Source organism: Rhinoderma darwinii, chromosome 5 (genome assembly GCF_050947455.1).
Source record: "Rhinoderma darwinii isolate aRhiDar2 chromosome 5, aRhiDar2.hap1, whole genome shotgun sequence".
Taxonomy (NCBI): Eukaryota; Metazoa; Chordata; class Amphibia; order Anura; family Rhinodermatidae; genus Rhinoderma; species Rhinoderma darwinii.
In genome coordinates this window covers 157,273,175-157,345,263 of record NC_134691.1, presented here as the reverse complement: position 1 = coordinate 157,345,263, position 72,089 = coordinate 157,273,175, and positions in this window count along the sequence as shown.

The window sequence follows — 72,089 nt, the reverse complement described above, 5'->3', positions numbered from 1 at the left end:
GTCTTTAATAATAGACTGAATCTTTTGATGATTAGTCAGGCCTTTTCCTAAGCATCAAAGTTACAGTTATCATCTTGTACTCTCCATATAGACATAAATCCATATAGACAACAGAAAACAGAGTATACCTGTTAATAACCAGAAGGTCATATTGTCGACCCACGACGGGTCCGGTGCACAACAGAGACAAACGGAAACCATGGGCACCGGATCCATCAACATTGAAATCAATGGTGATGGAATTGGAAACCTCTGGTTTTCGTTTGTGTCAGTTTCTGTCTTTTCAGGATCCAGTTCTGACGGAAAGCTCAGACGGATCGTCAGAACGGAAACCCAACGCAGATGTGAACAAAACCTAAGGGTGCATTTGCATATGTCAGTTGTATCAGCATCAGTTTTTTTGTCTTTCAAGTGATTACAACTGATACAAAAACTGATGCAAAAATGTATCGGTTGCCATCAGGCTTTTTCACGATTTTTACTACAAAACCATCAGTTGTCGTTAGTTGTCATCATTTTTTGCCATCCGTTTTTAACATAAGTTTTTATCACAATGGTCCACCAAAAAGGCAGTCTAGGGTCTGAAAATTTGCCAATTTTATCAGAGTGGTGCAAAGTTTTTGACACATGATAGATTAGATACTTGTTGTGTAGCATGTCAGGGCTCTCCTTCTCTGCTCCGGCCTTGGCGCTACACTGAAGTTTAACACACACCTTGTAATGTCACGTGTGTCATATTCAGTGCAGCGCCAAGGCCGGTGCCAAGACAGAGAGCCCAGAAGGCAGCTGCTGTCCATTGACCTCAGATCAGATCTTCGAAGTAGCCATGGGAGCCTGAAAAGATGCCAAACTCTAGCCATAACTTCTGGGAGTAGATAGGTTTTGGCACCTTCACAGCTACCCAATACCACCCTGCATCTCCTACCCACCCCACACCATGCAGGGATTCACACAACAGGGTTCGGCTGTCGGCTGTTAAAACAGCCATCTAGGTCCGTTTTTGATGGCCATTTTGCATCTGTTTTGTATCCGTTCCGTGTTTTCTGTTTTAAAAAAAAAACAAAAAACAGATGAATTTCATGTGTAGATAATGAAACACTGCACTCTGTAGATAATGCAGCAGTGCCCTCTGTATGTAGTGCCACACACCCCCTGTAAATAATACCGCAGCACCCTCTGTAGATAGTGCCACACAACCCCCTGTATATAGTACCACACATGACCCTCTAGATAATGCCACAGTACCCCCTGTATATAATGCCACAGTACCCCCTGTAGATGGCGCCACATGGCGCCCCCTGTAGATGGTACCACAAGGTGCCCCCTGTAGATGGCGCCACATGCACCCCCTGTAAATGGCACCACACGGCCCCCCCTGTAGGTGGCGCCACCCCCACTGTATATAGTGCTACCGCCTTCCCCTGTAGATACAACTGAAGCTACCCCCACTGAAGCTCCCTCTAGCAAAGGAATCCCCGGCCAGAGCATTGCCGACGCTGTGGCCGGGGATTCCCTCATGGAGGACCCCCTGACTCCACTGTCTATGTATGGACAGTGACGTCAGTGGCTACTCCTTGAGCGGAATCCCTGTTGTCGATTCTGGTAAGATAATTTTCCCATAAATATCTGAAGTAGACAGATTATTCAATTACTCTTACTCAGTATAACAAAAAACATTTTTTTTAACAAACCATGTTCACTAGAGCCAAATTTAAAAGGTGAAGATTTGACTGATTCCTTTATGAGTTTATCAGTTTATTGTCAACTGAGGGAATATCATAATTGTTAGTCACCTGTCGATCTTCTATTTTTAAAGTTGTAGATAACTCAGAAGAGTTAATTTGTAGACTTGGCACATTCTTTTGAGTTTGGTTGGGGGGGCGGGTTAACTTTACACAAACATTTTGTAAAGGATCTGCCAGACACAACTTCTGTGTCGACGCCCATAGGTAATCAGTCTGCACCTGCTTCTATGTCTGTGAGACTGACTCCATCTTCCACCACCCAGGATGGCAGGCTTAGGAGTGGGAGAGCCTATCACAGCCTGGCCAGATGGAGCTAGCTCCCGCCCTCTGTCTATTTATACCTGCCTTTCCTGTTCCTCCTTTGCTTGTGATTCTTTTCTGTTGGTTTCCTGGCCCTGCTGCAGCTTCTTGAACTACTGATCCTCTGCTTGTGATTGACCTTGGCTTTTCTGACCACTCTTCTGCTCTGTGTTTTTGTACCTCGCTCATCTCCTGGTTTGACTCGGCTCGTTCACCTCGCTTGTTGCTCACAGTGTTCCCGTGGGCAACTTCCCCATTTCCCTGTCTTCTTTGTACCCTTGTCTGTTTGTCTGTCGTGCACCTATTGAGTGTAGGGACCGTCGCCCAGTTGTACCCCGTCGCCTAGGGCGGGTTGTTGCAAGTAGGCAGGGACTGAGTGGCGGGTAGATTAGGGCTCACTTGTCTGTTTCCCTACCCCGACATTACACATTTGCTTATTACTTTTCGACGCTAAACATGTGTATTTGTGATCTATCTTTGATGATTCCTAGAAATGTCTTTTCATTTTTCAGCCTCAAATAATGACTTTTTATCTGATGCAATAGTGAGTGACAGAATTCAAAAGTTTACATTTTTTTTATCAAAATGTTTCTACATTAGACTTTGAATAAAAAATTGACAACAACTGCTTTGTATGTGCTTTCAAATATGGACATGGATGCAAAAGTACATTCATATCAGCCAATTTTTAATTCTTCAAGAATGTCATATGTTGGTATGCTGAAACCTGTAGTGCACCAGGTTAATTCCTTCAATCTGTCACCATCACTATCATGTAACCACTCATTTGACTCATTGTCAAAAGATCTTTTCAATGCTAAGCGTCTAAAAAGGGTTACAGGAAGCCAGAATCGAAACACTTGATTTTTCTGTTCATTAGATAAATCATATTTTCTGCAAAGCTCTAAGGCTTCGTTCACATCTGCGTCAGGGCTCCGCTCCGACGTTCTGTCAGGACTTTTCGTCTGAACGGAGCTCCCTGACTGACACAAACGGAATCCATAGGTTTCTGATTTCAATGGTAATGGATCCGGTGCCAATGGTTTCCATTTGTCTCCGTCATGCAAGGTTTCCGTCATTTTGACAGAACCAATAGCGTAGTGAACGAAGCCTTAACAATCTCTGAATTCCTACACACATGGATTTTTGCATCATATGTGGGAATGTCTTTGCTTAAATTGCAGAAATGCTTCTGTAATTTTAAATTTAGTGTATAGTAATTTTTTTGTGGTGGTTTTTGCCACAATCGCGGTAATTGCTGAAAGCACCTTATTTTTGTCAAAACCACAGCGTTTTTGCCACGATTACGATGATTCCGGCAAAAAACAGCACAAGAAACACAAAAAACAGCAAAAAACAGCACAAGAAACACTCATAAACATACCCCTAAGATGGCTTCTTTTATTTGCAACCTGTTCTTGAATTCATTTTATTCTGCTGTTTTTTCACATCATCAATAGTTCCTCTTACGTTTTGACCATTTCAGCCATCAGTAACTGCATCTACACAGATTGCACAATCTATCTTAGGAACAGTGCTGGCACTTTCATATAGGGATTTGTATGACATAAATGTATTCTCTTATTTTCCTTTGCATACAAATTACACCAAGTTTCTAGATCTGACTTATTACTAGGCACTAGAGATGAGCGAACTTAAAGACGTATTTATTTTTGGGTCTGATTCAATTGAATCAGCAGTCCGATTTGATTTCTTTTCGAATAAATTTGCCGCAAAGTGCCCTGATTGCCCTGAAAACATGTGTCTGACTCTCTGAGGTCTTCTAGGACTGTATTTAACCAGTAGCATTTCCTGGTTGTTGTTGTTTTTTTTTTATAGTGGATAACAGGGGCAGATTAAGGGTACCATGGGCCCTGGGCACTTTTTCAAGTCTGCCCCCCCCCCCGAACTCCGAAGACAGAACTTTGAAGACGCTGTACCGTATATATTTGCAGATTTCTGTTTAGGCGGACACAGATCTGGTACAGTTTTAAATTAGCAGAATGAGCCATACAGAAGAGAGAAAGCAGAATACTTTGAGACACTAAAGTGGTCAGGAGCTTTATAACTTTTTTATTTTTACGTCAATGGAATGGTGTGTGAAGGATTATTTTTTTGTGGGAGGCGTTGTAGTTTTTATTGGCACTATGTAAAGTACCATCTAATGGGTGATTTAGTAAAACTTAGATTCCTCCATGGTTTTTTTGGGGTTTAGTTTTTACTGTATATATTTACCTTCTCTTAAGGTAAAAGTAGATTTAACATATACTTTTACCTTAAGAGAAGGTAAATATATACAGACCCAGAATCAAGCTCAGTACAAATATACAGACCCAGAACCAAGCTTAGTACAAATATACAGACCCAGAACCAAGCTTAGTACAAATATACAGACCCAGAACCAAGCTCAGTACATATATACAGCACCAGAACAAAGCTCAGTACATATTTACAGCACTAGAACCAAGCTCAGAACATAAATACAACCCCAGAACCAAGCTCAGTACATAAATACAGCACCAGAACAAAGCTCAGTACATATATACATCCCCAGAACAAAGCTCATTACATATATACTGCACCAGAACCGAGCTCAGTACATATATACAGCACCAGAACAAAGCTCAGTACAGAAATACATCCCCAGAACCAAGCTCAGTATATATATATACAACGCCAGAACCAAGCTCAGTACATATATATAACTCCAGAACCAAGCTCAGTGTATATATATATATATATATATATATATATATATATATATATACAGCACCAGAACAAAGCTCAGTACATATATACAGCACCAGAACAAAAACAGTTCAGTACATAGATAATTTGCAAATTCAGTTTGACCCCTGCTGTATAAATTTGTACGACATAAAACGACAGCTCCCAGTATAGCCTGAACAATGGTTAGGATATGCTGGGAGTTGCTGTTTAACAAAAAATAATGCTACAATCTGTCATCTAGCTGCAGATCATACAGTGACTACAGTACTGATAAGTCATAGGGAGAATAAACATTTACATTGAGTGACTCACAGGTGATGTCTCAGATTCTTTTTCTCTTATATGATGACTTCTCTCGGGCACGGCCCATTTCTGCAGTTCACAGCTCAGATGTCTTCGGCTCCTCACTTTTCCAACATTTCCGCACCTGTAAACTAAGATAAAATTGTCATGATGCCACACTCTATGCCCCTAAATATAATAGTATCATACAATGAATATAATAGTACTATACACTGTACTCCTGAATATAATAGTATTATACACTGCGCCCCTGAATATAATAGTACTATACACTGCGCCCCTGAATATAATAGTACCATACACTGCGCCCCTGAATATAATAGTACCATACACTGCTGCTGTGTTGTATCTGGCTGGTTATGAAAATTGGGGGGGACCCCACATCGTTCTTACCAATTGTTTTATTTTTTTAAATGACGTGGGGTCCCCCCATTTTTCATAACCAGCCAGATACAATAAAGCAGCAGCAGCCTAGCATCACCAGGAGGGAAAGGTCCGCTGTTTCTGGCCTGTCCCAGCCCGATAATACCAGCCTGCGGTCGCCCCATTGCCCGGCCATCACTACAGATGGTAAGGTACTGGATCATACACGGCTCTTCCCAGCACCCCTGGTGGCAGTGGGTACCGGGGTAATAATGGGATAATGGGGGTTAGGGTTTGCCTCTGCATCGGCTAACACTAAGCCCCGCCTTAGTAATGGACGTTTTCAATCAGCCGGCGGCCATTACTAAGGCGGTAATAATAAAGTTGAAAAAAAAACAAAGGCATAGAAAAAATATTTTATCGAACTAAAAAAAAAACACACAACCCTCATTAACCATTTTATTGATAATAAAAAAAGCCGTCATCGAAGTAGTCCTCGAATCCGACATAGTCCAACGACCGAACCTGTAAAAAAAAAAAAACACAACAAAAACGATTAGTAACACATGTGGTAGGCTTAGATACAGAGCCCACATGTGATACAGTCTGTCAAGGTAGGCTTACATACAGGGCCCATCAGACAGGATCACACATGGGCCATGTATCTAAGCCTACCATGTGCTTATGTAAGATGCTTAGATACAGGGCCCCAGCAGACAGTAATCATATGCAGTATAAGATTACTGTCTGCAGGAGCCTTGTATCTAAGTCCACCATGTGGTAGGCTTATATACAGGGCCCATCAGACGGGATCACACATGGGCCATGTATCTAAGCCTACCATGTGATTGGCTTAGATACAGGGCCCAGCAGACAGCATAACACAATCTGTGATCCTGTCTCATGGGCCCTCTAAGCCTGCCACCTTGTAGGCTTAAAGGGGTTGTCCAGTCCCTAAACATTGATGGCCTATCCTCAGGATAGGCCATCAATAACTGATTGGTCAGGGTCCGTCTCCCGGGACCCCGCCAATCAGTTGTTTAGAAGGGGCCGCAGCGCTCGTACGACAGCTGCTTCCCCTTCATTTCCCTCACTTGGTCACACTGTGAATCGCTGACACGGATTCACAATGTGAGCAAGCTGATTGGCGGGGGGTCCTGGGAGTCAGACTCAAACCCTTCTTCAGCAGACAGGGATATTAATCTTACCCTCCTCTTCAGCCGCAGCGGATGTCATGATTCTATCCAGGATCAGGATGCTGTGCGCGGCGCATAGTGTTGTGACGTCATGCGCTGCGCACAGAGCTGTGACGTCAGGACCTCCGCTGCACTCCGGAAGCAGGAAGGTAAGTGCTGTAGTTACTATAGTAACAGGGGCCCGCGGCCCCAGTTACTATAGTAACTTTTTATTGATGTAGTGTAGCCCCTGGCTTCGGGGCCCATTTGCAATTGCGGCCGCTGCGACCCCTATAGCTACGCCACTGGTTGGGTGAGAGGTCCCGCTTCACTCCGATTCCCTGAATCGGCTGTAATTTTAACAGCCGGTATGGGAGAACCCGGGCGAACTGGGCCCTTTCAAGCCTCGGGCCCTGGGCACTTTCCCAAATTGCCCTTATTATAATCCACCCCTAGTGGATATGAGTCATCCACCTTTACCCCTCATAGTTACATAGTTACATAATTAGTACGGCTGAAAAAAGACACATGTCCATCAAGTTCAACCAAGGGACGGGAAAAGGGAAGGGAAAAAATCTCTACACATAGGAGCCAATACTTTTTTGTTCTAGGAAATTATCTAACCCTTTTTTAAAGCCATCCACTGTCCCTGCTGTGACCAGCTCCTGCGGTAGACTATTCCATAAATTCACAGTTCTCACAGTAAAGAAGGCTTGTCGACTGCAGGTTGAACCTTTTTTTCTCCAGACGGAGGGAGTGCCCCCTTGTTTTTTGAGGGGGTTTTACATGGAACAGGATTTTACCATATTTTTTGCATGTGCCATTAATATATTTATATAAATTAATCATGTCCCCCCCTTAGTCGTCTTTTTTCAAGGCTAAATAGGTTTAATTCTTTTAATCTTTCCTCATAACTTAGATTCTCCATGCCCCTTATTAGCTTCGTTCCTCTTCTTTGTATTTTTTCCAACTCCAGGGCATCCTTTCTATGAACTGGAGCCCAGAACTGAACTGCATATTCTAGATGAGGCCTCACTAATGCTTTTTAAAGAGGCAATATTACATCCCTGTCCCGCGAGTCCATGCCTCTTTTAATGCACGGCAATATCCTGCTGGCCTTTGAAGCAGCTGATTGACACTGCATGCTGTTATTTAATTTATGATTTACAAGTACACCCAGATCCTTCTCAACAAGTGACTCCCTAGTGTAGCTCCCCCTAGGACATATGATGCATGCAGGTTGTTGGTACCCAGATGCATAACTTTACATTTATCTACATTAAACTTAATTTCTCAAGTGGATGCCCAAACACTCAGTTTGTTTAAATCAGCTTGCAATTCACGAACATCTTCCATAGACTGAACTATATTACACAGCTTGGTGTCATCTGCAAAAATATAAATAGTGCTATTAATCCCATCCTCTATATCATTAATAAATAAGTTGAATAATAGTGGTCCCAGCACTGAACCCTGGGGTACACAACTTATAACCGGGGACCATTCAGAGTAGGAATCATTGACCACAACTCTCTGGATACGGTCCTTGAGCCAATTCTCAATCCAATTACAAACTATACTATCTAAATCTATAGTCCTTAATTTACCCATTGGACGTCTATGAGGGACAGTGTCAAATGCCTTTGCAAAGTCCAAAAACACTATATCCACAGCGGCCCCTCTGTCTAGGCTTCTGCTCACCTCTTCATAAAAACAAATCAGGTTAGTTTGACAACTTCTGTCCTTAGTAAAACCGTGCTGGCTGTCACTTATAATACTATTTTTTGTCACATAATCCTGTATATAGTCCCTCAATAGCCCCTCAAACATTTTCCCCACGATCGATGTTAATATTACTGGTCTATAATTACCCGGGGAAGACCTAGAGCCTTTTTTGAAAATAGGCACCACATTTGCCCTGCGCCAGTCCCTTGGCACTATACCAGTCACTAGAGAATCTCTGAATATTATGAAAAGAGGGACAGAAATAACTGAACTAAGCTCCTTAAGAACTCTAGGGTGTATCCCATCTGGTCCCGGGGCCTTGTGCACAGGGACTAGGTGTGAGATAATTGGCTATGCTAGAGGGAGGGACCTGGAAAGCTGCCTGCTACAGCGATTACCATCTGGGGAGACGATTCTCCCTCTTTAGCCCCGGAAGTCCCAGTTTCTGTCAGCCGACATTACAGGGATCTCCACAGCAACTACGATGCACCACCCAGTTCCAGCAATGACCTTGCGAGGATTAAAAACAGCCCGGAGCCAATTTGTATAAGGTGGGCAAGAAACCAATGTGGAGCAATGGTCCTGAGGGCCTCCTGGGTAGCTTCTGGGACAAGGAGAAGACGCCACCGTTTTCAGCCAACTTAGCAATGGCCCACTGGACTGCAGGTCTTCTGGCTGAGTAGTAGATCCTTCCCTTCACAGGGGACCTCATTTGGCTGATATCATTGCCCTCCTCATCACAAGAGACTGTAAAAACAGGCACTTGCATTCATTGAAGCCTACACCTCATTCACCTCACCACTGCCCCAGGGGGAACAGATTCTGCTCTAATAATCAGTCTCCTCTCCCTCTCTCTGAGGGTTAGTAGACACATTGGGTGTACCACACCACTGTACTGGACTATCCTTGCAACATTTACAGAATTGAGCTATAGTATGAGCAGGCTAAGTCAAAGGTGCCCTTTATACATATATTGACTCTATTCCATCACTGCAACCCCACACTTTCCCCATAACACCACTATCAGGGGCAATTCAGTAATTGGACTATTTTTCTTTGTGATGTAATAACCGTGCTTTAGAGGTCTGAGATAATCCACTTTGTATCCTCCAACATTGTGTTATCTTCCCGGGGATGAACAAATACCTCCAGGGGAGTTCCATGCACATGGCGGGACGTGATACCACTAGAAAAATCTGATCCTAAGCCTCCAACTCCTCACAACAGGCCTTTGAAAGAGCAAAAATAAAAAAAAATAAAAAAAACTACTTCAACAACAATGGCTTATCAAACGTCAAAATCTACTGACACAGGGGAAGCTACACCCTAAATTGTGAGCTTACTCACATTCTCGCTCCCTCCTAGCCTAGTAAAACCCTTTACGTCAGGACGTACTCAAACCTTGGAGAAGCAGAAACTCACATAAGTACTTGCGAGGATTCAGTTACATCCATACAATCAACCATTAACCAACAGGCCGATCAAGCTCACATAATCTCTAATTTGTAGGCTTTCTAGAAGACATCAAAGGTGATGATTTTAACATTTTTTTTTTAAGTAGATATGATGAAAGCTCTACATCCCCTATCCGACCCTGCTTCCCCTAATGAGATTAAAGAAGTTTTCCAGTCATAAGAAATTGATGGCCTATACTCAGGATAGGTCATCAATATATGATTGGTCTTAGTCCAACTCCTGGCACCCCCAGCTGTATTGATGGGGCCGCGGTGCTCATGTGACACTTGTAGTGGCTGTTCACAGTATTACAGCCTTCTCCTATTTTCTTGAATGAGATAAAGCTGTAATATTGTGAACCGGCGCTACAAGTGTGTCGGCGATTCACAGTATGAGCAGGTAAGGAATGAAGGGGAAGCAGCGCTCATACAAACCCTGTGGCCCCTTTAAAACAGCTAATTGGCAGGAGTGCCGGAAGTTGGACTCCCACCTATCAGATATTGATGACCTATCCTAAAGATAGGCCATCAATTTCTTATGACTGGAAAATCCCTTTAACACCCATCCGAGAGCCACCAAGTTTTTTTTTATTTCCTGACTAAAGAAAGCATCTTTTGAGCCTATAGGCGTGATAGCACTCTGGAGATGAAAGGTCACAAACTGCGGATTTTTCAAGACTTTTCCGCCATAGTCACACAGAAACAGAATCCTTCTCAACAATCTGCACATGTCTGATTAAAAAGGATATTCGATACAGTTACAGTATCGGGCCAAACTGAAAGAGTTTATGAACGGTCGCACACTGTTCTGCGATGATCCAGAAGAGCAACGACTTTGTCTCTTGGAAGATAATCACTGATGATAATAACTTGTACAGGCAACCGCCTATGAAAGCTATCTCTAGCATCTCCCCCTTCTATATTGCTCTTGATTTCCATTTCAAAATATATTGTATTTTCTGTTGCACCTGTATTTAAAAAATAACAATAAGGTTCATTGGTTAATAAATGAACTATTAAATTGTTAAAGATAACAGTGGAGTTTCGTCATTTTTTCACATGTAACATAGGACATTTAAACAATAGCATCTAGATACATATATCATGACAACAAGGCAAACGTCATCATGTGTGCAAGGAGAATAAAGGTAAACAGTCATGGAGCAAGATATAGAACCAATCAGCTCATAATGATTCAAGCATTGATTATCTCATCCCGCTAAACTAGATATTAGACAATCCACCTGTCTCAGATCTTATGAAATTTCACTTTTTTATTTCTATGCTTAAAGACCCATTTTTTTGAAGAGTATGATTAATCGAGTGTATCCAATCATTAAACTAAGGGGGAGAAAGAGCCATTCAAAACTTGTCTATTGTTTTTATAGCATTGTAGAGAGTCTCACAAAGGAAGGTATGGTCAGCAGGAGATGGAAATGACTCTGGGTCACAGAACAGGAGCCAAACCTTGGGATCGTCCAGTACTGTGACACCCATGAAATCATAAAGACATCTTTTTTATTTGCTCCCTGTAACCCCTAAGCACAGGACAGGACACAATGAATGGAAGAAGTTACTAGAAGTCTCTTGACATTTGGGGCATATGTCTGGAATATCTGATTTAAATTTAAAAAAGCCTACTGGATGTAATATAATATGCAAAAAACAGCTTTGAGACATCCTCTTACTATGTTTTAGAGATACCTGCTTTGGGGAAGCCAGGGCCCGGGACCACTCTGTCTCCGTGAGACTCTTCACATCCATCTACTAACAGAACTTGGTGGGTAGAGGGATTATTTTTTGATGGAAAAACAGTAAGTCGCTATAGAGGATAGCTATTGCCAACAGCCAGGGGCTGATACCGGATATTTATGAATAGGGAAGGTTTCCTCTGTAAGTAGGTCACTTAGGAAGTGAGTCTGGAGAGCATGCCTAATCTGAAGATAAGGTAAATAAAAGTCATCAATGAGAATACCTCCTACACAAACATCCCCCATGAAAAATAACCCACTTAGCTTTCCATTCAGAAGCACTTGTGAGCAACAGGATTTCAGGAAGAGCACGATTATGCCATAAGGGCATAAATGCATTGTATCCTGACGAGTACCAATGCGCTTTGACTACAGACCATATCAGTAAGGATTGTCTAAGAGTGTGATGATTTTTAATAGCACCACGGGCCCCATGCTACCCGCAGAATAGAAGTTGTGCGGGACAATTATATAATTCAGAGTAAGGATAGGTGAGCAACTCTAAATTCCTTCTTTTTTCCAGATGGAAACTCCATGGTAAATGGGATAACTAGGTAGCCCAGTAAAATAATTTGTAATCTGGTAATGCAACTTTACCGGACTCCCAGGTCCTATGTAAATTCTGTGTCACCAGGCACGGTCTGTTTATTAGTCCAGAAAAAGGACACAATGATCCCTTGTAGTTTTTGGAAGAAATGGATTTATATATAGTACATACAGTATGAGATTGTAATAACATCTTTACCAAGCTAACTGTAATTGTCAGGGATAATTGTAATTTGGATTGTTCCTGCGTCTTCTGACAGGTTATGGTAGTTAAGGGTAGAACATTTAAGGAATAGTAGGCCAGCACACTTCGAATAACCTACACACAGACATAAGAGATTTCAGTGGATACTTTAAGGGGTTTGACGTTGGAGGGGGCCAAATGGCTAGTGGCAGTAAAGTCAAGTGCAAGAACGTGTCATTTGACCCAGTTTATGCGGAGGTCAGGATATGACCCAAATTCTGTAATTGATTGAAGTACTGTTGACAAGGACACATCTGCTAAATATAGCAGAGTATTGTCAGCGTATAAACTAACAGATTCAGTTACTGAGCCTCTTGTCAGCAAGATCATATAACAAGGGACCTCTTCCTGGTACTCTGTTGTAGAAGGAAAATCCCAGATGGGAATCCATGACCGAGGCAATTAGATAATTTATTTATTTAAACTTAAGGGAAAACCTAATGTTTTGGGAACCGCCCATGGGTACTCCCATTTGACCAATTTGAAGTCCTTGGTCGCATCCAAGGACACCAAGATCATCAATTTATAGTTATCCTAGGACCTGTAAATTCAAAAAAAAAAGTCATCGCAGATTGCAGGCAGTGGATTTTCCAGGCATAAAGCTGTTTTGGTCAGAATTGATAATAGAAACGATCACAGATTTAACTCTGAGGGCCAGGACCTTGTCCAAAATTGTAACATCTACCTGTAGGAGTCAGAAGGGATGATAAGTATCAAAGCAAACTGGATCTATACCGGGTCTAGTAATAGCTACCACCCTGGCCATGGAGGACAGGAGATGGTCATAATCATAGGCCAACTGAAAACATGTCAGGAGGTGAGGGATTAAATCTGCCATACACATTTTATAGAACTCAGACTAAAGCCCATCAGTCTCCGGTAATTTTTGATTTTCCAAAAACGATAGGGCAATAATGACCTCCTCTTCTGTAATAGCTGCGCCCATGGACTCACGTTGTTCTTGCAAGAGGGAGGGGAGAGGGGGATTCTAGGTACAAATGTGTTCTTCCTTACTGTCTCTCTTATCTCCACATATCCTGAGATGTGTGGCACGAGATGACCAGCTTTGACAAACAAACATGATTTTGCGATACTCTGTCACGAGATGTCTATGCTATATGTGTCAATGTATAGCATCCAGTGGCTGTAATGTGAATTGCAGTCTATCAAGGGTTTTACTAGCATGAGAAATTGGAATCTTTCAGCAAATTCAAGTAAAAGGTAAGGGTGAACACATCTGTATATTAAAGCGTCTGTGAGGAAGACGTGTAGAGGGAAGTATAAAACTCACCCAAAATTTTGGCAGTATCTCTAGAGTCTTGAAGAGGGGTTCCCTGCTGGTTCAATATTTTGGTAACTACGGAAGGCACCGAGTCCACCTTGGACAAATGTGGCAGATGTGTGCCACAGCAATCACCATGTTCATAGTAGCCTTGCCTAAGAAAGAATTGATCATATTTAGTGTTATCAGAAGTTCAAAGGCGGCCTTCTGCTTTGATTGCCAATCTAGTTTCGACTCCAGGGATGGATACCAGATATAGGCTAATTCCACCTGCAGTGTGATATTTGAATGAGTTTTCATTAGACAGCAAGCCACATTGGAAGGGGGAAATCACGTAGACACCAACCTTGATCATAGGCGCACCACAGAGAAGTCCATGAATAATAACATAACGGTCAACTTTGTCAGTGACCACTTCTATGGGCTCAAACGCTGGCGTTAGAAGTAAAAGTAGAATAATGGAACCCTGCAATCCAAGGTCTATGCTGCCTTTTCAGCCTCACGCCTTCCATGAGTGATTGCGGAATACATATAATATAAAACATATGAGATCATAAATAGGAAAAAAAAGCAGAGATCTTTTAGCTTTGTCGGTAACAAAATGAAGATTGTTCCTAGCCTTTATTCCATGGAAATGAAAGAGACTGAACCAGGTATTATATCTGTGAAAATACACCTAGATTGGATACACAATACATGTAAAATGACATAAACACACAATTGTAACCAAGACACTCCCACCACCCCATCCGCTGCCCTGAACCTGCAGGGCATGTATCCCGAACTGAAAATCTAGAAGAAATGGGTAATTAGTCAACATCAGCGGTATGTCAACTCTTTCACCAATTCTATTTCTCCTAAAATTGTAGAATGAAACTAGGCCCAAAGGAACCTGTATGGCAACACAAATTAGACAACGAGGTGTATAATGCTAAAATGAGGTGTAAGTTACCCCATCAATTTCCACTAGGATAGAAAGAAATACAACAAATAAATATCATGCAGCATACAAATTATTATAAACAAGCAGTTGTATCAGATCGCGAACTACTCATCACAATTGTCTAGGTCTCGCCTTGTAGATAGGTCTGTCAGTCTCTGGCAAGGGAACAGGCGACCGGAGCCACACGAGAAACTAGCCAGTAGGAGACATCATCAGGAAATTCTAAGAACTTGGCCTGGCAGTTGTTCACAATATGGATTTTGGAAAGATATAGCATGGTATTCTTACAGCTCGCAGGCATTTCTTAACCTTAAGAAATCCAGGAATTCAAGGATAGCATCCCAATATAACAAGACCCTTTTGCTGGATGGTCTCTCCGGAAAATACTTTAATCTTTTAAAGGCAGACTGTCAGAATCACGATATGCTGCAATACATTAGTATTGCAGTATATCGTGCAAGCGATCCAACGATCGCTGATTCAAGCCCCCTAGGGGGACATGTAAAAAAAAAAACTTTGCCCATTTTCCCTCAAGCACAATGTAAAGAAAACAAAAAAATTAACATAACTGGTATCGACACGTCCGTAAAAGTCTGAACTATTACAATATATCACTATTTAGTCCGCACTTCATCTCCCACAAATAATTTAATAAAAAGTGATTAAAAAGTCTCATGTACCCCAAAATGATACCATACCAACTACAGCTCACTTGGCAAAAAAAGCCCTCATACCTCTATGTCAACGGAAAATAAAAAAGTTATGGCTCCTAGAAAATGGCGACAAAACTCAAATTTTATTTTTAATAATCAGTTTTTTCCTTGTAAAGCTAGTAAAACATAAAAAAACGATATAAATTTGGTATCGCTGTAATTTAATTGACCCGCAGAATAAAGTTAAGATGCCGGAGAAGTCATGTGAGCGGATGGGAGTAGGTCCGCTCTGCTCTAGCTCCATGCAGCTCGGGTTACGGCGTACAATGTGACTGCGGCCACGTTATAATGCCTGCCAGCACTATCGACCCTGATACCGCTAGACTCGGGTTTCTCCCGGTGCTGCCTCGCCGGTGCTGCTTCTACCTTTGCTTCTGCCCCCGCCTATGCCTAGACCTCTCCCTCTGCTCTCATCCTGCATTTGTCCCGGCTTTGTCCTGGTCCTTGTCTCACTCTGGAGATCTCAGTGTTTGAGCTGCTGGCTTCAATAGTCACTGTCCATTGAGTGCTGCTGCTTGATGCCCCTCAGATTGCCTTTGACCGTCTCTGGCTGACTATGATCACCCTTGGCCGCAGGGGGAGACTGGGTGGGATGAGGACTGCTGGTGCGACTATTGCTGCTGCTTTACTGCCATATTTTCAGTAGCTCCTTGTTACATAAGGAACTGAATTTGGATTCAGATCAAGAAACTCTGGACCCTGCTACATCAAGAAAAAAGAGTTGTCGGCTTCATTGCAGCTAAGTCTAAGTACAAATTTGGAAAATCTGCTCTTTATCTCCCATTATATTGTGGATCCGTTGGTGTCATTTGTATGGACTAATACGCATTACAAGTATCTATTAAAGGCTAAGTGGCTGCTTTGAGCTGGAGTTTTTGTTTTGTTTTTTACAAAAAAATAAGTGGTGTGGATATTAAAGAAAATCTATTGGGAGAGACTGTGAGATTGTGAGACTGTGAGATAAAGTGAACGTGGGAGAAGAAAATATGACACAGCAGACAGTGGCTAGAAAGGGTAAATCGCCCATGCTTACTCCAGTCACTACCCCAGCATTCACGCCTGTTATGGCTAGAAGAGCGGATAAGGTCAGAGAGGCGGCTATCGCAAAACTGGGTAAATTTGCACTTGTATCCCCAGCTGCAGTTCCTAAAAAAGGGGCTCTGAATGAGGCAGAGGGGAGAGCCCGTGATGGAGCCACGGGAGAAACAAGCAGTAGCAAAGAAGATATGGCTTGTGCAATGGTAGATGCGAGTGCCGATTTTGGAATCACAAAAGGAGCTAGTGTGGTATCTCTGGAAGTTACTGAGATTGGACCCCCTAGTTTGACGGATATCTTAACGGCTGTTAATCAATGTAATGCATCAATAAGTCTGGTGGTGGCACAGGTGGGCACACTGGGGGAAAGGTGAACTTTTTGAGGAACAGTATGTTTAAGTATAAAGAGCAGCTGGAAAATGTAGAAGTTAGAGGAAGTAATAAAGATATGAAGCTCAAAATTACGGATCTGGAGAATAGGTCTAGAAGAGCCAATCTGAGGTTTGTGGGTTTCCCAGAGGGAGCTGAAGGCTCTGATACTATCTCCTTTGTGAAAAAGTGGATTACAGAAAGAATGGGAGAAGAGGAGTTTTCTATTTTCAGCTTTATAGAGAAAGCACACAGAGTTCTATTGGGACGGATCATTCCAGGAAATAGACCGAGACAGATGTAATTAAAAATCGTGGCATCTAAAGATAGAGACCTTGTTATAAAATCGTTACGAAACGCTGCGAATATGGAATTGAAGGGCAGAAAATTATGGTCTTTCCGGACTATGCTGTGGAGACGCAAAAAGAATGTGCAAAATTTATTGGGATTAAGAAAGTGTTGTGGGAACATGGGGTTAAATACTCCATGATGTTTCCCGCTAAATTGAAAATAATATGGAAAGATTCATTTCTGGTTTTTTTCTGATCCAGATGAGGCTAAGGAATGGATGTCTGTGAATTTAAAATCAAATGGGCAAGGGGAGGCAGTTAGTTTATGAGGCAGGGTTATAATGGTTGGAGCGTAGTTTTAATTTTTTTTATAAAATAAATATATTTGAAAGTTAAAAAGCTGCATGGAGTTAGAGTTACATAGTGAAAATTTGTCTGTTTAGTGATACTTGGTATTGTACTAGATGGGCTATGTAGGGGTTTGAGTAAGAGTGGGCTGGGTGGGTTTTTTTTTTCTCCATTTGTTTCTCTTCCCACTCTTCAGCTTTTTCGTCTCCGCAAGAGGAAGTTTCTATGCTTAAATGGTGCAGGCAAATGGGATAAGAATTCTTTCCTGGAATATTAGAAGTATGGGTTCTAGATTAAAAAGGGTTGCTGTTTTTGATCTTATTAGGAATTTTCCCCCCTGCCATAGTTTCTGTTTTGGAGATCCATCTTGATAAGAACTCACTCCATATAATAGAAAAAAAATGGGCACAGAAATCTTTCCTCTCAGTGTTCTCTTCTCACTCAAGTGGTGTATCAATTCTGGTACATAAAGATATTGGAGTAGAGATTATCTCAGTTAAAAAAGACTCAGAGGGGAGATTTGTGTTTTTGCACTGCTCTTTGTATGACAAACCCTGGGTGTTGGTTAATACAGTGGCGTAACTACCACCGTAGCAGCCATAGCGGCTGCTACGGGGCCCGCGGCATGAGGGGGCCCGTGTCGCCCGCCGGCACGGGCCCCCACCATGGCCGCGGGCTCCGCTAGCAGCCGCTATGGCTGCTACAGCGCGACGCTACTGAACACTATGGCAGAGCAGGGAGGTATCTCCCCACTCTGCCATTAAACAAAAGACATCTATCCCCTATCCACAGGATAGGGGATACATGTGTGATCGCTGGCATTGATAGGGAGAACGGGGGACTGAAAGTCCCCTGAAGTTCTCCATCACAAACCTCGGACTTCCGGGGTCTGTGTCGGCAGCTTCGTAGAAATGAATGGAGCGCCGGTCGCGCTTGTGCGCATGCGTGACCAGCGCTCCTTTCATTTTTATTGAGCTGCGCAGTCGCCAGAAGTCAGAGGTCAGCCATGGAGAACTTCGGGGGACTTTCGGTCCCCCGTTCTCCCTATCGCTGCCAGCGATCACACATGTATCCCCTATCCTGTGGATAGGGGATACATGTCTTTTGTAGGACACACTGTAGGTCGGATTTTTGGGGGGAGTTGGGGCTGCATGGCATTACATACAGGGGGGCTGTATAGCGTTACCTACCGGGGGGGCTGTATGGCGTTATCTACAGGGGGGCTGTATGGCGTTATCTATAGAGGGGGCTGTATGGCGTTATCTACAGGGGGGGCTGTATGGCGTTATCTACAGGGGGGCTGTATTGCGTTATCTACAGGGGGGGCTGTAAAAAAGGCACTATCTACAAAGGGGGGTTGTGTGACACCCAGGGGAGGGGGGCCCCAGTCAAAAGTTTGCTATGGGGCCCAGTCTTTCCTAGTTACGCCCCTGGGTTAAGATTTATAATCCACCACCATTTACAATGGAAATTTTTATAAAAATCAATGAATTTATGATGGATAAGATGCACTGTGCACTATTGATAGTGGGAGATTTAAATGGGGTTATTGATGTATCCCTGGATAGAACTCATTTATTAAATAGACACAATAAACAGGATAGGAAGGTTCTGGGTAATGTATTAGAGGAATTTGGGTGGATTGATGCTTGGCGTAGCAGAAACCCGGTGAGTAAGGTATACTCTTTATAACACATTATCACAAATCGATATGGCTATATATAATAAAAAACACTTCAAGACATTGTTAGAGTTAAATATGTAGCACGTGGAATTTCAGACCACTCACCCTTAACAGTGGTATTAAGAAAAGGGGATAATTATGGGGCAGTAGATTTAGCGTAAATAATAATTGGTTTGTTATTGTGGACCATTGCAAAATTAAAAATGAACTTATTTGTTTTTTAGGGAAAATGAGGGTTCGGCATCTCCTGGGATGGTACGGGATACTGCAAAGGCAGTGATTCGATGGCTTATTTTAAAAGGGACCTATGAGATCAAGAGAGGATTAGTAAAGGTAGAAAAGGATGCTGCAGAGAGGGTAATAGTGGAAGAAAGAGCTTTTCTGCTGGATCTGAGGTAAACAAAGAAAGATGGCAAAAAGCCCAAACTTTGTATAAAGATATTTTGAATGCCAAGGCAAATATATATACATTACAACAAGGTCAAAAACATTTCTCGAAATCCGAAATACCAGGTAAGCTTCTGTCATCAATGGTCCAAGCCCAGCATAGTGTGGGGGTAATTGAAAGCTCCAAGGGGGGATTGGTTAAGGATCCAAAATGAATAGCTGAGGAATTTGCCCATTATCATGCTAACACTTACGAAACAAGGAAAGTCTGGGAGATGGGGGAGATAAGCAAGTTTCTGGAGACTATTCCATTGTCAAGACTTAAACAAGAACATATGGATATGTTGGAAGCCCCAATTACAGTGATGGAATTGGAGGTGGTTATCAGGAATGCTCCTGGAGGTAAGTGCCCTGGGTTGGACGGATTGGCCTTTGAGATTTATGCACAATATATTGAGGTATTGGGGTTAGACTTATGGATCTATGGAATATTTTTTTAGGGGAAGGGGAATTGTCTATCTCTATATGGTAGGCATTGATTACACTTATTTTAATATCGGGAAAAGACCCTATTAAAATGGCGTCTTATAGAACAATCTCTCTGATTAACACTGATGTCAAATTATTGGCTAAAATTTTGGCAAACAGGTTGGTGAAGGTTAGTTCTTATTTGATTCATAGGGACCAATGTGGCTTTATGCCAAACAAGTCTACGTCAGATAATATTAGGAGGTTGTGCGTGAATCCCCAGGTGGAGCCGTCCAACCCAGGGGAAAAAGTCGATTCTATCTCTTAATACCTGCAAGGCGTTTGATACTGTGGAGTGGAACTTTCTATGGGCAGTCCTTGGAAGGATGGGTTTTGGTCCTAGATTTATTTTGTGGATTAAACTTTTTTATGCGAACCCTGAAAGCTTGAGTGACAATCAATGGGGTAAACTCCAGAGCTTTTAAGATAGAACAGGGCACAAGGCAGGGCTGTCCCTTATCACCCTTGCTTTTTTCTTTGATTACGGAACCCCTGGCAGTAATTATACGTGAAGACAGGAGTATAGCTGGCTTTGAATATGGAGATATTATTGAAAAAATATCTCTTTATGCATACGATGTTCTGCTATATATGGGTTCTTCCCATTCTATAAACAGAGTTATTGAGATATTTGAATGGTACGGATCATTTTCAGGGTTAAAAAAATAACTGGGACAAATCAGTTTGTTTGTTGGTCGACAAAATTTATAATTTCTCTTTTGGGCAAGCGCCTGTTGTTGGAGATAACCAATATATAAAATATTTGGGGATTTATATCACAAAAAAATGTGCTGGATTTTATTAAATTAAATATTGAAACCCTTTTGGTTAAAATTAAGGGACAGATTTAGGTGCGGAAGAAAATGTCTTTCTCTATTCCTGGGAGAATTGCCCTGATTAAGATGATTCTTCTTCCCCAAATATTGTATCTTTTTGGAAACTCTCCTATAAATATTCCAGATAAGATTTTTTTACAAGTTTGAAGGAGTATTGAGATAGCTAGTATGGAGAGGAAAACAACCAAGAATGAAATTTGAATATTTGCAGTATCCTATCTCAAATGTGCCTGACTCTGGTAATAATGGATAAGTTATGGTGGGAAATTAAAATTAAATGGAATGCAAACGTAAGATATGGTCTAAGCCCAATATGGGAGAATATCTATTTTCCAGAACTTAATAAAATCTTGAATATCAAATATGGGGAAGAAGTATTTTGTTTATTGAGCAATTAGTAGAGAACGGGGTCCTGTTGACTTTTGATAAGAAATTTGGACTGGGAATAGGAGGTTGGTTCTATTTTAGGCAGTTGTATCAAGCCTTTTTGTCAGAAGATCGGGGAGTAATAAAGATTGTCGAGGTTCCGGATTTTATTAAATTAATGATGAAATTATTTTCCAATAAGGTGCTGTCATCCAAATTATATAAATCATATATGAGGCAGAGGCTGGTGAGGAATCCAGATAAATCCAGGAAGTACTGGGAAGAGATTCTAGGTACTAGGGACGGTAGAGTGTGGCCTCTGGTATTATGGGGTCTCAAAAAAGTGTCATCTCGTCCTGCTAACAGGATATCACAGTTTGTTATTGTGCACAATCTACATTTCTCCCCAGCTAAGATAGCTACATTCTATGGGCTTCAGGAAGCCAGGTGCCCTAAATATTATAGTTTAGAAGCTGATAATTTGCACCTACTCTGGTCGTGTCCAAAAATAAATACGTTTTGGGAAGAAATCTGTAATGATAGCTTTAGGATTTTTCAAGTAAGAATATCTCTAGACCCTTGGATTTGTCTATTGGGAGCTCTGGAGGTGAAAGAGGAGTTTACGGGGAGAACTATGGCAGTAGGAAAATTACTTTATTATGCCAGGAAGTGTATTCTATTGAATTGGAAGAGTAAAAACTCTCCATCGGTAGATAATTGGGTTAAATATCCCAATAGAAATATAATTCTGGAAAAAAATGATTTTAGAAAAAAGGGGAAAACTCCACTCTTTTCCCTAGGCTGGGCCCCTTGGAATCAGTGCCGGTTTGAGTCATTTGAAAGGGAAGCATTGGAAGCGATGTAGTGGAGGGGATGGAGAGAGTTGAATCGAGATTATGGGTGTTGAGTTTTTTTTTTGTTTTTTTTTTCAGGGGGGAGGGTATAAAATGTTTGTCATGATTGTTATGGTTTCTTTTTGAAACAACTGTACATTATTTATTCATATGGCTGTGCAAAGTTAAAATTATTTGGTGATGTACTCTATTTTCTATGTGAGATGTAGGGTATATGTACCCCGAAAGGTTGTAGTAATAAAGTGAAATAATTTAATATGGTTTATATGTTTCTATGGTCCTGGTATATAGCACTGTGCACAATTAATGTAATGTACTGGTTTGGGATAATGTTGCTAATATTCATTGTTGTATGCAGTGTATTTATGATATGTACAGTTGTTTCTTTTTTTTTTTTTTTTTTTAAATCATCTTAAAAATAATAGATGACTTGGGGAAAAAAAACATGCCATTTTTACCACACAGTGAATGCCATAAAAACAAAACAACCCAAAAGATTGAGGAATCGCTGTTTTTTTTTTTCTATTCCACCCAACACATTTTTTTTACCCAGTTTCCCACTACATTATATGGTACAATAAATGGTACTGTGAAAATATACAACTCGTCCCACAAAAAATAATCCCTCATACGGCAAGGTGGGGGAGGAATGTGGGGAGAAAAAAAGAAAAGTAAAAATCCGAAAAATGGATGCGGCGGGAAGGGGTTAAAGGCATTCCACTAAAGGGCCAAAACAAAAAAACAACTACAGCTCTCTATGACCTCAGTCAACACACATGTTATATGGGGCTACTAGCGTCATTTACTTGTCATGTTTTTGAGAAGAATGGGCATCCCACACCATGTAATGAAAAATATACAAATTTTATTATACCAAGAACAAAAATACACATATATAAATGATCATAAACAAATGATCATACAACAAGGATGAGTCACAGAGTTGTTGACCAGACCCAGAACAGCCAAACAAATTGCCATAGTTAGATAGAAATTAACATATATATATATAAGAAAATGTAGGGACAAATGTCCACTCTACTTAACAGGAAACAAATAGTGATAACCAATGTTTAAAAAAAGTATTAGTGATTATGTAGATTACCCTCTTAGTATGGAGCTGACATTATGTACAAATGTTTGCTTACCCTTGTATATACTTATGTTGGCTTACTGGTGCCCTCCATAATGTCAGCTCCATACTTGTAAGAGAGTAATCTATGTATCATTAGTACTTTTTTGACATTGGTTATCACTATTTGTTTCAACTCATCCTTGTTGCATGATCATTTGTTTATGATCATTTATGTATGTGTATTTTTAATCCTGGAATAATACAATTTGTACTTTTTCATTACATGGTGTGTGATGCCCATTCTGCTTCAATATAGGTTTCAATGGATTCCACTAAAGGGGCCCGCATGGCCATTGCAGCCATGGTACAAGCTAAACAAAAAACCTCTCCACTAACAATGCTTCCAAGCCTAGATGCTGAGAAAGCATATAACACAGTTTTTTTGGGCAAGTCCTTAAAACTACACTCCGATATAAGAACTTTGGTACTATTTTTTACTTATTTTTATAATATACTTTTATTTTGCATTTTCTAAAATTATTAAACATAGGCATGCTTACACATCAGCAACAACATCTTATAGGAGCACACAATTAGCATACCTTCCAATTCCCCCCACCTCAAACATCCCTAATGGTGATGAGGAGAGGAAAGAAATGACATATACAGTATACCTCCTTAATGCATTATCATGTACATGCACATCTCGGGAAGGGTCCCTGTCCCGCATTGTGACGTGCATGTATGTGATGTGATCGCACGGGCATTGAAGCTGTGCCCACGTGATCCCCGCAGGAGCCTGGCTGTGACTGAAGGATGGATACCTCCTGCTATGTAAGGAGATATGGCCTTGAAAATTATACATTTTATACATTTGTGGTGTACATTTCTCCTCTTGTAGCTACCAAAGGGTCCACAATATGTTCTGTGCAAGAGTGTGCACAAGAAGAGGCTGACTTATATCAAATTTTTTTGGCATGTATTTTGACTTTGGGTAGAACAATTTTCCAGAGATTACTTGACCACATCAGGACAAAATTACATCTAAATGGGCTATCTTTGGGCACTTCTCTGCATCTCCACAAAAGAACTAACTTAGAATACAAACTCCTGCATCATGTTTCTGTTGCTGCCCGTAAGTCTATTTTGCAGGACTGGAAATCGCCAATTCCCCCCTTCTTCTTGTAACAAAATGATTATACATATTTTGCATGGATTAGATAGAAGCAACCTTACAGAAGGATCAAAGAGTCAAAAATGTTCTATCTTGTAGGAAAATTTTAGTAAAAAATAATCTTCCACCTAGAATCCGTACCAAACTTCACACAACTTTCAATACACCACCTGGTACCTGGAAGGCCAATTACATCAGAATCCCCTCATAACTTTGTCTGATTGACTGACAATAATATACTGTAATAAATGTAGGTAAAGCAACTTATGCTTTGTGTAATGGGACAGGTGTTTACACATCTTTCTCTCCTTCTCCCCCTCACTTTTGGATATGGCTCAATAGGAAATACTGAATTTCTTTACTCAACTGAATATCTCCTGACTGGATGTAGAGATGTGTCCACCCTTACCTTTGCTTGAATCTGGTTAAGATCTTCAATTTCTCATTAAAAATAATTAAATACAATAATGACCGTGGCATCAAAGTTGTTGACAGAGGGAGGGGGCTCCCTCTGTACGACATTGGCCCCCTGCTAACGATTACAGGGTGCCGATGTTTGCTATAGCAACCAGGAAGCCTATGCAGTTAGGTCCAGAATTATTTGGACAGTGACACACTTCATGATTTGAGCTCTGCATGCCACCACATTGGATTTGAAATGAAACAACTGAGATGCAATTGAAGTGTAGACTTTCAGCTTTAATTCAAGGGGTTGAACAAAAATATCCTGTGAAACGTTTAGGAATTGCAACCATTTTTCTACACAGCCTCCTCATTTCAGGGGCTCAAAAGTAATTGGACAAATAAACATTACCATATATAAAATGCTTTTTTAAAAATACTTTGTAGAGAATCCTTTGCAGGCAATGACTGCCTGAAGTCTGGAACCCATGGACTTCACCAAACGCTGGGTTTCCTCCTTTCTGATGCTTTGCCAGGCCTTTACTGCAGCTGTCTTCAGTTGTTGCTTGTTCGTGGGTCTTTCTGCCTTAACTTTTGTCTTAAGAAAGTGAAATGCAGGCTCGATCGGGTTGATATCCGGAGATTGACTTGGACATTAAAAACTTCTTTGCCTTCAAAACTCCTGGGTTGCTTTCGCAGTATGTTTTAGGTCATTGTCCATCTGTACTGTGAAGAGACATCCAATCAACCTTGCTGCATTTGGTTGAATCTGAGCATAAAGTATACCCTTGAACACTTCAGAATTCATCCGGCTGCTTCTGTCTTCAGTTACATCATCAATAAACACTAGTGACCCAGTGCCTTTGGCAGCCATGCATGCCCATGCCATCGCACTGCCTCCACCATGTTTTACAGAGGATGTGGTGTGCTTTGCATCATGAGCCGTTCCAAGCCTTCTCCATACTTTCTTCCTCCCATCATTCTAGTGCAGGTTGATCTTAGTTTCATCTATCCAAGGAATGCTGTTCCAGAACTGGGCGGCTTCTTTACATGTTGTTTGGCAAAGTCTAATCTGGCCTTTCTATTTTTGAGGCTCTTTATGGTAGACTTAGATTCTGATACACCTACTTCCAGGGGAGTGTTCTTCACTTGGGTAGATGTTGTGGAGGGGTTTTTCTTCATCATGGAAAGGATTCTGTGATCATCCACCACTGTTGTCTTTTGTCGATGTCCAGGCTTTTTGAAGTTCACGAGATCATCAGTACGCTCTTTTTTTTTTTTTCAAGAATGTACCAAACTGTTGATTTGGTACATGATAACATTTGTGCTATCTCTCTAATGGATTTCTTCATTTTTTTCAGCCTAACGATGGTCTATTTCACTTGCATTGAGAGCTCCTTTGACCACATGTTGTGGGTTCACAGCAACAGCTTCCAAATGCAAGTGCGACCCCTGGAATCAACTCCAGACCTTTTACTTGCTTAATTGATGATGGATTAATGAGGGAATAGCCCATGCAGCCCATTAAATAGCTTTTGAGATAATTGTCCAATTACCTTTGGTCTCTTGAAAAAGAGGCAACTACATATTAAAGAGCGGTAATTCCTAAATCCTTCCTCAAATTAGGATGTGAATACCCTCAAATTAAAGCTGAAGTTTAAGCCCATATTGATTATATAACTGTATATACAATATATTTTAGTAAACAGCTAAAATGCCAAAACTTGTGTCACTGTCCAAATAATTCTGGACCTAACTGTATATAACCACCTGGTCTGCCATTTACAGAAGACTTATAGACTTTGTAAAACTGAAGTAGTGCAATTTATTATACCTGCATGAGTAGTGCAATGTATTATACCTGTGATCAAAAGCTCAGGCCTTCGAGTCCCCTAGTGGGACTAAAAAAAAGTTTTAAAGGGGTTTTCCAATTTCAGCAAATCAATGTTATTTTTTTTCCAATAAGTAAAAGTTATACAATTTTCCAATATATATTTTTATTAATTCCTCACTATTTTTAAGATCTCTGCTGTTGTCATGAAGTAGGAAAATTAACTGTTTACTTCCAGTGGATAACATTCTGTTCATGGTCAAGTGATGATAATACAGGTGCTGGGATGGTAAGAAGACACAGCTCTGATACACATACTGTAACGAGCTGTGCACCTGTTCATCCAATACATGACCATGGACCAAATTGTATCCACTGGAAGTAAACAATGAATGTTTCTACTAAATAAAACAGGTACAGATTTTGAAAACCGTGAGGAATTAATACAGGATGTCTATTGGAAAAGTGTATAATTTTACATTTTTTTTTTTTTACATATTTTATGTAGCCATCAGCCTATTCCAATTTATAGATTTGTATAAACTACACCCACATAAACTATAAACTGGAGATTCACTTTGTCTGCCAATTATTTCAGTTTTAAATAAATATTAATAGATTTGCTCTAAGTCTCCACTCAAGAGAGACCCTTCAGGTTTGAGAAAAGTCTAAAGGAATTTGTCATGTTTTAACATTAAGGGTATCCTTAGGAAAGCCATTAATGCGTTATCATTGGGGGTGCGCAAATAAAAAAATGAAATGTAGAAAATACACAAAAAATAAAAGAAAATCTGCCCTTAACCACATACTACGTACATGTACGTGGTAGCCGTTAAGGGAAAGTATGGAGCGGGCTTATGGGCTGATCTCGCTCCATACTCAGCGGGTGACGGCTGTGTTACACAGCCGACACCTCACTGCAACGGGCAGAATCAAAGATCACTTTGATTCCGTCCGTTTAACATCTTAAATGCCGTTGTAAAGGATCTGCCAGGCACAGCTTCGGGGTTAACTCCCATAATGAATCAGTCAGCACCTGAATCTACATCCCTGAGACTGACTCCAGCTTCCACCACTCAGGCTGGCAGGCTTAGGAGTGGGAGAGCCTATCGCAACCTGGCCAGACTCAGCTAGCTCCCGCCCTCGGTCTATTTAAGCCTGCCCTTCCTGTCCCTCGGTGCTTGTGATTCTTTTCGTGTGGTTTCCTGGCCCAGCTACAGCTCCTTCTATTTTGATCTTGCTCCATACAGACCCTGGCTTACTGACTACTCTTCTGCTCTTCGTTTGGTACCTCGCACTCTCCTGGCTTGACTCGGCTCGTTCACCACTCTGGTTGCTCACGGTGTTGCCGTGGGCAACTGCCCCTTTCCCTTGCTTGTATTCCCTTGTATGTTTGTCGTGTTTGTCGTGCACTTACTGAGCGCAGGGACCGCCGCCCAGTTGTACCCCGTCGCCTAGGGCGGGTCGTTGCAAGTAGGCAGGGACAGAGTGGCGGGTAGACTAGGGCTCACTTGTCCGTTTCCCTACCCCCCGTCATTACATAATCACAAGCCCATACCTAGTCTACCCTGGTCCCTGACAACACTATGGACCCCCGTGAGACCCTGGCTCAGCAAATGCAGGGTCTCTCCCTACAGGTCCAGGCCCTGGCTCAGAGGGTCAACCAGCCTGATGCTACCTTGGTAGTTCCCCTCACCTCACCTCTTGAACCCCACCTCAAGTTGCCCGACCGGTTCTCAGGGGACCGGAGGGCTTTTCTCTCCTTTCGGGAGAGTTGTAGGCTTTACTTTCGTTTAAAGCCTCATTCCTCAGGTTCTGAGAGCCAGCGGGTGGGTATAATTATGTCCAGGCTCCAGGAAGGGCCCCAAGAGTGGGCCTTCTCCTTGGCTCCTGACGCCCCTGAACTTTCCTCCGTTGATTGTTTCTTTTCTGCTCTCGGACTTATTTATGACGAGACTGACAGGACTGCCTTTGCCGAGAGTCAGCTGGTGACGTTACGTCAGGGTAAGAGACCTGTTGAGGAGTATTGTTCTGACTTTAGGAAGTGGTGCGTAGCTTCTCGGTGGAATGACCCTGCCTTAAGGTGCCAGTTTAGGTTGGGTCTGTCGAATGCCCTGAAAGACCTGCTAGTTAGCTATCCCTCTTCTGACTCCATAGACCAGGTTATGGCTTTAGCGGTACGACTTGACCGACGTCTCAGGGAACGACAACGTTTACGTTTATGTGTTTTCTCCTCCGACTCCCCCATGATGCCTCCCGAAGTTCCGTTGCTTCGTTCCTCCCCAAAAGACTCAGAGATACCTATGCAACTCGGGGCCTCCGTGTCCCCCCAACAACGTAGAGAATTCCGCAGGAAGAATGGTCTCTGCTTCTACTGTGGGGATGACAAGCATCAAGTGAACAACTGTCCTAAGCGTAAGAATGCAGCCAGAGAACTTCCGCACCTAAGTGATCATCGGGGAGGTCACTTGGGCGCATAGGTATTTCCCGTAAATAGGAAACGTACTAAGATCTTGCTTCCCTTTCAGGTCTCTTTTGGTGGTAGGTCTGCTACCGGCAGTGCCTTCGTGGATTCAGGGGTCTCTACTAATATCATGTCTGAGGAATTTGCTATGTCTCTAGCTATGCCTTTGATTGATTTGCCTAAACCTGTCCCGGTAGTGGGTATCGACTCCACTCCTCTTGCTAATGGTTATTTTACACAGCATACCCCTGTTTTTGAACTCCTTGTTGGCTCCATGCATTTGGAGCAGTGCTCTGTACTGTTGATGCAGGGATTATCGTACGATTTGGTTCTAGGCCTTCCCTGGTTGCAGTTGCATAATCCCACGTTTGACTGGAATACTTGGGAGCTAACCAAATGGGGTAATGAATGTTTTACGTCATGTTTTTCTGTTAATTCTATTTCTCCCCCTGAGGAGGCGAACACGCTACCTGAGTTTGTTCAGGACTTCGCTGATGTTTTCTCTAAGGAGGCCTCCGAAGTGTTACCTCCACATAGAGAATACGATTGCGCTATCGAATTGGTACCAGGAGCTAAGCTTCCTAAGGGTAGGATATTTAATCTTTCTTGTCCCGAACGTGAAGCCATGAGAGAGTATATCCAGGAATGCCTGGCCAAGGGTTACATTCGTCCCTCTACTTCTCTGGTAGGTGCTGGCTTCTTCTTCGTAGGGAAGAAGGATGGTGGTCTTAGGCCATGCATTGACTACCGTAGCCTGAATAAGGTCACGGTAAGGAACCAGTATCCCCTTCCTTTGATTCCTGATCTCTTCAATCAGGTTCAGGGGGCCCAATGGTTCTCTAAGTTGGATCTACGGGGGGCGTATAACCTTATCCGCATCAAAGAGGGGGATGAGTGGAAGACTGCGTTTAACACGCCCGAAGGCCATTTCGAACACCTCGTCATGCCCTTTGGGTTGTGTAATGCCCCTGCGGTCTTCCAGAATTTCATAAATGAGATTTTGAGAAATTACCTGGGGATATTTCTTGTAGTGTACCTTGATGACATACTGGTGTTTTCCAAGGACTGGTCCTCCCACATTGAGCATGTCAGGAAGGTGCTCCAGGTCCTTCGGGAAAACAAACTGTTTGCCAAAACCGAAAAATGTGTGTTTGGGGTACAGGAAATACCATTTTTGGGTCAAATCCTCACTCCTCATGAATTCCGCATGGATCCCGCCAAGGTTCAGGCTGTGGCGGAATGGGTCCAACCTGCCTCCCTGAAGGCGTTACAGTGTTTTTTGGGGTTCGCTAATTATTACAGGAGATTTATTGCTAACTTCTCGGTCATCGCTAAGCCTCTTACGGACCTCACTCGCAAAGGAGCTGATCTCCTCCACTGGCCTCCTGAGGCTGTCCAGGCTTTTGAGGTCCTTAAGAAGTGCTTTATCTCGGCCCCGGTGCTGGTTCAGCCCAACCAAATGGAGCCATTTATCGTGGAAGTTGACGCATCTGAGGTGGGAGTGGGGGCTGTCTTGTCCCAGGGTACCAGGTCCCTCACCCATCTCCGCCCCTGTGCCTACTTCTCCAGGAAGTTTTCGCCAACTGAGAGTAACTATGATATTGGCAACCGCGAACTCTTAGCCATTAAATGGGCATTTGAAGAGTGGCGCCACTTCCTGGAGGGGGCTAGGCACCAGGTAACGGTCCTTACCGACCACAAGAATCTGGTTTTCCTAGAATCTGCCCGGAGGCTAAACCCGAGACAAGCTCGATGGGCGTTATTTTTTACCAGATTCAATTTTTTGGTTACCTATAGGGCTGGGTCTAAAAATATTAAGGCTGATGCACTGTCGCGTAGCTTCATGGCCAGCCCTCCTTCGGAGGAAGATCCTGCTTGTATTTTGCCTCCAGGTATAATCATTTCCTCGATCGATTCTGATTTAGTCTCTGAAATTGCTGCTGATCAAGGTTCAGCTCCCGGGAACCTTCCTGAGAACAAGCTGTTTGTTCCCCTGCAATTCCGGCTAAGGGTACTTAGGGAAAATCATGACTCCGCACTATCTGGTCATCCAGGCATCCTGGGTACCAAACACCTCATTACTAGAAACTATTGGTGGCCTGGGTTGCCTAAAGACGTTAAGGCCTACGTTGCCGCTTGTGAGGTTTGTGCTAGGTCCAAGACTCCCAGGTCCCGACCAGCGGGCTTACTGCGTTCGTTGCCCATTCCCCAGAGACCTTGGACACATATCTCAATGGATTTTATCACCGATTTGCCTCCATCCCAAGGCAAGTCGGTGGTGTGGGTGGTAGTAGACCGCTTCAGTAAGATGTGCCACTTTGTGCCCTCAAGAAACTACCCAACGCCAAGACGTTGGCTACCTTGTTTGTCAAACACATCCTGCGTCTCCATGGGGTCCCTGTCAATATTGTTTCGGACAGAGGGGTACAATTTGTTTCATTGTTTTGGAGAGCCTTCTGTATGAAGTTGGAGATTGATCTGTCCTTCTCCTCTGCCTTCCATACTGAAACCAATGGCCAAACTGAGAGGACTAATCAATCTCTAGAACAATATTTAAGGTGTTTTGTCTCTGACTGTCAATATGATTGGGTCTCATTCATTCCCCTCGCCGAATTTTCCCTTAATAACCGGGTCAGTAACTCGTCAGGGGACTCCCCCTTTTTCTGTAATTTTGGGTTTAATCCACGGTTCTCCTCCGTTTCACCTGGTAGTTCCAACAATCCCGAGGTAGAGGTCGTTCATCGGGAACTGTGCACAGTCTGGGCCCAGGTTCAGAAGAACCTAGAGGCATCCCAGAGCGTACAAAAAACTCAGGCTGATAGAAAACGTTCTGCTAACCCCCTGTTTATGGTCGGGGATCTGGTGTGGTTGTCGTCTAGGAACTTGCGTCTCAAGGTTCCGTCCAAGAAGTTTGCTCCCCGGTTTATTGGGCCGTATAAGGTCATTGAGGTCCTCAATCCTGTCTCCTTCCGGCTGGAGTTACCCCCGTCTTTTCGTATACACGACGTGTTTCATGCCTCCCTCCTTAAACGCTGCTCCCCATCCTTGGCTCCCTCGAGGAGACCTCCTGTTCCCATCCTCACCCCTGAGGGGGTGGAATTCGAGGTGGCCAAGATTGTGGACAGCAAGATGGTCCAACGCTCCCTCCAGTACCTGGTCCTTTGGAGAGGATACGGGCCCGAGGAGAGGACTTGGGTACCCGCCCGGGATGTTCACGCTGGGGTATTGGTCAGGAGGTTCCACCTGCGTTTCCCCAGTAAGCCAGGTCCACTTAGAAAGGGTCCGGTGGCCCCTCATAAAAGGGGGGGTACTGTAAAGGATCTGCCAGGCACAGCTTCGGGGTTAACTCCCATAATTAATCAGTCAGCACCTGAATCTACATCCCTGAGACTGACTCCAGCTTCCACCACTCAGGCTGGCAGGCTTAGGAGTGGGAGAGCCTATCGCAACCTGGCCAGACTCAGCTAGCTCCCGCCCTCCGTCTATTTAAGCCTGCCCTTCCTGTCCCTTGGTGCTTGTGATTCTTTTCGTGTGGTTTCCTGGCCCAGCTACAGCTCCTTCTATTTTGATCCTGCTCCATACAGACCCTGGCTTACTGACTACTCTTCTGCTCTTCGTTTGGTACCTCGCACTCTCCTGGCTTGACTCGGCTCGTTCACCACTCTGGTTGCTCACGGTGTTGCCGTGGGCAACTGCCCCTTTCCCTTGCTTGTATTCCCTTGTATGTTTGTCGTGTTTGTCGTGCACTTACTGAGCGCAGGGACCGCCCGCCAGTTGTACCCCGTCGCCTAGGGCGGTTCGTTGCAAGTAGGCAGGGACAGAGTGGCGGGTAGACTAGGGCTCACTTGTCCGTTTCCCTACCCCCCGTCATTACAGCCGTGGTCAATTGTGACGGTGTCATTTAAATTGTTAGTATCAGGGGGCGCCCCTTCAATCACGCCTCCCGCAACGGGATCGGCCGGTGATGATGGTTGTCACGGCAGCCTGGGGGCCTAATGAATGCCCGCATGTCTGCCATCTTTGTACTCCTTTGAAGCCCTGCCTCTAGCAGGGCTTCAAAGGAGACTGTCAGTATAATTAAATACGGCAATACATTAGTATTGCCGTATATCATGCAAGCGATCCAACGATCGCTGGTCCAAGTCCCTTAGGGGGACTAATAAAAAAAGTAAAAAACAGTTAAATAAAGTTTTTTATAATGTTCCATAAAAAAATATTAAAAGTTAAAAAAAAAAACCCTATCCCATTTTTTACCTAAAGGAATGTTAAAAATATAAAAGTTAACATAACTGGTATCGCCATGTCGGTAAAAGTCCAAACTATCATAATACAGGGTGGGCCATTTATATGGATACACCTAAATAAAATGGGAATGGTTGGTGATATTAACTTCCTGTTTGTGGCACATTAGTATATGGGAGGGGGGAAACTTTTCAAGCTGGGTGTTGACCATGGCGGCAATTTTGAAGTCGGCAATTTTGTATCCAACTTTAGTTTTTTCAATGGGAAGAGGGTCATGTGACACATCAAACTTATCGAGAATTTCACCAGAAAAACAGTGGTGTGCTTGGTTTTAACGTTACTTTATTCTTTCATGAGTTATTTACAAGTTTCTGACCACTTATAAAATGTGTTCAAAGTGCTGCCCATTGTGTTGGATTGTCAATGCAACCGTCTTCTCCCACTCTTCACACACTGATAGCAACACCACAGAAGAAATGCTAGCACAGGCTTCCAGTATCCGTAGTTTCAGTTGCTGCACATCTCGTATCTTCACAGCATAGACAATTGCCTTCAGATGACCCCAAAGATAAAAGTCTAAGGGGGTCAGATCGGGAGACCTAGGGGGCCATTCAACTGGCCCTCGACGACCAATCCACTTTCCAGGATCTGTTCATCTAGGAATGCTCAGACCTGACACCCATAATGTGGTGGTGCACCATCTTGCTGGAAAAACTCAGGGAACGTGCCAGCTTCAGTGCATAAAGAGGAAAACACATCATCATGCAGCAATTTCAGATATCCCGTGGCCTTGAGGTTTCCATTGATGAAGAATGGCCCCACTATCTTTGTACCCCATATACCACACCATACCATCAATTTTTGTGTTCCAACAGTCTTGGAGGCATCTATCCAATGTGGGTTAGTGTCAGACCAATAGCGGTGGTTTTGTTTGTTAACTTCACCATTCACATAAAAGTTTGCCTCATCACTGAACAAAATGTTCTGTGTAAACTGAGGGTCCTGTTCCAATTTTTGTTTTGCCCATTCTGCAAATTCAGCGCGCCGATCTGGGTCATCCTCGTTGAGATGCTGCAGCAGCTGGGGTTTGTAAGGGTGCCATTTGTGAGTAGCTAATATCCGCCAAAGGGATGTTCGACTGATGCCACTCTCCAGTGACATGCGGTGAGTGCTACGCTGTGGGCACTTGCTGAATGAAGCTAGGACAGCCACTGATGTTTCTTCATTAGTGACAGTTTTCATGCGTCCACATTTGGGCAAATCCAACACTGAACCAGTTTCACGAAACTTGGCAAGCAGCTTGCAAACTGTAGCATGGGAGATGGGTGGTCTCGTAGGGTGTCTTGCATTGAAATCTGCTGCAATGACCCGGGTACTGCGTTCACCAGACATCAACACAATTTCTATCCGCGCCTCACGTGTTAACCTCTGCGACATGTCAATGGCTGTAAACAAAGAGAAGCTTGTAAATAACTCATGAAAGAATAAAGTAATGTTAAAACCAAGCACACCATTGTTTTTCTTGTGAAATTCCCGATAAGTTTGATGTGTCACATGACCCTCTTCCCATTGAAAAAACGAAAGTTGGATACAAAATGTCAGACTTCAAAATGGCCGCCATGGTCAACACCCATCTTGAAAAGTTTCCCCCCTCCCATATACTAATGTGCCACAAACAGGAAGTTAATATCACCAACCGTTCCCATTTTATTTAGGTGTATCCATATAAATGGCCCACCCTGTATATCGTTGTTTAACTCGCTCGGTGAACGCCGTAAAAAAATAAATATATAAAACATGCAAATTGCTGTTGTTTGATCACCTTAGCTCTCCAAAAAAAAGGAATAAAAAGTGATCAAAAAGTTGCATGTACCCCAAAATGGTATCAGTGAAAACTACAGCTTGCCCAGCAAAATTTAAGGGTATGTTCACAGAGCCGAAAAACGACCGAAAAATCAGAAGCAGAACGCCTCCAAACAGGGCGGTTTTTTTGCGCGGCCGTTTTGAAAAAACGGGCGCGTAAAAAAAACGTCCACGAAAAAGGAGTGCAGGTCACTTCTTGGGACGTTTTTGGAGCTGTTTTTCATAGACTCTATAGAAAACAGCTCCAAAAACGTCCGTAAAAAACACAGCGAAAAATACAGCGAAACAAACAGCTCCGTATTTTCAGACATTTTTGAGTTTGCCTGTGAACATACCCTGAGCCCTCACACCGCTAAATTTATGGAAAAATAAAAAAGTTATGGCTCTCAGAATATGGCGACACAAAACATTTTTTTTTTCTTTAGCAATTAGTTTTAATTTTTTAAAAGTGGTAAAATGTAAAACAAAACATATAAATTTGGTATCACCGTAATCGTAACCTGTAGAATAAGGTGAATATGTAGGTTTTTACTGCCTGAAGGACGCCATGAAAACAAACACACCAAAAATGGAGTAATAGTTTTTTGCCCATTTCACCACACAAATAACTTTTTTTCAGCTTCCCAGTATATCATGTGGTACAATAAATGGTGCAATGAAAGACTACAACTTGTCCCGCAAAAAACAAGCCCTCAAATGGCTATGTCGACAAAGAAATAAAAAAGTTATGGCTTTTGGAAAGCGGGGAGGAAAAAACGAAAATGAAAAGACTCAAATTGGCCTGGACTTTAAGGGGTTACATAGTTACATAGTTAGTACGGCTGAAAAAAAGAAACATGTCCATCACGTCCAACCAAGGGATGGGAAAAGGGAAGGTAAAAATTTCTACACATAGGAGCTAATATGTTTTTGTTCTAGGAAATTATCTAAGCCTTTTTTAAAGCCATCTACTGTCCCTGCTGTGACCAGATCCTGCGGTGACTATTCCATAGATTCACATTTCTCACAGTAAAGAAGGCTTGTCGCCTCTGCAGATTGAACCTTTCTTTTTCCAGACGGAGGGAGTGCCCACTTGTTTTTTGAGGGGGTTTTACATGGAACAGGATTTCACCATATTTATTATATGTGCCATTAATATATTTATATAAATTAATCATGTCCCCCCCTTAGTCGTCTCTTTCAAGGCTAAATAGGTTTAATTATTTTAATCTTTCCACATAACTTAGATTCTCCATGCCCCTTATTAGCTTCGTTGCTCTTCTTTGTATTTTTTCCAACTCCAGGGCATCCTTTCTATGAACTGGAGCCCAGAACTGAACTGCATATTCTAGATACTGCATATTCTAGATGAGGCCCCACTAATGCTTTGTAAAGTGGTAATATTATATCCCTGTCCCGCGAGTCCATGCCTCTTTTAATACATGACAATATCTTGCTGGCCTTTGAAGCAGCTGATTGACACTGCATGCTGTTATGTAGTTTATGATTTACAAGTACACCCAGATCCTTCTCAACAAGTGAATCCCCCAGTGTAGCTCCCCCTAGGACATATGATGCATGCAGGTTGTTGGTACCCAGATGCATAACTTTACATTTATCTACATTAAACTTCATTTGCCAAGTGAACGCCCAAACACTCAGTTTGTTTAAATCAGCTTGCAATTCACGAACATCTTCCATAGACTGAACTATATTCAGTGGTGGATTATCATATGGGCGGTTCGGGCAGCCGCACATCATCTTATAAACCTATTCAGCGCGCTAGCGCTGCTAACTGCCGAAGATGGGGAGGAGCAGGGAATTGGCCGGGATAGGGGTAGGACACGCCTCCCTGGCAGTGCGGGCGCCGCCATTGAGTAACAGTACACCGACGGACGGCTGTTCTGTTACTCCAAACCTGGAAGAGAAGAGCTGGGCGGGCGGTCACCGGCACTGAGGTTAGTTGGCTTATCCTCCTGCCCAACTGGTTCCCGACCGCTGGCTGTATTTTTACGGCCAGCGGTCAGGGTCCTTAAAACCCGAGCCATAGACTTTCTACGGCTCGGGTTTTAACTTGCTGCCCGCGCGATCGGGCAGCTGAATGTTGGGTCTCCGGCTGTCAGTGACTGCCGGGGACCCTGAGGAGAAGACAGAAGCAGCTTTCGCTGCTTCTGTCTTCTCTGATCTCTTTTACACAGCGCTCAATGAACGCTGTGTAAAGGAATAGAGACAGCAGCAGCGGCGCTGTCTCTATTCCTCCCGGTGATCATGTGACTGGTCACATGATCGCCAGGTGCCGTTAGTGACAGGCTGCTGCTGGGTCTTACTAGACCCAGCACAGCTCTATTAGTGACAATGGTCACTATGAGAGGGCTGATTTCCCCTGTAACTGGGGCTGCTGTGCAGCCACATTTACAGTGGAAAAACATGGTGTAAAAAGAAAAAATATATATAAAGTTCCCCAAAGGTCTTTTTTGACCTTTGAGGAACAGACCAAAGTAATAAAAAAATAGTAAAGAAAAGTGCAAAAAAAAATGAAATAATAAATACACATAAAATACCCACCCCAAAAAAACTTTCCCCCTGCCAATCATTGTTGTAACGCTAGCGCTGACCCAATTACCCTAATATAGACATGTAATATATTACAATTTATGGTAAACAATGACGATTACAAATAAAAGGTCTATTTTAGGGTAAAAATATGTTATTACCAAAAAAAAATAGCTGAAACGTAAAAAAGCTTATTTTTTTACTATTATTTTCAAACTTTATGAATAAAAATTCTAAAATAGCAAAAAAGGTGTGTATAAAAATGATAAAAAACGAAACCTGCATTGTCTACGGAAAAAACTTCGCAAAAATCACGTCGTTTTTATTTATTTTTTAATAAAAATGTGTGTTTGGTGCAACTTTGTAATTACGTTTTATTAAAAAACATTTTCACTTTTTGAGATACAGCTGCTTTGTATCCTGTATCCGTCAGGTCAGCAGGACTGACGGGATCAGTGAAACGGGCCCTGCGCTAAATTATAATCTTAGATGTGATAGATTTGAGGTGGATCCTGCGTGTCACTGATCCTGTCAGATACAAAGCAGCTGTATCTCAAAAAGTAAAAATATTTTTTAATAAAATCAATCAATCACACTGATACACACACATACTAATATATATATATATATATATATATATATATATATATATATATATATATATATATAATTATAATATAACGTTTTTAAATATGTACATAACCTTGTGGCACTATATACAAGGGGGAGCGCTGTGTGGCACTATATACAAGGGGGAGCGCTGTGTGGCACTATATACAAGGGGGAGCGCTGTGTGGCACTATATACAAGGGGGAGCGCTGTGTGGCACTATATACAAGGGGGAGCGCTGTGTGGCACTATATACAAAGGGGGAGGGCTGTGTGGCACTATATACAAGGGGGGGCTGTGTAGTGCTATCCACAGTGGTATGTGTGTGGCGCTCTTTATAGGGGGGGCTTTTTGGTGCTATTTACAAGAGGGGGAGGGCTGTGTGGCGCTCTCTACAGGGGGGCTGTATGGCACTATTTATAGGGGCTGTGTGTAACGCTCTCTACGGGGGGGATGTGTGATATATAGAGGGGGCTGTGTATGGCGATATCTATGCGGGTGTGTAATATCTACAGGGGCTGTGTGTGGCACTATGTACAGGGGGCTGTGTGTATGTGGTGTTTTACAGTGTGTGGTATTATTATATTCAGGCGCGCAGTGTTTGGTGCTATTATATTTAGGGGTACAGTATGTGGCACCATGATAACTTTATTTTCGTTTATAGGTGTGGAAATTTTGGAAAAGTGAGGAGACGTCTGAGTGGCAAATTCTGCAGAAATGAGTCATGGCCGGGAGAAGTCGTCATGAGCGCTGGACCGGATGGAGAAGAAAAGAGGAGAAAAACTACTAGAATCTGAGACTTCGTCACCTGTGAGTCACTAGATTTATAGAGAATCTGTCACCTCTCCTGACATGTTTATTATAGGAATCCTTGTATTTCACAAAAAGTCTTTCTGCAGTCCAGGACTGATAGACAATTCCCCTTGTCAGGAGGTTGTGTCCCTGCACAGCGTGATACTGTCAGTATGTAGGGACACCGCGCTGTGACAAGGGAAATCGTAACACTGTTAATGCTTTCCCAAAAAGGTAGTGTTAAAAATAGTTACGGCGCGGCAGGGCGGCGGTGAGGAAGGGGGGCCCAAGTTTGGGTAACAGCCCAGGGCCCATGGTCTACTTAATCCGCCACTGACTATATTACATAGCTTGGTGTCATCTGCAAAAATATAAATAGTGCTATTAATCCAATCCTCTATATCATTAATAAATAAGTTGAATAATAGTGGTCCCAGCACTGAACCCTGGGGTACACCACTTATAACCGGGGACCATTCAGAGTAGGAATCATTTACCACAACTCTCTGGATACGGTCCTTGAGCCAATTCTCAATCCAATTACAAACTATACTATCTAAACCTATAGTCCTTAATTTACCCATTAGACGTCTATGAGGGACAGTGTCAAATGCCTTTGCAAAGTCCAAAAACACTATATCCACAGTGGCCCCCCTGTCTAGGCTTCTGCTCACCTCTTCATAAAAACAAATCAGGTTAGTTTGACAACTTCTGTCCTTGGTAAAACCGTGCTGGCTGTCATTTATAATACTATTTTTTGTCACATTATCCTGTATATAGTCCCTCAATAGCCCCTCAAACATTTTTCCCCACGATGGATGCTAAGCTTACTGGTCTATAATTTCCCGGGGAAGAACTAGAGCCCTTTTTGAAAATAGGCACCACATTTGCCCTGCGCCAGTCCCTTGGCACTATACCAGTCACTAGAGAATCTCTAAATATTATGAAGAGGGGGACAGAAATAACTGAACTAAGCTCTTTAAGAACTCTAGGGTGTAACCCTTCTGGTCCCGGGGCCTTGTGCACTTTTATTTTACATAATTTAGCTTGGACCATATCTACATTCATCCAATTCAGTATACCAGTACTGATATATTAACAGCACTGGCACCGGCTACATCAGCTGCTCTTTCTTCTGTTGTATATACAGAGCTGAAGAACCCATTTTGTAACTCTGCCTTCTCTTGATCCCCTGTGACCAACTCCCCATTACCACTATCTAAGGGTGCTACATGTTCAGACCTTGGCTTTTTTGCATTTATACACTTGAAGAATTTTTGGGGATTTGTTTTACTATCATTTGCCACCTGCCTTTCATTTTGTATTTTTGCTAATTTTATTAAATTTTTACAGATTTTATTACGCTCTTTATAATTTAAAAAGGCAACAGATGTACCCTCAGATTTGTATTTTTTAAATGCCCTTTTTTTGTCCCGTATTGACCTTTGTACAGAAGGAGTAAGCCATGTGGGGTTTAATTTTAGTTGTTTATAATTGTTACCTATAGAAATAAATTTTGCACTATAATTACCCAAAGTAGATTTGAAAATCTCCCATTTATCATTTGTACCATTATTTGACATTAGTTCTTCCCAGTCTATATACTGAATTGCCGCCCTCATCCTGGGGAAATTCGCCTTATTAAAATTAAGTGTTTTTGCCCTCCCAGCCTGTGTTTGTTTTTTACAGTATAGGTAAAATGTAACTATATTGTGATCACTGTTACCGAGGTTTTCACGAACATTGACATTCCCAACAAGCTCTGCATTATTAGAAATGACCAGATCCAACAGAGCTTCACCTCTAGTCGGGTTTTCCACAAACTGGCCCATAAAATTTTCCTGCAGCAGGTTGAGGAAATGTCTCCCCTTTGCAGTTGAAGCCGATCCATGACACCAATTAATATCCCGGTAATTAAAATTAATCGATTTATTAATAGATTTTTCTCCTTTGATCCTATTGTGTCTCATCCTGTCAGTTTGCAATAGAAACCGTAAGATGCACATTATGAATTCTTCTATGAGTAACCAGGTAGATCAGCAATTATTCCCTTCCCCTTTGTGTCTGTCTGTAAAGCAAATTGCTGCAAAAGAAGCCATCCCTCACTGTGCTGTCGGCATTAAGAGACCAGGAACAGTAAGTTCAACCTCTTGACGAAGTCCCCTTTCCCTTCTAGTCTGTCAGTTGAAAATAGAAGAGATCAGGAGTAAATGAACGTGTGTTCTCTGCAAGAAATCTAAAAGACTGTGTAACGATACTGGTGCTCAGATCTGGAATCCAAAGAGAGAGGGCAAACAACACTGTTCTCAATTATAGTCAGATGTAATGTAGGGTTTGGTACACAAGTAAAAAGATAAGCCATGGTCAGATGTAATGTAGGGTTTGGTATACAAGTAGGGAGATCAGCTATGGTCAGACATAATGCAGAGTTCAGTACACAAGGAGAGTAATTGTAATGTCGGGGTAGGGAGACAGACAGGTGAGCCCTAATCTACCCGCCACTCAGTCCCTGCCTACTTGCAACGACCCGCCCTAGGCGACGCGGTACAACTGGGCGACGGTCCCTACACTCAATAGGTGCACGACAGACAAACAGACAAGGGTACAAAGAAGCCAGGGAAATGGGGAAGCTGCCCACGGGGACACCGTGAGCAACAAGCGAAGTGAACGAGCCGAGTCAAACCAGGAGATGAGCGAGGTACAAAAACTCAGAGCAGAAGAGTGGTCAGTAAAGCCAAGGTCCATCACAAGCAGAGGATAAGTAGTTCAAGAAGCTGCAGCAGGGCCAGGAAACCAGCAGAGCAGAATCACAAGCAAAGGAGGAACAGGAAAGACAGGTATAAATAGACAGAGGGCGGGAGCTAGCTCCGTCTGGCCAGGCTGTGATAGGCTCTCCCACTCCTAAGCCTGCCATCCTGGGTGGTGGAAGATGGAGTCAGTCTCACAGACATAGAAGCAGGTGCAGACTGATTAACTATGGGCGTCGACACAGAAGTTGTGTCTGGCAGATCCTTTACAGTAATAGTACTTAAAGAGACTCTGTCACCAGATTTTGCAACCACTATCTTCTATTGCAGCAGATAGGCGCTGCAATGTAGATTACAGTAACGTTTTTATTTTTAAAAAACGAGCATTTTTGGCCAAGTTATGACCATTTTTGTATTTATGCAAATGAGGCTTGCAAAAGTCCAAGTGGGCGTGTTTAAAGTAAAAGTCCAACTGGGCGTGTATTATTTGCGTACATCGGGGCGTTTTTACTACTTTTACTAGCTGGGCGTTCTGGCGAGAAGTATCATCCACTTCTCTTCAGAACGCCCAGCTTCTGGCAGTGCAGACACACAGCGTGTTCTCCAGAGATCACGCTGTGACGTCACTCACTTCCTGTCCCAGGTCCTGCATCGTGTCGGCCACATCGGCACCAGAGGCTACAGTTGATTCTGCAGCAGCATCAGCGATGGCAGGTAAGTAGCTACATCGACTTACCTGCAAACGCCGATGCTGCTGCAGAATCAACTGTAGCCTCTGGTGCCGATGTGTCCTCGCTCGTCCGACACGATGCAGGACCTGTGAGTGACGACACAGCGTGCTCTCTCGAGAACACGCAGTGTGTCTGCACTGCCAGAAGCTGGGCGTTCTGAAGAGAAGTGGATGATACTTCTCGTCAGAACGCCCAGCTAGTAAAAGAAGTAAACACGCCCAGATGTAACACACATAATACACGCCCAGTTGGACTTTTACTTTAAACACGCCCACTTGGACTTTTGCAAGCCTCATTTGCATAAATACAAAAATGGTCATAACTTGGCCAAAAATGCTCGTTTTTAAAAAATAAAAACGTTACTGTAATCTACATTGCAGCGCCGATCTGCTGCAATAGCAGATAGGGGTTGCAAAATCTGGTGACAGAGCCTCTTTAAGCACAGGAAAGCTGGGTGACTGACAAACCATAATAATCAGGCACAGGAAGTACAAGGATATGGGTTAATATAGGGCAGCAATTACTGTCAAGGCCTGGTTGCAGATTCAGAGTCCAGTAGCTAAAATAATCTGGAAGGTAGGGGATACTTGTGTAGTCAAGTAACAGTCTAGTTTGGTACACAGATAAGCAGTAAGAGCTTATAGAGGGGTGTAGACACAGTGTCCGGAAACAATCCAGGGGGGTTTTGACTAGTGCTGTGGCAGCGTGGCCAGCACCATGGGAGCATAGCTATACATACATTGTAAGTTTGGGTGTCACTATTGCCCTTGTTGAAGTCTGCGTTCCTATACAGTCCAATCATCGCTGACAGTATCAGTCTGTGTGAGGATATATCCTATTGACAAAGGGAATGCTACTCAGACTTTTTGTAGCACAGTGGATTGATTTTAGCTATTTATTTTAACTATCAAATGACAGCTGGCGTGCTGTCTTTACAATAGTTTTACTGCACATTTTTATCATACTTGTTGTGAATATAAGAAATTAACTTTTTGTTTCTTAAATGGCCCAGCAGACAGTATCACACATAATAGACTTAGATACAGGGCCCCAGCAGTAAGTATCCTTGTACTAACATAGGTCCACCCCGCAAAAAAATGTTTAAGCGTGTATGTATATGTGTGTATACAGTATAAGATTACTGTCTGCTGAGGTCCTGTATCTAAGCCTGCCTTGTGGTAAACTTAGATACATGGTCCAACAGACCATCTAAGCCTACCACAAAGCATGTTACAGGACCCCAGCAGGCAGTAATGATGTTACACTTACTTAGCTCTTCGGTGCAGCGAGTGTCCCGACACCATCCAGCATCGTGACGTCATGTGCGGCGCACAGCGTCGTGACGTCATGACGCGAGAAGACGTCAGGACTTCCGCTGCGCTCCAGAAGGAGGGTAAGTATAGTGGTATTACTATAGTAACAAGAGCCTGTGTATTTTATGACATAGGCTCTAGTTACTATAGTAAATTTCTATAGATGCGGTGCAGGGGCCGCGACCCGGTCGCAATTGCGATCGCTATGACCCCTGTAGCGGCAGTCGTCCAGGGATCCGGGGGAACCGGGCCAAAGATGCGGTTGGTTGGGGACCGGAGGTCCGGTGCTAGCGACGCCCCTGACCAACCCACTTTATTGGCCTAAAATAGGGTTAAACCACCTCACTGCTAAACGTGGTTAAAGGGAGGACTACTGGCCTCAGAATACCTTGTAGAGGTTTTTCACACCATTGTTTCCACCTGCTGCATGGAAGATCTACCTTAGCAAGCTTATATTTAACCTGTTCAGAAAGGCCTTTATGAAAATGCCATTTCAGTGCGGCAAAGTTCCATGTTATGTCAGAGTTAAAACTGCTTTGTATTCAGCAACTGAGCAGCTTCCCTTGTGGAGATTAAGTAAGGCCTCCTCAGCAGTAGTACAACAGTTAGGGTCATCAAACACTAGATTCATTGCTGTAAGGATGTCCTGTCCTCCATCTGTCCAGAAAGGCATGATCTTGTTCCAGATAGGGGGATTCCCAGACTTGAACATCATCAACTAGCCGGGCAATGATGATAATCACCTTGGACCTACATACAGTATCAGTAGGGAACTGAGAGGCATCAGTAGAAAAAATCATCCAGCAATATTTAAGAAACCCATGGCACAAGCATCTTTTCCCCCAAAACTTTTTATGTAGAGGAATCTGATATTTCCTGGAAGTAGCACAGACAACAGTGGAATTAGCATGCAACTCCCGTACAAATACTTCTAATTCCATTACTTGGCTCTTTACTTCAGTTAATTATCCACCGAGGATAATAACAGGGAGGTTAAAAGCAATGTTGTGCAATTCAGAGATCTGAAAAACTTGGTGTAGTAACAAAGCAGATTCTGCCCCGCCGGACTCCATATTGGGCCCGATTATTATATAAATATCCAGCTATTATCGATCACATCTATGTTCTTGAACTTTGATTGATAATAGCTGACGGATTTGGTCATGACTGCAAGATACAGCTTCTATGTATCCAGGAAAACCAACTCAAAACTTGTTCCAAATAAAATAAAAAATAGATTTATTTAAAAAAAAAAATATTCAAAAGGTCTATATAGCTTTATGGCTGCAAAAATTTACTAGGGAGTTCAGAGTTCATGCAGGTAAGTTCCGACATTAGGGATGACCTTATCTACAGTATATAAGATAGGTCATTGTCATTGTAAACATATGCCATGAAGCCTCCCTGGGGGGAAATGATGGGCAGATGGCATATTTTTTCCAACAGAACTGTTAGCAGCGCTTCAAGGTTCAGGAGCATTTATGTATGGCAGGGCAGCAGATCAAGGTAGAATAGTCAAAATTCTTCTCCACATACTTGAGCATTAGTTCTTCCTGTCAGGGTCATACTTGTCTTGTCCTTGTGCAAAAAGGCAGTACAGTTAACTGGTTAACATCACAAAAATATTTTCTGTTACGTTGCATATGTAAGGTTAGCACTTTGCTGAACTATTGTCCGAATTGTATTGGCATATTTTTCGTCGATTTTTCCCTAGTGAGTTATTGCTTATAACACTATATATGGACTAGTGTGTTTTTTTGTGTGCATAACTTGGTTTCATAGTCATTCTACTTGGCACAGGTTAACATATGTCAATAAAGGTGTGCTTTAGGCCTCATTTACACGAGCGTATTATACGCGCGTGCGACGCGCGTGCTTTTCACGCGTGTCGTACGCACCTATAATAGTCTATGGGGCTGTTTAGACGATGCGTGAATTTTGCGCAGCGTGAGTGCGTTGCGTAAAACTCACGACATGTTCTATATTCTTGCGTTTTTCACGCAACACGCACCCATTGACTTCAATGGGTGTGTGAAAACAACGCATGCCACACTGACGGTCCTGCGTTGCATGCGCGAAAATCACGCAAGAGCTGTCAAAAGGATGAATGTAAACAGAAAAGCACCACGTGCTTTTCTGGTTACAAACATCCAAACGGAGTGTCAAATTAGAGATGAGCGCACCGAACTTCACCGGGTTCGGCCGAACTCGTTTTAACCGAACCCGGCAAAAAATGTTCGGGTACGCGACGTCAGGAGACAGTCACTGCCCACGGTGCTGAAAGACTTAAACTGTTTCAGCACCATGGACAGTGACTTTCGATCACAATATACATATACGTGTAAAAAAAAAAGAAGTTCTGACTTACCGATAACTCCCGGCTTCTTCCTCCAGTCCGACCTCCCGGGATGACAATTCAGGCCAAGTGACAGCTGCAGCCAATCACAGGCCAAGCACAGGCTGCAGCCAATCACAGGCTGCAGCGGTCTCATGGCCTGCCGCGTCATCCTGGGAGGTGGGGCCGGATGACAAGAGAGGGACGCGTCACCAAGGCAACGGCCGGGAGACCGGACTGGAGGAAGCAGGCAGTTCATGGTAAGTGTGAACGTCTTTTTTTATTCACAGGTTGGTGTAGATTGTGATCGGCATTCACTGTCGAGGGTGCTGAAAGAGTTACTGCCGATCAGTTAGCTCTTTCAGCACCTTGGACAGTGACGGCCGTCGACTACCTCATCTCTATGATGGCGGCTGCGCGAAAATCACGCAGCCGCGCATCATACACGGATGACACACGGAGCTGTCAATTGCCTTTTGCGCACGCAAAACGCAGCGTTTTTTTGCGTGCGCAAAACGCACACGCTCGTGTAAATGAGGCCTAACATTGTTTTCTTGCTGCTTCATGTGATTCAATCATACAACAGTAAAATATTTATAGTATTCGTGCATTACATAGGCTGCATGACTTTAGTGGTACTCGCAGTGGCGAGGAAACAAGGCAAATTTTGCAATTTGATACCACTGTACAAGGGAATAACCATACCGCCACACCATGACCACATGTTACCAGTATATAGTCACTGAATAATGCCACTTTACTGAATAATACCGCCACTGAATTATACCACGCTATAATTACTGAATAAAATCCACTATACAAAGACCAATATTACCACCATATAGTGATCATATATTGGTAGATACCAGTCCTATATAGGCTCTCTGCCTACCATATAAGTGATTACAGTGCAGTTACATTCAGTCTTCTTATATTGGAGACATTCACTTTCCATTTTCTTCTTCATCTGGGCGAGACCACCATGACGACTTCTTATACTCACGACATGTCTTTGCAGAATTTACAGAACAGATGTTTTCGGTTCCTTGATTTTCCAGCATCCTCACTACCTATTAACAGCATCCTCACTACCTATTAACAGTAAAAGTGCCCCCTTTAGGCATTGCACTTTAATAGTTCTTCTCTTAGTGCTCCACACAGTAATACTGCCCCCAAATAATGCTACCACACAGTAGTAATGTCTCCCTTTGTGCCCCCACACAGTAGTAGTACTCTTTAGTGCCCCATATAGTAGTTAGGCCCCATGTAATAGATAGGTGCCCCTATATAATATTAAGTCCCCCATATAGTAGATAGTGGCCCCCATATAATAGTTAAACTCCCCATATAGCACATAGGTAACCGACATATAGTAGTTAGGTGCCCCATATAGTAGATAGGCCCCAATATAGTAGTTAGGCCCCCATAAAGTTGTTTGACCCCCCCCATATAGTACTTAGGCCCCATGTAGTAGATGGGTGCCACCATATATTAGATGGGTGCCCCTATGTAGTAGCTAGTTGCCCCATATAGTAGTTAGCCCCCATATAATAGTTAGACCCCTATATAGTAGTTAGGCCCCTATATATGTAGTCTCAACTACATATAGTAGATCGGGGCCCCTATATATTAGATAGGTGCTCCATGTAGTACATATAGCAGTTAGACCCCCTATCTCCAATAATAGTGCCCTTTTCACGCCAATAAAAAAATAAAATATGAAACTCACCTGACCCCATTCCCACGACGAGCTGTTGCCCAACCCAGGTGGTGCGATTCTGTGGCATCATCACGCTGCCTGCGCCAGGATGTCAAGGCGAAGTCCTCCATGTCCTCTAGTTGTCCATAGGCCTAAAACATCCTGTGGCTTACAAGCGTTAGTGGTGGTGTCAGGTCCGTAAATCAGGGAAGCTCCTTTCTCCCTGTCATTTCACACCGAATAACCACCTCTGTAAATTGAAAGCTGAAGGCATGCCTGGAAAGAAGTGAACGAGTCAGAAATGTTCGCAACACAACTTTCCCTTCATCAGAAAAGAGGAGAACTGAACTTTATTCAGAACAAAGAAACAGACAGAGGAGACACATGCCCCTCCCTCGAGATGTGGAACTTGAATCCCATTGGCTCCTCTGTCGTAAGTTTTCCTGTACGTTCTTCTGCACACTCCTCTTTGCATTCCAGGGGGCGGCGTCTTCCATAGGCGTGTTATGCAGGCTCTTTGTACTCCATGAATCCAATCTCTTTGTATAATATACTGAATATATATATATATATGTAAGGATAATATTTTTCAAACAATATACATGGTAATGATCCCTGACAGTCCCCCCTAAATATTATTCTATCCCTGAGTCTTGCTTATCAACCTACCACTGACCACTCGAACCAGGCGGGTAGGGGTTTTGGATTTCTTCACCAGCTTGAGACGAGCTACTCCTTATAAGTAACCCCCCTTTGTACCTGGACTTCCAAGGTTTCTGAATGGTCCTAACTGTCCCTATTCTCCTCAGTATACAGGATGGTTGTCTTTAAAGGGACTGTCGGTGTCACCTCGTCTATTTGTGTAAGCATAGTGGGCACAGTCTGTTCTACTGCTTTCGTCATCATTTTCCTGATACAAGGGAAAACACAGCACACAAGGACAGAGAATAGTATTAAAAAGGCGAGTACCACTACTCCTATTTGTGCTAATATTTTCTGCCATCCAGTCATCCATGAGAAATACTGGTCCCATGGGTCGGTAATACCTGAGTTCCTTTTCAACTCCTGAGATAAGCTCTCCAGCTTATGTATGGCCATTGTGACTTTCCCTTTGGGCCCGGTATTGTCGGGGATATACGTACAACAGGTTGTCCCTATCATTCGGCATACCCCACCTTTTTCAGCCAATATCATATCAAGAGCCATTCTATTCTGGAATGTCATAGTTGAGGTGGGCCCTAGTTGGTCGGCTAACCCTTGTAAAGCATCTCGGGTATAGTTTACAAACCGCTGCTGGTTGTAATATATATAATTAATCCAGTCTACATTTTTATTAACAGTAATAATTGGGATAAGAGACTCAAATCCTGCCTTCACCTGATCTCTGGCCTTGAACTCATCTGGCACCCCCCTCGGGACACCAATTGTATCTATATACACATGTGGATCGAAGCTTCCCCTTGGGGATACCTCCCTCTTTCTGCGGTGGTAAGATCCTTTTATTGGTTCTCCATCTGAACCTTCGCCAAGAATGTGGAAAGGCATAATTGCTTTAGCCAATGCACACTCTCCTTTCCATTGCCCCTCAAGTCTGGTTCTGATTTTCATATCCCCACATATCCAGTATATATCGCCCAAAAACTGCACCTGATTCTGAGTGATAGATGCATTTAATGAGCTGTACTTTGAACAGTACCCTTCCGGAAAGTTCCCTAGGAACCGGCCATTCCCTTCTGTATTGGTGTGACATGTGTAGTTGCCTTTGTAGATGGTAAGTCCCTGGGCTTGTTTGGGTGTCGTGGTGACTATGGGGTATTCCTTTTTCCAGGACTCGCATACTGTGTGGTCTAATGTTATATTGGTGTATAGGCTTAGGAAACATTCTTCAGCATCGTCAGGAATATTAAGTGGCACTATCCCCAGGTGTGGCCGGGCTCCTGCACACACATAGCAGTTGGACTTATTCACTTTCCGTGTCGTGTATTGTACCCACTCTAACCAGACATTATGGTCCCCAAATCCGGTTTCTACGGCCATAGTGTCTTCCAATCCTGTGTCAGCCATGGCGATCATTTTTTTATGCATCTGTATTTGGGATAGCAACACTTTTATCAGTCTCTCAGGGTTCAACTTTCTCCATTCTCGGGAGTCTACCATATCTTTTAGTTTGAATTTTCCCATTTCTCTGTTTACTCCCCCATGGGTCCCTAATATGTATGTGTCTTGGTCTGTTTTACTGGGGTTTTCTATGGTGAGGATCAAGTTTAATCCTGACAGACCACAGGCTTTCCTTGATAAAGTCATTCTAGTTAGAAGGGACTTCCCATTAATGTCTTTCTTTTCTAAGGCACTCTGTGGGCGATATCCCCAATGGTCCCCCGTGTTCCAGCCCACCGCCTTCCAGGATGTACAATGATTGCCGTAATACTTGTCTGTTACACATATATATTGAGTGCCTCGATCGCACAGGTGATAAGCATTCCAATATCCGCATGTTTGTTTGACACAACTATGTTTGTTTCTGAAAGATGTTACAGACTCAAATTCAAACTGGTATGTAGCTACATGTGTACTAGAAGAATTATACCAAAAAGTGGTCACCCCATCAGCCTGGGAGATTCCTACATGTTCCCCCTCAACACTCTGTGCAATAACACGGAAAAGGATAAGGATGTACATGGTGATAGTCATTCTTTGGAAGAGACCCTCTTGCAGTGCGAGGCGTGGATCCATGTCGGCCTCCCTTCCAGCTTAACTGCAGTGGGCGAGATCAGGAGGACCTGGTATGGACCCTCGAATCTGGCTTCTAAGGCCCCTCTGACGTGTCTTTTCACCAGTACCCAGTCTCCTGGTTGTAGCTTGTGCACCCCTGAGACAGAATCTGGATCTGGAATGGAAGAAAACACTGCAGCATGTGTTACTGTCAACTCTTTACTGAGGGAAATAACAAAATTAACAAGACTATCATTTCCTAGACTAAGTTGTTGCGGGTAGTAACATCCCATTCTGGGAGGACCCCCAAAGAGGACTTCATATGGGGTGAGTCCTGTTGGCTGTTTGGGGGTATTTCTAACCGAGTACAAAGCAATGGGCAATACTTCGGGCCATGGCAGGGACAGTTCTTTAGTGGCTTTAAGAATTTTACTTTTCAGAGCACCGTTCATTCTTTCCACTTTGCCACTGCTTTGAGGGTGGTACGGGGTGTGTAGTCCAAGATCTGCACCCACCATCTTCCAAATGTCTCTGGTCACATCTGCAATAAATGCTGGTCCCTGATCACTTTCTATGACTTCAGGGATGCCGAATCTGCAGACTAACTCTGTCAGCAGTCGCTTCACCGTGGTTCTTGCTGTCATGTTGGACACTGGGTACGCTTCAGGCCATCCTGAGAACATGTCCACCACCACCAGGATATATTCATACCTTCCACTCTTTGGTAATTGCATATGGTCTATCTGTATCCTTTGAAACGGGTACAATGGTCTTGCCAAGTGTTTCTTTGGAGTGGGTTCAGTTCTTCCTGGATTGCAGGTATTGCAGATTTCACAGCTTTGAGTGTATTGCTTAACTGGTGTGGAAATGCCGGGTGCTACGTATAGTTTGTTTATGGCAGCAATCATCTGATTCTTCCCTCTGTGTACTATTCCGTGGGCCCATTGTACTGTAGATGGGTAAAGTGTTCTGGGTAGACATATTCTGTTCCCTTTTCTCCAGAGTTCATCCTGCGACGATTGTATCGCCCCTGTTCTGAGCCATTCTTCTCTCTCGTGGGTCGGGGCTTGTTTTTGAAATTCCTGGAGGGTCCTAACTCCTGGATTATCCATTTTCTCCCCCTCCTGCTCTTCTTCCTTCCTTTCACCCCTCCTCGTCATTACGTACACACCTGCCTCCTCTCGAGGTCCTATGGCTGCTTGCTTAGCCTCTTGATCCGCAAACAGATTTCCTTGGGCTTCTGCCGTATGGATTTTCCCATGTGCTTTAACTTTGATTACCGCCACTCGCAGGGGAAGCTGGAGGGCCTCCAGTAAATTCTCCACCGCCTCTGCATTCTTGATAGGGGATCCGGTGGCTGTCTTGTAGCCCCGTATGGCTCATAGCTGACCAAAATCATGCGCCACCCCGAATGCATATCTAGAGTCAGTATAGATATTGACGGTTCGTCCTTCTGCATGTCTGCAGGCTTCAGCTAGGGCTATCAGCTCCGCCTCTTGCGCTGACATGTGCGGCGGAAGAGATCCGGCTGTAATAACCGTGGTAGAGGACACCACAGCATATCCAGTGTGGAAAGACCCCCATTCATCCGCATATCTGGATCCATCAGTGAAGAGGGTAAGGTCAGCATTGACTATCATCTGTTCAGTCACTGTGGGCAAATGCGATGTTTCATGGTGCATTACCTGAAGGCAGTCGTGTTCATGGGCATCTGGATCATCATGATCCGTCATAAGCGGGGGGTTAGGAGTGTGAGAAGAAAACCCATCTGTATAATCCCCCCTCGAGAGAGGAAGCAGTGTGGCCGGATTCAGGATTGTGCATCGCTGTAGGGTCACATTTTCTGGGAGAAGAAGAGAACATTGGAGTCTCATATGCCGCTGTGTAGAGAGATACTTTTGTTGGCTTTGATCAAGGATGGCTTTGAGATCATGTGGAGCCAATATCGTAACTGAATGTCCTAGAAGAATGCCAGACGTTTTATCCAGCAATTCCCTGGCGGCCAGCACAGCTTTGAGACATACAGGGGCCGCTTGTGAGACAGAGTCCAATTTACAAGAGTAATATCCAATGGGACGGTGTGTCCCGCCATGGTGTTGGGTTAACACTCCGGATGCATGGCCGTGGTATTCTGACACGAAGAGGAAAAACGGTCGCTGATAGTCGGGGATGCCAAGGGCTGGCGCGGAGACAATCAGGTCTTTGAGTCTTTGTACCGCATCCACGGCTTCCACAGGTAGTTGTGGATTCCAGACTACATCCTTCAAGGCAGCATACAGCGGTTGCATAAGGGCAGAAGCATTGGGAATCCACTGTCTACAGTAGGTGACCATACCCAGGAACGCTTGGAGTTGTTGCACTCCCCTTGGGAGGGGAATATCTCGAATAGCAAACTTCCGGTCTTCTGTAAGGTGTTTCACCCCCTGAGAAATGCAGTGTCCTAGGAAAACAACTTTGGTGGCACACCACTGGAGCTTCTTCAGAGAGACCTTACAATTAATTTTCGCAAGAAACTGGAGCAGGCGTAGAGAGAGATGATGACTTGTCTGTTCGTCCGGACAACAAAGGAGTAGGTCATCCACGTATTGGAGGAGTGTGGCTTCAGGGTGAGCTCGTATCCAAGGATCCAGGCACATGGAGAGGGCCTGAGAAAAGTGATTTGGTGAGTTCTGTGCTCCTTGTGGCATAACTGTCCAAGTGTACTGAGCTCCCCTGTAGGTGAACGCAAAAAGATACTGACAATCAGGATGTAGAGGGATACTGAAGAAAGCATTGGCCAAATCAATAACCGTGAAGTATGTAGATTCGGGCGGAATGTTACTCAGCAGAGTATGCGGGTTGGGGACCACTGGAGTTTCTAGTACCGTGGCAGCGTTAACTGCTCTCAGATCCTGGACCAGGCGAAATTTATCGGGCTCACCTTTCGGAGTTTTCTTCTTCACAGGGAAGAGGGGGGTATTTGCTGGAGATATGCAGTGGATAAGGGCGCCATTCCGTAGTAGTCCCTGAATCTGGGCTCCTAAGGAAGCTTCTTGTGTAGCCTTCAAAGGATATTGTGGGAGTCGTGGTATGTGCACACCTTCTTTGAGGAACACCTGAACAGGTGGAACAGGCAATCTCCCTATATCTTCCGGGCCTGTGGACCACAAAGAATCGGGGATCTGATTGTAGAAATATTTCGGAATGGGGGTGGCAGGGGGCTGGTGTAGAAGCAAAGGGATAGCCCTGATCTGACAGGTCTCTTCCTGGGACAGAGGAGTGTCCAAATCGAGGTACATTCCAGAGTCTTCGTAGCGGATAATTGCGTGAAGTTTTTGTAACAAGTCTGCTCCCAACAGGTTGAGAGGACAGGTATTGGAAACCACAAATCTGGAGAGAATCTTTTGCTGGGCCCCAACAGGTACGGGGTAGGTGAGCCTAGAAGAAGATGGCTTGCCGTCTACACCAACACAGGAGATATAATCTTCAGATATGAAACTGTCAGCAGGTAGATCCTTAGTTCTTATGACTGATCTGGCTGCACCCGTGTCCACTAGGAAAGGCAAAGAGTGGCCTCCCACCAGGATCCTAACAGAAGAAATAGGTCCAGACTGTGCAGTAACAGAGGACATGGTGGGCACGGGCTTGCCGGTTCCCTATGGTCGGTAAGGGCGTTCCAGAGAGTGATTACGGTAATCATCTTGAGGTCGTGGATCAGGCCGATTGTCCAGACGAGTCTTGCAGTTTCGCTTGAAGTGCCCTGGTTCCCCACATTTATAACAGATGAGGACTTCACTGGCCCGTCTGGGATCCTGGGTGCCAGGATATTCCCTTGTAAATCTCGCTTGTACGGGTCTGGGCCCGTAAGATCGTTGAGGACGACGGTAAGCCTGTTGCGGGTAGAGAGGGGGGCGTCGCTCTGCTGGTCCGGCATACATAATTGTATTGATATCCTGGCACACAGCTACCTTTATAGACTCCTGTGGGGTGGGGGCTGGTTGTTTTTCAATAGCTTTAGCTATGAGGAGGACCTTCCTGGGATCCATGTCAACATATTCCGGCCTTCCCTCCACCAACTTCTTCTTGATATGCTCCTTGAGACCATTAACAAAGGAGGACACTAACAACACCTGTTGCATTTTGACTTTAACATCAAACCCCTGGTCTTGGAAAATGGATTGTATCCGGGCATAGAACTTCTCCACTGACTCCGTGGTGTCTTGGGTGCAGTCCGAAATACTCGTGGAAGATTCCGTTAACCTATCCCTGGCCCATCCTTGCATTTGACGACAAAACACATCTCCTGATTCATAAGTTACCTGATTTGGTACTTGTGTATCATCTAAGGCAGACTGGATTATGGGCCAGAAACCATCCCCCGCCTTGATGCTAGTGATGAGTTGCAAATCCTTCCATGCTGCTGAGTATGTCTGTTGAATTTGTCTGAGTCTCCTGTAGAACGGCATAGGATTCTTGTCCGGGTCCGGGAGTTGGCTCACAATCTGGTTCACTTGCGTCGGATTGAAGGCCACATATCTGTTGGGTGCGTCACCTTGGGATGTGGTCGTAAGTGGGTCAGGGACAGGAGGAGAGCCGGGGATGGCGGAGGAGGCGGCTGTGGTAATCCCGATCTCCTGAGGCAGTGTCGCATCGGGGAGTACCACAATGGGTGTGGATATGGGAACTAGAGGTAAGGCTGTAGGAGGGGGTGGGTAGACCGGTGGGCGGGGTAGGCCAGGTAGCAGTTCATCCGGATCTTCAGGGAACATCTCCTTAAATAAAGGTGAGGAGATAACTTGCTTGGACATGTTCAGCACGGCCTGCTTCAGTGCTTGGACAGTAACATCATCATTGCTAATTAATCTGATTTCCTCCAGGGACGGTACTGCTGGGTGATGCCGTATGGCCTGAACAATTGCCTGTGCGCATGCTTGAGGTGGGAACCCGAAAATTCCTGCACTAATAGCTGGGAGTGCTATGGTTGTGAGACGTTTATAATTGGCGAAATCCAGAATCCTGCGGACAGTTGTTTGAAGCTGTTGAACACAGTGCTCGTGATTCTCAGCCTCATACACAGGGCCTACTGCATGTACTATCAGGGTGCAGGGGAGATTTCCTGGGCCTGTGGATACCAGATCTGTCACTCTAAGTGGGCCTTGTTCCTGAACTATGAGATCGCTGTCACGTTGGATTCCGACACCTCCCGCGTGTACTATTGCTCTGGCCACCCCTCGCATATGGCGGAGCTTACTATTAGCTGGATTGACAATTGCATCCACTCGCTGGGTGACAATATCGCCCATTCCTGCTATCAACAAAGTGTCAGTAGGCCACACCAGTCTTTTTGCTAATGGTTCCCAGTGCTGTGGGTGTCCTGCATCAGAGAAAGTATCCCTCTCTTCCACTGGTGGGGACTCTGGTATGTGAAATGTGACACGGCCTGGGATCTGACTGACCGGGAGGGGGAGCGAACAATCCTCTTTCACAGCATGTAACTCATGCTGGGATTCCTTGTCTTCATCCGGTTCACACTGACTCCTTCTCTTCACCATTTCACGTTGAAAGGCCGGGCTATTAAGAAAGTCATCTATGGACGGGAAGCGTCCAGTCATGTTTGGGGGGACAATAGGTAAAAGGGGCACAAAATCTTTCGGGACATAATAGGCATCATCTGGTGTAAGGACTGGGTATAGTGGTAATGGTGGCTCTATGGTAGCTTCATGTGGAGTAGTAAGATGGCCGCCGGGGGTGGGAACTTCCTGTGACGTACTGATGTCAGTTCCGAGTGTACTGGGCGTGTCGGTGGGTGCGGAAGGGGTTGGGCCTGTGCAGGCTGCTTTGGTTGAGCCGGACGTGAGCTCATCAGGAGGTGAGGGGCGGCCTCTCCCACAGGAAACACATTGTTCAATTGTAAGGGGGTTTTGCTGGCCACAATAAGGGCACACCCAAAATGAGGGATGGCGGCCATTATAAGGTGGGGGCTGCTCCTTTGTTGTATAATACATATAACATAATATAATGCCCTTCTTATTCCTAACTTCTGCTTCTTCAAATCCCTCTTTGCTGACCGCTATGGCTGTTCGCTGCCATGCTAAAGCACTTTCCATCAACTTACTATCTTCTAACTTCCCTTTGTTCTCACGAATACCTTTTGCCCAATCTGCGGCTTGGAGCCGCCCTCCTCTATGGATCCCACACACATCCATCAATTCCTTCATTTTACTCACATACTGCTTCCCTTCCCTTCGCTTCACTAAATCATGCGAATAGGACTGTCCAGATATGGACAATCCTGTAGATTTGAATATGGACCGTAAACCATCCATTCTAACAGTCTATATTATACACGTAATTTATATAACAATTTTCGATCTGCAACTCTTGGTCTGGCAGGAAATATTATAATTCCACAGTCTCCAACGCTAAGTCTCGCCGAAATAGTATCATCTCTAGTCTGCAATGTAATTTATTACGTCTCGCTAGGATATAAAAAAATAAAAAATATTTAATTAGACTCTCTGGCCTCGCTGGAAATATTAAAAAAAATTCACAGTCGATAACTCTCCGGTCGTGTTATATAACTTTATCTATTTAGACTCTCTGGCTTCGCTGGAAATATAAAAAATTTCACAATCGATAACTCTCCGGTCGTGTTATATAACTTTATCTATTTAGACTCTCTGGCTTCGCTGGAAATATAAAAAATTTCACAATCGATAACTCTCCGGTCGTGTTATATAACTTTATCTATTTAGACTCTCTGGCTTCGCTGGAAATATAAAAAATTTCACAATCGATAACTCTCCGGTCGTGTTATATAACTTTATCCAGTCCCTAATTACCCAGAGGATGGTTAGTCGGGCGCGACTAGGGTCTCACTGGTTTTCGACCTCACAGCGGAAAATATCACCTCTGTCGCCTGAGATAATCCAGGAAATCAACAAAAGGGTTCTACAGATCGCCACAAGACTGTCCACTAACACAGATAATACGAAGATTTATAAAATCAATTCGCTTACCGTGTTATTGCGGAGGTGATCAAATTCCTTATCAGTGGGCAATCTCGGGTCCTCTGTTTCACCCTGTGATTGTCGGTTATCCGGATTTCGATATTTCCTCGAGTGAGGTCCCATCTGGGGTGCCAAAAATGTCAGGTCCGTAAATCAGGGAAGCTCCTTTCTCCCTGTCATTTCACACCGAATAACCACCTCTGTAAATTGAAAGCTGAAGGCATGCCTGGAAAGAAGTGAACGAGTCAGAAATGTTCGCAACACAACTTTCCCTTCATCAGAAAAGAGGAGAACTGAACTTTATTCAGAACAAAGAAACAGACAGAGGAGACACATGCCCCTCCCTCGAGATGTGGAACTTGAATCCCATTGGCTCCCCTGTCGTAAGTTTTCCTGTACGTTCTTCTGCACACTCCTCTTTGCATTCCAGGGGGCGGCGTCTTCCATAGGCGTGTTATGCAGGCTCTTTGTACTCCATGAATCCAATCTCTTTGTATAATATACTGAATATATATATATATATGTAAGGATAATATTTTTCAAACAATATACATGGTAATGATCCCTGACAGTGGCACAGGGAGCTCTCGGCTCGCTGCTCCGCCATAGTAATCTAAGCGCCGTTTACACGCTGGGCCCGGACCTGGCAGGCCGCATTCCTGTCCGGGCCCCCGTCGTGGTTGCACTCCCTGCGACCAATACACCCATGCGTACTAGGTTTTATTCATGTAGTCTTTGCATAAGAACCCTACACACCCAGAGGCCTAATGTGTAGCTCCTGGGCTTCATTGCAAAATCTGTAACAGGGCCAACAACATACACGTATAATTTATAAAACTGCTATCTTTTTATGTGGTAGAGCGGCCTTACGGCCTCCTCAGGGTCCAGAGCATGGGTGCAACTTTTACCTTAGCACCCCTTATAGTTAGAACCCTGCCCACACACATACAAATGCACTTTACAGCAAGTAAATGTGGTGATTAAGTTCAATTCACTTTGTCTCATGAAATCATTCTTAGGGTATGTGCACACACACTAATTACGTCCGTAATTGACGGACGTATTTCGGCCGCAAGTACCGGACCGAACACAGTGCAGGGAGCCGGGCTCCTAGCATCATACTTATGTACGATGCTAGGAGTCCCTGCCTCGCTGCAGGACAACTGTCCCGTACTGTAATCATGTTTTCAGTACGGGACAGTTGTCCTGCAGCGAGGCAGGGACTCCTAGCATCGTACATAAGTATGATGCTCGGAGCCCGGCTCCCTGCACTGAGTTCGGTCCGGGACTTCCGGCCGAAATACGTCCGTCAATTACGGACGTAATTAGTGTGTGTGCACATACCCTTAAAGTGTAAAGGCATTCTTATTTTGTTTTGTAAGGTTTTCATAATAAATAAGGCTCCTGCCCATGTGTATCATTCTCTGCATCTATTGATAACATATTTGAGTACAACTCCTGATAAAACTTACCACTGTTTTCTTCTAGATGGGAAAAGATATGTGGTTAAATAAAACCTTTATAGGGTTTTAATAGGAAACATATACTTTCATATACATTTTTATGGCATTATGTAACATGCAAATCTTACCACAGTAATCAAATTTGGGAAAGTAGCAAAATAATTGCTCATTGCTATTTTCCAATTATTTGGTGAGTCTTTTCCTGGAAGATTGCCAGGAGCTTCATTTTTATCAGTGATTTTCTATTTCTAAGAATTTCTGTCTGAAAAATTGCATCTACATCAATACTGTAATTCCAGTGTTCTGCATCAAATCTCAAAGATCGTGTATATCTTCCCATATTTTTTTGTCTGCATATAAGAGTTTTGTGTTCTGTATTTTTTACATACACCACAAATATAGTACTACGCCAAACAATGAAATCTCCAGCAGAATAAGATGCAGAAAAATATATTGCAGTGTTAGGATGTCAGACTGGGTTCCGACTGCTGTCGCTTGTCCCCCATGCAAAAGAAGAGGTATGTGAACTATTCAAATAGCGTATTTAAATATATTATACAGTACATATAAATAATCAGGTAAAAGAGGAACAAGGGCCAAGAATAAAAAAAATGGAAAACACCTCCTTAATGTCAAACCAGACAACAAATGTGTCAGAGGATATTAAGGATATTTTTACACCAGCCAATTTTGGCTATAACAAGGAGCGCCAATTAACGAGACAGCTCGTTGATTGGAGCTCATTGGTTCCTTTCACAAGTAGCTATGTATGGGGATGATCGGTCATTGCTCATGTCGGCAGTTTACACAGGTAGTGCTGCCGACAAGGATAAAATATACTGCTGCATACATGATACGATCAGCCCATAAACGAGCGTAATGATACGGGCAATGATTGGAACGAGCGTTCATATGAATGCTCCTTTGACCGATCATTGACCCATAAAAAAGGGCCTTAACAAACAATAATACGAATAGCACCAAATACACTTACACCTCATGCACTGAATCACAAATCAGTTGTATAATATAAAAGTATGAAGAAATTGCACGGCACTCACCCTTAGGCCTTATTTACACGAGCGTACTTCCGTGATATGCGAGTGAAAATCACGCACGTCGCACGGACCTATGCAAGTCAATGGGGCCATTCAGACATTCCGTGTTTTTCACGCAGCGTGTGTCCGCTGCGTGAAACTCCCTGCATGTCCTATACTTGAGCGTTTTTTGCGCATCACGCACCCATTGAAGTCAATGGGTGTGTGAAAATCATGGACAGCACACGGACGCACATCCGTGTGCTGTGCGTGATTCACACAACAGTTGTTCAAGAAATGATGGGAAAAAGAAAACCACCTCCTTCATTTCATTTTGTAAACGTCAAAACCGCGTGACATAAGGATGGCATGCGAGCGAAAATAACGCAGACACGCACCAAACACTGATGACACACGGAACTGTAACGCGTGCAAAACGCTCAATTTTTTTACGCGCACAAAACGGACACATTCGTGTGAATTAGGCCTTAGAAGATCAATCTCAGCTCTTTATTTGGGAATGAAGAGGCAGGCTTTTAGAAAGCGTGTGGAGGACGTGAAACGGCCGTAGGCCAACTGTTATATGCATGTCTCCTGTTTTTACCGCATCTTCATTCACAAATAAAGAGCTAAGATTGATGTTCTTTGGGTTAGTGCCATGCATTTTCTTCATACTTTTGTATCATATTTGGAGTTGACATTTTGCACGAACAATGCACCGCCCCTGAAGTCCCACAGGCCCAGCAGCGATTATATCCAGGAGCATTGCTATGGAGTGGAGTAGTGCCAACCACAATTCTCTTGCGTCTTTGATAAAAATCAGTTGTATAATTGTCCAGTCACAGTACGAACCAGTATTATTTAATTATAATTAGGCAAAAAATACAAATTATATTTTGTGCTGGTAGTTGGTCAGGTATTAAAAATAAATATATAAATAACTGTGCATACTCCCATTATAGAGACACATCAATAAATGACCAAGAACTCGAATCTCCAAACATAATGTTAAAAGTGTGTGCATTCAAATGGTCCAATTATCTTACCCCTGGACGTGGCATCTGCAAAGTTAGGCAATAAGGAGAAATAAAAAAAAAACACCCTGACGCACGTTTCAATGTCCCACCAGCTAGGAGCCAAAATACAAATAAAATTTGGGGGTAGAAATAGTAAAAACACAATATGACACATCTGTGTGAAGTGCGTATAGAATTTGCATAATCATGCATGCTTTCATGGGGGGGTTGTTGCTTAGATATAGTTCTTGTAACACTATGTATTTATTTTTTATATATATCACATATAAAGTGATATATTTTTTATGAGTTGGTCTAATGTGTAATTTTTTTTATATTTTATATTTACAATGCACCTGATTTTATTATATTTATTATGTACACTATTCTGCACATAACACTTGGATTTTATATTTATTTATGTAATATTTATATTTATTATGTAATAAGATAAATAAGTACTGTTATATTTGTACTCGCTATGCCTTTTGGGCCAGATTGACTGTGGTGTCTTGCTCCTGGACATGACATCTTCTAAGTTTGGTTAAAGCCTATGTACACTTTTGAATTTTTTTTTTTTATTAAATCAATGTTTTATGTTTCTAAACACTTTTTTATAGTTGACTTATTAAAAATAGCTTTTCCTCTTTACAATTCAGCTCCTATGTATCCTGTATAGATTGAAGCTGTATCGTTCTCTCTCAGGCGATTCCGTTCAGCTGAACTAACGGCTCTGCTGAGAGTGGGTCCTGTGTGTCTCTGACACGCAACATCCACCTAATATCGATCACATCTAAGTAGATTAACTTAGATGTGATCGGTAATATGTAGATCCTGTGTGTACATAGCCTCTAAAATATGCACATTTATTTATGTATTTATTTTTAATATCTGACCAACTATCCACACAATAATATAATTTGTATTTTTTGCCTTAGTATAATTAAATAATAATATAAAACACAATTGTTTTTCATTTTGTGGATACTCTCAATATCAATGATCTCAATATCCACCTTCACCTACACTTATAGTGACTCTGAGACTAGCTTTATGGATCTTTCGATTAAAAGATGTGGTAAGAGAATCAAATCTCTAACCTATAGAAAACCTATGGTGGGCAATACCCTTTTGTTGAAAATAATCCTAAATTCCTAATTTATGGTATCTTTATTGGACAATTGTAGAAATTGTTTTCAATGATCAGAATTGAAAAGTGAGGTGACCGATTTGTCAAAGCAATTTAAACAGAGAAGATACTCTAGGAAAAAAATATCAAATATGGATATATTAAGGCACCGCATGCTTAGAAAAATGCTTTACTCTCAAAAACTAAACCCAATTGGATAAACCCCAACTAAATAGTACCCAAAATAAATGACAATTTATTTCCCGATGTGGTTGCCATTGGGATGCCCTTCAGGCATTATAATAAATAACTGCCAACATTTGACTTTGTCCGATGATATTAGGAATATGGTGGGCGATGCCCCTAGTATGGCCCCTGAACGAGCACCAAATTCACATGACATACTGATTCCATGGATCTATAAGCAATTCTTCAACATGGCTCTACATTTGAGCCAAGGGGATGCACAAATGTGGCAGCTGCTCACAATGTTAATATTTGAAAAATATCTAATATCTTTGACAATTCTTCTGGGACAAGAAATTTTACAGTACATTCTTTAATGGTTGCATATTTGATTTATTGTCCTTGCAATAAAATCTACAGATGTATCCACCCTTACTTTTGCTTGAATTTGGTTGAGGACTCCAATTTATCATGAAACAAATTTAATACAATATCACGACATGCTAGTAAAATCTTTGAAAGGTTGCAATTCACACTACAACCACTGGGTGGATACATAAACACACATATAGCATACACATTTCATGAAAGAGTATCGCAAAATCATGTTTGTTTTTCATCCCACGCCATTCATCTCAGAATATGTTGAGATAAGAGGAAAGGCAGGAATAGTTAGGAAGGACACATCTGTATGTTGGGAAAACCATTTAGGAGGTCGAATTGAGAATTGGTAAAAATATACGTGATATTGGAAATAGTGATGAAAAAGTCTTCATCCTCTTGCGATGCACTTTAAGCAAGCTCACAAGCTCCATCAGGTCTATCCTTTACAGCCATCTATCAGTTGCCCAAAGATAACAGTTGATAACCGAGATTGTTTACTTCTATAAAAAGAGAGTATGTGCATCTATATGCTAAAAACTTAGACCCCATGGGCTAACAATGAATCAGACCTGGATATGTTTCTAAATGGGTTCCAGGACTGCGCAACTGTTTGCCAGTGTGCGGTTAGACTCCTGGGACCCACGCCACATTTATAATTTTCACATTTGTCATGAGCTTGATTATCAGTAATTTTTATATATATATATATATATATATATATATATATATATATATATATATATATATACATAATTAATTTTTTTCTTCTTTTATTTTCTTTCTTATTTAACTATTTGTTGTTAATTTGATAATTGATTGACGTTATTTTGCAACGCAATACTTTTTTTACTATACCTGATTGGTTGCCTGTTTTCTTTGGTTTAATCAACCCTGAATAAGCCACGTGACTGTGACGAAACGCGTAATCTTACGTCAGACATCATTTTGCCTATACATTTGATCTCAAGGAGGGGTGCCTTCCACTTATGGTCTTCTCCATACGGCCTGACGGAATGTTTGGCCAGACCGGCGGGATATTTCAATGCCATATTTGTCTGCCCTTAACTGTGTTACTGACATCATTTCCTGTATTGCTTGATTAAGATAGGAGCCTTGCCATGTATTCCTGTATTTACTATAAGGATATTGTACATACAGGTACCATTGCCCTGTCTGGACAGGTATAGTACCTGCACTCCATAAGGAAACCAGTACTTTACATTAATATGCATTTTGCTGTTATTTGCATGTTGGTCATAACTCCTTACTGGCAACTAAACGAGTAAAAGGAGAAGACAAAAAGGTGATAAGATGCATAGGTACATATGATGCAAATGCAAAAAAGTTCAAGGAGTTTTGAAAAAACATTGGAACATTTTAGTAGCTGAGGATGAATTAAAGGAAGTATTAACATGAAACCCTAAAGTAATGCACAGGAGAGGGAATCATTTCAATAATTTGCTAGTACATAGCTTCTTAAGAGATCCTATGCCTGAAGATGTAACGTCTGTACATCAATGCCAAGAGTGAAACAACATTTTCTAAACCCACAAAATTGGAAAAAATATGATATCAGACAGTTTATTAACTGTAGTACAAAAGGTGTCATATACATGGCAATGTTCCCTTGTGAAAAATGATATGTAGGCAAAACTACACTATAATTACATCGTCTTGTGTTACAGCATATTAGCACGATCAATACTGAAAAAGAAAACCCTTTAGCAAGACATGTGAAATATCATGATAATTACCCCAATGCCCTGAAATTTTGGGGTTTACAGGCGATTAAATTAGGCCCAAGGAAGGGTAATTTGGATAATCTATTAATGAAGGAAGAGGCAAGATGGACTCATCGGTTGGATACTATGAATCTGTAAAAGGACTAGGGTAATGGTGGATTTCACTTGCTTGTGTCACCCACCATTACTACCTCCTTTATATTCAGGGTCACTAGGGTTATGCCTAGTTCCCCTACCTTTTTCTTAGAGGCAAGATGGACTCATCGGTTGGATACTATGAATCTGTAAAAGGGCTAGGGTAATGGTGGATTTCACTTGCTTGTGTCACCCACCATTACTACCTCCTTTATATTCAGGGTCACTAGGGTTATGCCTAGTTCCCCTACCTTTTCCTTATACTAACGTTGATCTAATCGCTTTGCTGCTACGTAAGTGTATACGACTGAGTAAATACAATTGTATAGTAAATAAAGGGTAATATTTATTACTAACAATAATCACACTTACATATAAAATACACCAAATACAGAACACAGTAACTGATCACAGTATAGTATCAGTATACCCCAATACATATAACAAGTTAATATATACTGAGTATACTCACACTATACGTAGTACAGTATAAACACGGTATCACAATCCTACGTAATACCACCACCCACTTACCTAAACATACATATGAATACAGTTACAATACAATACACATGCTCATGCTCACTGTTTCTGTCCCACTCCCACCTAGCAATGACTATTCCTGTACACTAAGGGTTAATCAGATAACAGGGACAGCAAGGGTAAACTTAGGAACTCAGGAGGAAAAAGGGTTAACAAGGGGAATGGGTTGCTGTATGCCAGGGGATAGCAGGTAAATGGTGGGAAAGGGTTAAACAGGTACCAGGGATTAAACAGGTGCCAGGGGATATGCAGGTCAGGCAGGTGGGAAAGGGTTGAACAGGGAAGTGTTGTGTTAGGGGGGGGAGAAGTTGCGTGTAGCTTCTGATACACGTGGATACTTAGCAGTTCATCTGGTCCAAGGTTGGTGTGGTCTCTCAGGAAGAGCTATGAGGCAAGAGGAGACCAGGAGGGAAGATGTCCGTTGGTGGAGCTGGGGAGCAGAAGAAAGAGGCTGAGTGTGGGACAGTTGACCCTCTTATACCTTGTCCGTGCACAGCTGTGTGACATCACAAGTTCATGCACGTGCATGTGCTCATTACCTGGCGAAGGGTGGGGGAGGGCAGGCAGTATGAACTTCCTGCTTCCTGGATTTGTTCACTGCTTATGGCTTCCACCCTCCAGGATCTCTCATTACCTGGTGAGGGGGGGAAGGGCAGCTTGTGTGAATGCATTGGATGTGTCTAATGTCCCCCCCCCCCAGAGGGCGGAGATACACACCTAACCAATATCTGACATAGAAAACACTTCCCTTTACAATCCCCCTGTTGTCGGTAACACAACAATGAAATTTGTGCAAGTGTTTGTCAGTATTACCCCCTCAACCTCACTCATTACTGGTAATGGTCGTAGATGGAATGAAGTATACCTTTGGACTTAGGTACACAACATCACTTATCGCCTCAAGGACACCTCCCTGCCAGTCCTCAAACTCAAAAGTCCATATAAACGCAAAGCCCATTGAACTAACCTCAATGTCCATAGACAGAACCTCAAAAAGTCCATAGAAACTCAAAGTCTATAACAAAACTCAAAGTCCATAGAACCTCAAAGTCTATAACCAAATTCAAAGTCCTTTCTTCTTCTTTCTTGGATCTTGATCTTTCTTATGAATCTTTTCCTCTTTAGTGGCGTCAGCAGGTGTTTCCAACAGCCGATCCAATTTTAGCATGCCAACCCGTGTAAGGCTACTTGTACCCTCACACGGTCAGCCTTGGAATGTCTTAGCCCGCCTTTCGACAACCTTTGTACGCAATCCGTTATCTTTCCAAATCTTTCCAGTATCTTGAATTGAAGACGAAACAATATATGCTCGCCTACACGTACATACTCACTCACTGTGGGACAGGCATGTTCTCACTGAGTATGCCTATGTTGTGGACACATATCTACACCTAGAATGTCTATATGTACACCTTGAAAGTTTTTGTACGACACATTGATTCATATTACATTACACAAATATGTATATATATATATATATATATATATATATACTGTATATATATATCACAAACTCAACGATTACGTCGCAGGACAGTAGTGGTATTATGTCCTTAGTCCAAGTTCATTCTCTTACACCTAACCTAGTTTACTCGGTCGGCAAGTCCTTTCACCCATCAGTACTATCACAGGGTGGATGAGCAGGTTGAAGAACAAAATTGCTTTGGGGTTGTACCCAAACAGAATGGGATGGAGGCTCGATTCTCAGACTCTTTAAGCTTCTCCACGATATCCTCTTCCTCACTGAACTCAGGATCATCTGGAGTCTTATAGGAGCATCAGGGCGGATATCAAGCCTCTACTCAGGGGTGACTGGAGTTCTTCCGTTCTGCTACATCGATACCTGTGACAATACAAAAAGGTAAAAAATCTCCTTGGAGGAGTATTCCTCTTCCGGTGCAATTAGTCGCACAGATGGTGTAGTAAACATATTGCACTCCGTACCAACTCCAATACCCTTGACCCATGTATCCGAAACTTGAAGAGGGTATTGGGTTGACCTTCATCTCACAGGTCCCCTTGGTATCACACTACTGGTGTCTAAGCACCTGGTCCTAACTACCTTGGCAGAGGATCGCATCCTCCTCCTTTCAACATCCATCTTTACAGACAGATATGGATGGCTGCACTTATAGATTAGGATATCTGAGGGGAGCTGTAGATGAAGTACAATTTTGTGGTTCTTCACATTTCTCAGGTTTGTGGAACTATATCCCCATCTTACCAAACCCATTATCTTAAAATTAAGATATGGGTGTAATGTCAGGGTTACCTCCCCCTATCAACCTTTCCTAAAGGACCACTCCAGTTAAACACAAAAGAATCAGCCATACTTTTATTCGCTGTTTTTAATTCCACTCGCAGAAGGCCTTGGATGAAATTGTGTTAAATAACAATTCCAACGTTATTATCCCAAATAGAGAGCAATTAAAACATTTTGCGATTATAGATGTAAATGCATTACCATCCTGAACTTCAAGGTCTAGGTGCGCAGTATAACATAACACTACAAGTGAATTTATGCTACCTGTCCGCACCTCTATACCTAATATTAGTTCACAGAACAAGCAAATACATCACTATTCATTGGCTCATTCTCCAGTTGTTTTCCTGGAGTGGTTTTCTTATGTATTATAAGTATAGGCAACACCCTTATAGTATAACTACATAGCTACTGATAACCAGGTATACACCACAATAAAATCTGTGAAGGAACCACAAAAGAAAACACAAATGACAACAAAAGAACTGGGAACAAACACAACAGACCATAAACATACCACAGGACAGACATCAAAGAGATAACACTTAACTGTGAACATGTAAATTATGGCCTACTTAAAATTCACAGCTGAATTCCAAACCAGTTGTGGTTCGTTATTCAGATCTTTGAACACATGGTTTAGCAAATGTGTTGAGGAGATTCTCACGTAGCCATTTTGTCCTTTCCTAAATCCACCATTTGATGTAATGTGGTCATTTTCTATTGCTTCATTACTAGGCTTTCCACGGTTGCTTATACCATGGCAGTTTATAACAATATGTCCCATCTGACCACATTTAAATCATTTAACAGGACCACATTGCTTAGTACCCAAAGACTTGCAGTACTTCGCAATATGGGCTGAGCCGGCACATGCAAAACATTTAATAGTACATGCTCTGCTGGACTTAGGGCAGTCAACAATGCATGATCTCTTAAAGTTCTGCATGGCTAGGGACACACTTCTGATTATCGTATGCTTACATTTGCGTAACACTTTCGGAACAATGTTACCTTCAGGTTTCTGGATTGGATCATGATTTGGGACATCTGATCCATCACTCTTTCTACTCCCTCCTTTTTGCCCTGTAGAGGGCAAACTTACAGCGGAATCAGGCCTTGACTTTAGTGACAAAAACAAGGCCGGTAACATTCTTTAAAAATCCTTTATCATGTTTGCATACTGGTTACCAAAAGTGCTTATCATTCAACTTGGCAATGATCGCATCCATAGATGCCGCCTTATCCTTAAATGCATTGATAACAGCATATGACCCAGTCAGCTGTGCATCAATATCATCACCATGATTTTTCAAAACTATCACCTGCGATTCCAGCATGCAAACTTGCTTATCTCTATCAATTTTACATTGGGCATTCTCTGTCAGTTGTGTCTGCAAAGCACAAACCTGCTTCACATTGTTGACACAACACTGGCAGTGAAAATTTGGGGAACCTCTCTTCATTTCTGAGTGATCAGGCTTCCACATCTCCTCATAAACACAGATAAGTTTAGCGAGCATGTGGAGCCTTTTGGAGGGTTTGTTAAAACACTCCTCTTGCTTATGCACATCTTATAATGCGCATAAGCCTCGTCCAGCAGAGTGGACCACAGAATTCCTACTGACTTGTATGTAGTGGGGGTACTGGGTTGAATAAACTATGTTTAGCAAGGTGTTTGAGTGTGGAGAAGTCCATACTCACTCTATCAGAAGTCATCTTGGTTAGTGTTGTCCTCCTTGTTCCGCGCTGCATGAAAAAGGTCCTTTTACGCCGGAATGCTTTTTCCCGACCAGCTGGATTTCACACGAAGGACACCAACGTCGATACTGCTGAAGACTCTAATGTGTTGCTCGATCGCCCGACGGTTTGTCGCCGTATAGCAGCACAACGCAAAGCAAAATAAAAACGTTAACACCTTAGAAAAAAACAAAAAAATAACTAGGTTCGCTGTTCTCAATTGTATCCCGTATTAAGCCTTAAATAAAATTGTGTTACTCGTCCAAACTTGAAGGTCTAGGCACACAGTATAACACAACACTTCACCGTGTACGTATGTTATCTGTCCACGCCTCTCCGCCTATCTTAGTTCACGTTCTAACACAATTTTATTGTACAAAAACACAGAAATAAATTCAAAACAGTTTGGGTCTTGGCTCGCCATATGTTAAAGAAGTTATATATATATATATATATATATATATATACACTGTATATACATACATATATATATATATATATATATATATATATATATATATATATATATATATATATACACTACCGTTCAAAAGTTTAGGGTCACTCAGAAATTTCCTTATTTTTGCAAGAAAAGCACAGTTTTTTTCAATGAAGATAACATTACATTTATCAGATATACACTCTATACATTGTTAATGTGCTAAATGACTATTCTAGCTGCAAACGTCTGGTTTTTAATGCAATATCTACATAGGTGTATAGAGGCCCATTTCTAGCAACCATCACTCCAGTGTTCTAATGGTACATTGTGTTTGCTAACTGTGTTAGAAGGCTAATGGATGATTAGAAAACACTTGAAAACCATTGTGCAATTATGTTAGCACCGCTGTAAACAGTTTTGCTGTTTAGAGGAGCTATAAAACTGACCTTCCTTTGAGCTAGTTGAGAATCTGGATCATTACATTTGTGGGTTCGATTAAACTTTCAAAATGGCTAGACAAAGAGAGCTTTCATGTGAAACTCGACAGTCTATTCTTGTTCTTAGAAATGAAGGCTATTCCATGCGAGAAAAACCAACTTCTGGCACCTCTGAACAAGTATTCCAGTCCAGGAAGATTGGACGACATTCCACAGTTCTCCTGCATTTTTGGGTTTTGCCTCATAAACGGCATTTTTTATGTCACCCCACAAGTTCTCTATGGGATTGAGGAAAGGGGATTGGGTTGGCCACTCCATTACCTTAATCCTGTTTGTCTGTAACCAAGATGTTGTTGTGTTTTGGGTCATTGTCATGTTGAAACACCCATTTCAAGGGCATTTCTCCTTTAGCATAGGGCAACATGATTACCTTAAGTATTTTGATATATTCAAACTGATCCATGATCCCTTGTAGGCAATAAATAGGCCCAACACAATGGTATAAGAAACATCCCCATATCATGATTTTTGCACCACCATGTTTTACTGTCCTGACAGTGTACTGTGGCTTGAATTCAGTACTCGGGGGTCGTCTGACATACTGTCTGCGGCCACTAGACCCAAAAAGAACAATTTTGCTTTCATCAGTCCACAAAATGTTGTGCCGTTTCTCTTTGGGCCCGTCAATGTGTTCCTTGGCAAATTTTAACCTATTCAGGATATGTCTTTTTTTTAACAACGGGACTTTGCAAGGAGTTCTTGCTGGTAACTTGGCTTCACTTAACTCCTTCCCGCTGCAGCCATTTTTTACCTTCCCGACAGAGCCTTATTTTTCAAATCTGATGTGTCACTTTATGTTGTAATAACTTTGGAAGGCTTTTACCTATCCAAGCGATTCTGAGACTGTAGTCTTGTGACACCTTTGAATTTAGGTTAGTGGTCAAATTTGGTCGCTACATTCAGTATTTAATTGTGAAAAATTAACATTTTTCTAAATTTAAATGTATTTGCTTGTAAGACAGATCGTAATACAACACAAAATAGTTGCTAATTAACATTTCCCATATGTCTACTTTAGATTGACATTATTTTTTGAACATACCTTTATTTTTCTAGGACGTTACAAGGCTTAGAACCTTAGAAGAAATTTTCAAGAAAATTTCAAAAGGCTATTTTTACGGGGATCAGTTCAGTTCTGCAGTGGCTTTGAGGGGATTATTTTCCCAAAATCCCAGGTTTTTATTGCTCCCCTTCGTATTGTTTTATTTAAATCTTTATTAAAACTTACCAAATTGTGGTCACTATTGCCCAAGTGCTCCCGGACCTACACATCTGATATTGTATCTGGTCTATTAGATAAGACCAGATCAGCACATTATCCCCTCTGGTTGGTTTATTAACCAACTGAGTGAAATACTTGTCTTGAATTGTGTATAAAAATTTCCACCTTTTGGCACATCCAGGGGCCTCTATGTCCCAATTAATGTCAGGATAGTAAAAATCCCCCATAATAAGGACCCCATTATTATTTACTGCTTTTTCTATTTGTTGCAGCATTTCATCCTCAGTCTGTTCAATTATGTTCGGTGGCTTATAACAAACTCCAATTAGTAGTTTACCGTTATTAACCGTTCCATGAATATTTACCAATAAAGACTCCACACTGTCACAGTCTCCCTCAATGTCTTCATTCAGGACTGGTCTTAGGCTGGATTTTACAAACAGGCAAACCCCTTCACCTTTTTTATCTTTTCTATCCCATCTGAATATGGTGTACTCCCCCACATTTGTTACCCAGTCATGGCTCTCATCCAGCCATGTTTCTGTTATGCCCACTACATCATACTCCATGTCAGTCATTAGAATTTCCAACTCGTCCATTTTACTTGCAAGACTTCTTGCATTCACCAGCATACATTTGATCGTTCTGACACCTTTAATATTCTTAGGTCCGTATTTATTCCTAGTCACCTCCCTACTCAGCTTGCTAAATCCTGCCCCCACTAAATCCCCATTATCCCCTTCTGTATCCCACTCCCTATGTACTCTATCTAACTCCGCTTGTGTGTCCCAACCCTCCCTCCCCAGATC